General features: G+C 38.8%; 4 protein-coding genes, 1 long non-coding RNA gene and 2 pseudogenes across 6 annotated transcripts; 5 read left to right on the top strand and 2 right to left on the bottom strand.

Moving 5' to 3' along the window:
• The first annotated feature begins 11,904 nt into the window (after positions 1 to 11,904).
• LOC120293964 lies at positions 11,905 to 14,065 on the top strand (annotated as a pseudogene).
• Positions 14,066 to 25,710: 11,645 nt separating this feature from the next.
• On the top strand, positions 25,711 to 27,412 carry LOC104447256 (probable LRR receptor-like serine/threonine-protein kinase At3g47570). The gene is made up of 3 exons (XM_010061018.2): positions 25,711 to 26,338; positions 26,504 to 26,658; positions 27,263 to 27,412. The coding sequence occupies exons 1-3, from the start codon at positions 25,711 to 25,713 to the stop codon at positions 27,410 to 27,412; spliced, it is 933 nt and encodes a 310-aa protein (XP_010059320.2).
• A 6,962-nt stretch (positions 27,413 to 34,374) lies between these two features.
• LOC104445188 lies at positions 34,375 to 36,145 on the bottom strand (annotated as a pseudogene).
• Positions 36,146 to 39,868: 3,723 nt separating this feature from the next.
• On the top strand, positions 39,869 to 42,850 carry LOC104445298 (pentatricopeptide repeat-containing protein At5g46100). Its single transcript, XM_018874621.2, is given in 4 exon segments — positions 39,869 to 40,272; positions 40,625 to 41,970; positions 41,973 to 42,226; positions 42,720 to 42,850. Coding segments are annotated over 2 exon segments (1,413 nt in total). The 5' UTR covers positions 39,869 to 40,272; positions 40,625 to 40,778; the 3' UTR covers positions 42,194 to 42,226; positions 42,720 to 42,850.
• Positions 42,851 to 44,443: 1,593 nt separating this feature from the next.
• LOC104445296 (disease resistance protein RPV1-like) lies at positions 44,444 to 58,553 on the bottom strand. Of its 2 annotated transcripts, XM_010059138.3 has the most exons (7): positions 58,476 to 58,544; positions 56,376 to 57,533; positions 55,974 to 56,255; positions 54,343 to 55,896; positions 46,056 to 47,117; positions 45,538 to 45,822; positions 44,444 to 45,445 (listed from the first exon to the last, which is right to left on the bottom strand). In XM_010059138.3, exons 2-7 carry the CDS (start codon positions 57,462 to 57,464, stop codon positions 44,543 to 44,545), a joined length of 5,175 nt encoding a protein of 1,724 aa, XP_010057440.2. In that variant the 5' UTR covers positions 57,465 to 57,533; positions 58,476 to 58,544; the 3' UTR covers positions 44,444 to 44,542. The 2 variants fall into 2 exon arrangements, with proteins under 2 accessions (XP_010057440.2, XP_039169134.1); XM_039313200.1 differs by having other exon boundaries at positions 56,376 to 58,553.
• Positions 58,554 to 62,747: 4,194 nt separating this feature from the next.
• LOC104445185 (TMV resistance protein N-like) lies at positions 62,748 to 65,237 on the top strand. Its single transcript, XM_039313799.1, has 4 exons — positions 62,748 to 63,019; positions 63,274 to 63,773; positions 64,072 to 64,304; positions 64,468 to 65,237. Exons 1-4 carry the CDS (start codon positions 62,879 to 62,881, stop codon positions 65,235 to 65,237), a joined length of 1,644 nt encoding a protein of 547 aa, XP_039169733.1. The 5' UTR covers positions 62,748 to 62,878.
• A 1,807-nt stretch (positions 65,238 to 67,044) lies between these two features.
• On the top strand, positions 67,045 to 68,981 carry LOC120293114. Its single transcript, XR_005550784.1, has 2 exons — positions 67,045 to 67,335; positions 68,561 to 68,981. It is a non-coding gene; the product is annotated as an uncharacterized LOC120293114 (long non-coding RNA).
• Positions 68,982 to 71,662: the final 2,681 nt, after the last annotated feature.

The raw sequence follows: 71,662 nt of genomic DNA, 5'->3' as shown, positions 1-71,662 counted from the left end.
CTTCTCGACATTCATACCAACTAGACAAAGATATCTTTTAAAGAACGGAAAAAATCACAAAAAATCTCAAATTCTACCTATTGTGATATATTTACTTTTCTTTATAGTTCCATAAAAAATCATCATTAAAAAGCTGATGTGGATCCAACATGGCACTTTTAGGCACAAGTGGCTTTGATGGGGCCCCGCATGAGCGCCATATTTTCAACAAAATAAACTCTAAAAAGAAATAAGCTCCACCATCCATTATCTTCTCCAATACTTTGCGAAAAAATATTCATCTCATTCATCACCTTCAATCGAAATTCCTCCGGTGTTCTCGCTTCGTTGCCCACCTCTACTTGGACCTTCGGTGGTGCTTGTTAGCTCTTGCCTGACTGTGATATCTTGAAATTTGACCAATTTCGAAATATATGAAATGATTATTTCATCAATGCACTGATAGTTAATTTACTCTAAACTGATCACTCATGAGTTAACTAATCTATTGAGTGAGACTGTAAAGCGTTAAAACACAAAAGACCAGAGAATCCGATTAGGATCGACCGCTCGACCATAAAAATCGACAATGGTCAATACTACACTATTATAAGTCAATTAGCAAACGAATATAAATCAATTCGATGGAAGTATGTAGTCGGTTCGTGGGTGATTCCGTATGATTACGATATTCACGTCGAATGACAATAAATCAATTTTTCTATTGATTTTATATTAAGAGTAAAATTGAACCCTCGCAATTACATGACAATTGAGGATTGTGCACGATTTGAAGAGGCACAAACGTGGATAAAAAATTACCGACCACGAGTCAACCATGCGAGAACACCTAAAAGCCGCTCGATAGTCTAGGTCATACTAAAGTTGCATTCGATTGATTTTAACCATGAGATTACATTTGATTTTGGGTATCAAAATTTTGAGGGTTTTAAGACGAATCCTTAGGACGTCCTCTCATTTGCCCATTAGTTTATCGATAAGTGCAAAATTTTCGAAAAGGAATTATTGGATGAAAATTGGACATCGGGAAGAGAAGTTGGGCCAAGTGAGGGCCGTTGGGCCTCACGCCCATGTGGATTGGCCAAGGAAGCCCAAGTGAGCTAAGCCAAGCCCACCAAGCCCAATGTAAGAAAATGGGTCCAAGGACAAAATTAGAAAGTTTAGACAACAAGTATGTGAAATGTCCAAAATGCCCTTACATTTATGGACTAGGGAACAAAAAAATAAAGGAAAGGAGGAGAGGATTTTAGGGGATTGTGTTGGATTTGCAATGATGAAAATTTTGGAAAATCTTGAGAATCTCTCTCTCTCTTTCTCCTCTCTTCCCCCGGATGCCGAATCTTCCTCCTCTCTCTTATTTTGCTTCTTCTTCTTCTTCTTCATCTTTATCTTTGTCTTTTTCTTCTTCCATTTTCGTCCATAGCCGCCCCTCCCTTGTCGTGACCACCACTGCGTTCGTGCTGCTCGTTCAAGCCACCACCGTCGACCTCACCATCTCACCGAACTGCCACCACCACCACCATCTCCATTGAGCACCATCGTCCAAGCCAAGGTGGCCGTGAGCCTCAAGTAACCTTAAGCCGTGAGCTTGAGCCATCGCGCTGTACCGTTCGTGTCCCCGTTCGAGTTGGGAATGGCGTATCCTCAACGCCGTCGTGCCGTTGTCGCCGTGAGCTTGCCGTCGCTGTAAAACAATGAGTCAACTCCTAATCCTTAATTAGGAAGTTAATTGCGTTTAAGGATAGTTTAGTTTAGGGCTAGTGGTAGTTAGTGGCCTTTACTGATGGTTTAGCCCTAACTAAGGTTAAGGATGGGCTGGATTAAGGCTAATAGAGATCAATATTAATTAATGATGGTTCGTTTAATTAATCATGTTTAGATTAATTAAGTGTGGTTAGTTTAAATAATTATAATTAGCTTAATTAATATTAATTATTTTAATTAATTTTAGTTAGTTTAATTAACTGTAGTTAGTCGTAATTAATCGCGTTTAGCGTTATTGATTATATTTGTTGTATTAGTGTTAGCATATGTGATGTACTAATATGCAGGGGTGTGCTAAGGTGAGGTAAGTTATTATGTAGTGCGTGTTTAGGTTGCCTACGAGATGAATTCATGTCCTAATCAAGGCTTAGGCTATTGACTCACCGAGATTTTATCTCACCCAGTTGTTGTTAAATATTTGTAGGTTCGTAGTATGGAGAACTGTTGCACACGGTTTGGGGTCCTGATTTACCAAGACGTGGGTGTGCCTGTCGTCACTTTTGGTTAGCCTCGTTGTTAGTGAAGTTTAGGTTAATCCTGGCCCTATGGGTTTTTGAGATGGTTGGTAGGTAGTAGCTGTGGAAATGCTTATAATTATTAAACTTCCTAGGGTTAACAAATTATAAATTAAAGTGTTGTTTTGGAATGTTTTTGTGTTCTTACTATCCTTGTTGTTTATCGTTTGATTGGATGGTTATATAAATTGCTTCCACATGCGTTTAATTGAAAGAGAAAAAAAGAGAGAGTCAACAACATGTCCTAAGATGTCGCAATTTTAATAGACCACCGAGAGATGTTCGGGTGCTCGGGGTTAGGGTGTGACATCCCCCAACCATCTACCAGCTTCGAAGATCGAGGTTAGATTGTCAAGCCAAGCTTTTAGCTTGAGCGGCCATGTTAGCCGTGATCTTCAAGGCTTGACCTTCAAGCCACTTTGAAACTTAGCCTCGGCCACTTGCGACCCCGTGCAAGCTTCGATGGTCAAGGTCAGAACCTCAAGCCAAGCTTCAAACTAAAGCGGTCATAGCGACCGTGTTGGAACCAAAAAATTATGGCAACTTTTGGAAGTTTTGAACAAGGCATGAATGAAGACCGAAGAGAAAAATAATGGAAAGGAAAATGCTCTTGGCTTCGGTGTTGCTACAAATCTGAAGTCTACAACCTTTTAAAGAGGTTGGAAGTGTACATAGCTTAACTAACATTAAATGAAGAAAACAAGAAAGTCCAGAAAGCTGAAGGAAAAACGCACAACAAAAAATGAGATAAAGACATGAAGTCTTTGCTCCTTCCGACAAAGAAGAAACCTTACGTTCTTTGACTAAAGAAAGACAAACAAATTCATTTGTCACCCACCCATGGGCAACGTAGATGGTGTGCGTGCTCTCCCTCATCGCCGAGGTCGAGGTTTGAACCCTCTCATTTGCATTTCCATGACTTAAGTGGGGGTCCCAGGGGTGAATTACTAGGCCAGCCCCCCGAGGTTTTACGTCTAAATAGTGGCTTGCGATGACGTCCGACGGTGCCACCGGGTATCGGAGGGCGGTGTGACCCCGTAAGGGAGTCTTCGGCGGTTCCTCCGTCACAAAAAAAAAAACAAATTCATTTGTCAATATGAAACCTTACCTCATATTTCAATATGAAAGCAATTACTCATTCTGGAATGGTGGAGGGGCTACTCAATCATATCCCACCATAAATCGTGCTAAAATTCATTTGTCTTCAATCTTCTACTGACGCCCACCATAGATTAAGCATCTTGAAGAATACTAGCAACAAATCCAATGTGCTCAAATTTTCAACAATCAATTTTGTTTTATTCTAACAGGTCACGAGCTTCGAAGCTTGGCCATCGTGGCTTGCGACCTCCTGCAAGCTTTGAAGCTCGACCTTCAAGTCGATTCGAAGCTTGGCCTCGGCATTTTGTGACTACCCACTGTGAAGACTTATGAACAAAACGAGAGAAAAAGAGATGAGAATGGATGAAGGATTTTGGATTTTCTTTCTTTGTATTCAATGAAGAATATTCATATGAGAGCATGTCAACTTGCTTGCTCTTCAATCTTATTTATATTACAAGCTGTTTATCTAAAGAACCGCCAAGATGCAGTTTCATAGTTCTACTAACTAAGAAAACTAACCAACAGAAACAAGAATAGAATATAAACAGTTACATGCTTAAAACAGAATAACGATTCTGTAGTGGACACATGTTGCAAATTTCATTATTGACTTCATCCCTTTTATTCCTGGTCGAATCAGCAACACCAACTTTCTCACTTTACTTCCTCTAATCTTAGCAATACCAGACTCTCCCGCAGCACTAGACTTTCCAGCAACATAATGTGTGTTCATCATATCGCTCTTAACATCCCCTCGCAAATTGGGAAGGGGTGGAGAGCCCATACCCAATTTGATTCTGATAGTAAAGTGTGCCGGGCGTGATAGTGCTTTAGTAAAAATATCAGCAAGTTGATGAGTGCTTGGAACATAACGCGCACCGAGAGAACCCTGAGAAACTTTCTCTTGAACGAAATGAAAATCAACTTCAATGTGTTTGGTGCGAGCATGTAGGATAGGATTGGTAGTAAGTGAGATGACAAACTGATTATCACAAAATAAAAGTGTCGGGGAGGAGAGACATAGACCAATGTCATGAAGAACAAAGCTGATCCATGTAAGATCAGCTTAGTAGAGGCAAGTGCTCGATATTATGCTTCCGTGGAAGAACAAGAGACAATAGGTTGCTTCTTTGCTGCCCATGAAATGAGATTAGAATCAAGATAGGTGCAGAAGCCAGTAGTTGAGCATTTGGTTTCAACACAACCAGCCCAATCAGCATTGGAGAATCCATATAAATTCATGGAACTATGAGAATGAAGAAATATACCAAGATGAACAATTCCTTTAACATAGCAAAGAACCTTTTTCAACTTATGAAAATCTCTAATTGTTGGCTGCTGCATTTTCTAACATAACAATTTTGTTGCATATGCAAGATTAGGACGAGTTATGGTAAGATATTGGAGTCCACCAACTAAACTCCTATATTCAAGTGGATTGGAGAGTAGGACTTCATCATTCTTCATGATGACTGGTCTTAGTGATCGAGGAGTTGAAATAGGTTTACAGTCCGTCATGTTGGCTCTTGTAAGAAGATCAAGTGCATACTTGGTTTGACATAGGAACGGATCATTAGTTGTGCGTTTGGCTTCAATACCTAGAAAATAATGAAGACATTTGAGATCTTTCATGTGAAATTGAAGACTGAGAGATTTAATCAGTTTAGCTAGTAACCGATCTGAGCTGCCAATCAATATAATAGAGGTACGGACACTGAGTGCCAAAACTTGGCACGAGAAAGGACACTTAAGTGCCAAAATTTTTGAAAATGAACACTTAAGTGCCAAAATCAAAGTAAAGTGAATCACTTAAGTGCCACTTTGGCCAAATTGCTGACGTGGCAATTTTCCGACGAGTTGGGTGTAAAATGGCGTCGTTTTGCATGCGATGTGATGAGAAAATGCAAAAATGATGTCGTTTTTGCTATGATGTAATAAATAATTAATATAAAAATTAATTAAATTAAATTTAAAACTAAATTTATTTAAAATATTCTAAAAAATTAAAAAAACTTAAAATTTAAAAAAAAAAAGGGGGTCGTAGGTGGCGGCTTGTTGGAGAAATATTCTTGAAATGTTTTGAAGCCGACAAAACGTTTCCATCGGTCTAGTCTCGAAGGTTTGCAAACTCGCCGTTTAAAGTCCGAAGACCTCCGGACAGTCAGACTCAAGATTCAAAGTCTATCCTTATTGACAGTTACTAATCCGTTGAAGAAAGGCTATCTAGAACTGGATGTTTTATTAAGGTTATGACCTTATCGACTGGAGAAGATCTCTTGGCTGGATATGACATAACGAAATCATTTTAATTGATCAAGATTGATTCGAAGATTAAGGATCCGTTGATTGGCGAAATATTCGTGGAAGGTTCTACTTATGGAAACCGAGATCCTGATTGTATGGGCGAACATGATTGATGGGCTATCGTCATGTTCCTTTAATAGCTCGAATGATCTTCCTAATTGATTCCGTCCAACAGGTAGATTGGAGGAATTCCTTTGGTAAGTGCCAACGGGTATGATGGCGTAAATGAGTATATAAAGAAGACATTCTAAGTTGTTCGAAGAAGTGCGCGATAGAAGAATTCCAAAGTCTGAAGCTCCTTGTTATTTAGTCAATTCATTTGAGCGAAAACTTGTATGCAAAAGAGAGTTTATATTTGTGAGAAACCTTGAGGAAGTGTGGTAGAACATCTACACTGTGGAATCAAGGAAAATCTGTGCTGTAACATCTCTTTTGTTCATAGTAGAATCCAGCCGATAGGCTGTCAGTGTGGAAGAGTCGACGTAGGCTTGGGATAAGCCGAACCACTATAAACCTTGTGTTTAATCTTCTCTTCCCTACTCCTTACTTTGCTTTGAGCGTAATTCATTTTGGTTAAGCAAAAGCGTACTTCCTTTCTATCGGTTGCCTAGTATTGCTTCCGTATCTTGAGAAATTGTTTTTACACTTATTCACTCCCCTTTAGGTGTTTATACTAGCTACATCACGGCTGAGGGCTGAGCCCTCATCACCGCTGTTAGGAAGGGCTTGCGATGGAGGGGGGGAGGGTCGGCCGGGGTCATTGGCCCCCGGCTGATCGGCGGCGAGGGCCACGAGTCGTCGCTGGATCACGGCAAGGGTTATGACCCTCGCCCCAGGTTTGGGCGAGGGCTTACGGGCCCTCGCTGCCTCCCCGCCGTCGCCAAGAAGGGCCAGTGACGGTGGGGGGTGCATTGGTTGAGGTCGCCGGGCCTTGGCCAGGGGCTGGCGATGTCGGCCGATCGACGGCGAGGGCCCATGAGCCCTTATCGGATTTGGGCTAGGGTCGTGACCCTCGCCTTAGATCTGGGCAAGGGCTCGTGGGCCCTCGTTGCCTCCCCGCCATTGCCGGGAAGGGCGGCTACGTGGGGGAGTATCGGCCTGGGTCGCTGCCCTAGCTAGGGGCCGGTGATGAGGGCAAGCCAGCCGCCGCCGGTAGGCCGTGGCTGGCGAGCCCGGCCGACCCCCTTCGTTGCTAGCCCTTCTCGACGACAATGGGGAGGCGGCGGCGGCAAGGGCTCGGCCCTCGGCCACCCCCCTTCGGCCCCTCCCCCCTTTTTTAAATGTTTTTAAATTTTTTAGAATGTTTTTAATAAATTTAGTTTTAAATTAAATTTAATTAATTTTTATATTAATTATTTACATATCGAGCCAAATGACGTTGTTTTTGCATTTTTCGCCACATCGATGCAAAATGACGTTGTTTTGCACCCAATTCGCCGAAAAATTACAACGTTAGCAATTTGGCCGAATTTTGGTTGGAGTGGCACTTGAGTGATCCACTTTACTCCAAAACGGCACTTAAGTATACATTTTCAAAGTTTTGGCACTTAAGTATCCCTCCGTGTCAAATTTTGGCACTTAGGGTATACTTCTCGCCCAATACAATATCATCTACATAGAGAAACATAAGCACCGTTTCCGGTCCATCATGAAGTATAAAGAGTGAGGGATCGGTCAGACTGCTGAAGAAACCAACTTCAAGAAAAAAATTGCTAAACTTGTTAAACCAAACACGCAGTGCTTGATGAAGACCATATAAGGACTTCTTGAGAAGACACACATATTGAGACTTCTGAGGATGTATAAAGCCAGGGGGTTCCTCCATAGACACTGTTTCATTCAATGTTCCATGAAGGAACACATTTTTAACATCAAGTTGATGTATTGGCCATTTCTTCACAATTGCCACAAAGAGCATTATACGAATGGTGGCATGTTTGACAACAGGAATAAATGTTTATGTAAATCAACTCATTTCTCTTGGTGAAACCCCTTAGCTACTAACCGAGCCTTCAATCTATCAAGACTTCCATTAGGTGCTAGCTTCGTTTTAAACACCAATTTACATCCTATGACATTCATTTGATTAGTTTGAGGACTAATGACCAGGTCTGGTTTTGATACAAAGCATCCATTTCATCTTTCATTGCTGTATACCATCCTTCATTTGCTAAAACTGATTTAACTGATCGTGGTTCAGGAGGAACTTTATATTCAACAAGACATGCATATCTAGGATTTAGCTTTACAATGCCAGATTTTGATCGAGTTTGCATAGAGTGAGTAGAAAGTGTACCTTGTGAAGTAGGTTGAGGATTTTGATGAGCTTGGTTGATAATAATTTCATCTGGCGTCTCAGTTGTGTAAGTAGGAACTTCTTGTTCTTCAGATTGCAGATGTAAAATAGATGAATTTGATGGCACTATAACATGATGGAGAGAATTAAAGTTCTCTGCGTCCACGATTCCACTATCTTGTAAATGTCTTGTATGTGCATTTGAGGAAGATTGCACTTGATCTGCACTTGTAGAATCAAGGAGTTTAACTTCTTCTGTCCATAGTCGATACAGAGTAGTATACTGATTATACCATGTTGTTAGTTTCTTAGTAAAAGGAAAGAAACTTCCGTCAAACATCACATGTCGACTAATGTATATACGACCAGTGGTAGGAACAAGACATCGATATCCCTTATGGTGTTCACTGTATCCCAGAAACACACATGTGAGTGATCATGGATCAAATTTGTGCTGTGCATATGGTTTGAGACAGTGATAACATGCACATCCAAAGACTCTTAGATGTTCATAGCTTGGCTCTTGTCAATAAATTTTGATGTAAGGTGATTGCATTTGTAACTTTGGTGTGGGAAGTATATTGACAATGTAATTAGCTGTCATAAATGCATCAACCCAATATTTCAATGGAATTCTAACATGATAGAGCATAGCTAGGCCTAATTCAACAACATGATGATGTTTTCTTTTAGGAATCCCATTCTTTTCTGGTGTGTAGGGACAAGAAATACATTGTGTAATGCCACAAATCAGTAAATGAGTCTGAAACTTGTGGCTGATGAATTCTCCCCCACCATCACATTGAAAGATCTTGATTCTACAATCAAATTGATTTTCTACTTGTTTCTGAAACATGACAAAGATGTCATAGAAGTCTAACTTCAATTTCATTGGATAGATCCAACTATAACGAGAAAAGTTGTCCACAAAGATGACATAGTATTTGAAATTTTGAAAGGAATAATTGACCGGCGAAGGACCCTAGATATCACAATGAATCTTTTCTAAAGGAATAGAAGCTGTAGAATCTGATAAAGAAAATGGTAAAGCAGTACTCTTGGCAACTTGATAGCTTCTACACATAGTTTGTATTTTCATATTGCAGTGAATCAACTGCTGATTCTGCAGATACTTCAGGGTTTTCAAGTTGGTGTGAGCTAATCGCTGGTGCAACACATTTCTCCTACAGCTTTGTGTCTCTGAGTGAAAAAGGTCTCTGTGGTTTGAGGATCCACTCGGTAGAGTCCTTTAACTTTTCTTCTGAGCATTAGGGTTATGTTGGTGTAATTGCCCTTTATATAGACCCCATTTTTACCCCAAAAAAAAAAATGAACAGGGATAATCATCTGTTAGTTTTGATATCGACAGAAGATTTTTCTTGATTTCAAGAACAATCGGCACATCATTTAGAGGTAATGAATCAACTTCAATATGTAACAACGCATCACCAATATAGGCAATAGGTAGGCATGAGCCATTCCTGATAACTGTATCAGTCCCATTGTATCTAGAGGGGTTATGAAGAATACTCGAGTTTGCAGTGATGTGGGCGGTTGCACTAGTGTCTGGATACCACTCATTGCCTTTAAAGCCTTCAAGATGCATTGCTGCTAATGCTGTTGTAATTTCCTCAACTTGATATGAGTTGTCAAATCGATACCAGCAATGAAGTGCATTATGTCTTGGGCGTTTACAAATTTGACACTCCAATCGGATCTTATCTGTTGTTTTCTCAACTTGCAAATGTTTGTGAAATGTTAGATTTGAGGAGGGATATGATTTGGTATCTTGATACCTTTGTGAAGAACCAACATATGGTCGAAATCCTTGACCATAACCAAAACCAGAGAAGTTATTGAACTGCTTAAAACAGTGACCCTCATGTTCATGATTCAAGTTATTTGGCTTGTAATTCAGATTTCTTCCAGGATATCCATAGCTACGATTTCTAATATTGAAAGGACGTCCTCTCCCATAACTACGTCCTCTACGGTTACTACCTCTTGAACCTCCAAAACCAAAGTTTTGCTGAGCAGGTTCTCTGTCAAACTCCTCATTCTGTTGGACTTCAGATTTTCTTTATCCATAATAGGCTAGATTAGGGTTGTAATGGCTTGAGGAGTAGCTTTGTAATCTTGCTTTGAACCTCTCTAATTGTGATATTACTTCATCATACTTTGGTTGAGGTTTCAAGCAATATATGGTAGTTTTAAAGTTCTCATATTCAAATCCTAATCCCTCCACAACACCAAATATCTTCGTTATCTCATCTATTGGCTTCCCAATTGCATTTAGTTGATTATAGATTGACTTGTATTCCCTGAGATAAACTAATAATGCTCAATCTCGTTTCTGGCAGGCTTGTAACTTTCCTCTTAATTCAAACTCTCTAGCTACATATTTTTGTGTGAATCGATTAAGTAGTGTTTACCATACCTCATATGAAGTTTCCAAACCAATGATCAGACTCAGGATATTTTCGGATACAGCCCCACTGATCCATGATGATACAAGTTGATCTGTTCTTACCTAATCTGTATAATCGGGATTCACAACTTCTATCTCATGTCCTTCAACTTCAACCTATAATGATTGAGTAGGTGATGGAGTTTCTCCACTAACAAATCCAAATAGCTCTTGGCTTCGCAAGAATCTATGGAATTGTGCTTGCCAAAGAAGAAAGTTGTCTTCGGCTAGCTTGATAGTGACGAAGTTGGAGATGTTAACATGGATTGGAAATGGGTATTTTTGTGTCCTTGCTGCCATTTTCGTGCTCTCAGGCCCTTAATGATGTGCGATTGCAGTCGCGATCACCTGTTGAACTTACAAGATGGAGTCCTAGGTGTGTCACCGATGATGATTGGATCTGACAAAGAAGGATTAAGCGAGTGCAAGGCACTTCGAGATCTTCGAACAACAGACAGAGCAGAATAGAGAGAAGCAATCAGTGAAGCTCAGGAGCGGCTTCGATCTGCCATGACTTTGGCATCTTCGATTAGATTTCGCGAGCGATTGGTTGCTGGAATAGAACAGCCAACAAAGTTGATCTATGCTCTTAGGTAGGCTTTGATACCATGTGAAGACTTACGAATAGAACGAGAGAAAAAGAGATGAGAATGGATGAAGGGTTTTTGGATTTTCTTTTTCTGTATTCAATGAAGAATATTCATTTGAGAGCATGTCGACTTGCTTGCTCTTCAATCTTATTTATAGTACAAGCTGTTTATCTAAAGAATCACCAAGATGCGGTTTCACAGTTCAACTAACTAAGAAAACTAACTAACAGAAACAAAAATAGAATGTAAACAGTTACATGCTTAAAACAAAATAACGATTCTGCACTGGACACGTGCTACAACTTTCATTATTGACTTCATCCTTTTTATTCCTGGTCGAAGCAGCAGCACCAGACTTTCTCACTTTACTTCCTCTGATCTCAGAAATACCAGACTCTCCAGCAGCACCAGACTTTCCAGCAACATAATGTGTGTTCATCATATAGCTCTTAAAACCCGCGAGCTTGGAAGGACAAGGTGAGATCCTCAAGCCAAGCTTTGAGCTAGAGCAATCAATGTGAAGTGAGTTTCGAAGCTTGGCCATGGCGGCTTGTGACCACCCGTGAGCTTCAAAGGCCGAGGTCAGACAAGCCAAGCTTCGAGCTGTAGAGGTGGCTACTCAAGCTCGACCTTCTTGAAGCTTCGTTTTCTGGAAGAGAAAGTATTTTTTTTCCTCGTGGAAAAGACGATGGATGGTGCAAATTTTTTTCTTTTTAGTATTTTTTTTCTTTTTTCACTGTGGTGCTCGGCCACATCCAACCCCCTTGTCGCGAAAAGTGTCTAGGCTTCCTTATCAAGATACGACGTTCTTTTTGGTTGTCCTGTGTTGCTAGCGATGGTTCAGCTATGATGTTTAGCGCACTGATGGCGACGGTGTTTGTTGCGTCCGACAAATATCCCTTGCACACCATGTGTTTGATGGGAGTTTCAGGAGGAATGGCATTGTGATAACTGATGTAATCCGACCCAACCCACCAAGAAAATCAACTTCTTGATGCGGTTCTTCAAGTGTTGTTACGAGAAATGAGTCCAAAGAGCGAACCGTGATGAAAATTTCTTCTCAAGCTTTCTCTGCATTTGCTTTTATTGCTAGATCAGATTGTTTTTCGGGCCATTTGATGATGGGTGGAAGAGGCGTGTATCTTTGGAGTTGTGATTGCACCCTCTTCTTGTTTCTCCCTTTTAAGAGATTGGTTAGGCTGAAATATGTTTTTTTTCCCCTCTTGTCTACAAGATTTGTCTTCTTTCATTGACTGTAAAGTCTTGGTAAGTTATATGTGGGAGAAATAAAATTCTTTGTTTGATGCAGATTTGCTACATTCGTGGTGACTGCAACAGTTATTAGATGATTGTTATTTGGCTCATTCTGCTTAAAGCCCAATGCGGATCATCTCCTTATGAGGGGAGGTCAGCAAATTTTCCAATTTCGCCTGAGCTGTGATTAGACTACAAAGTTAGCTTCGATGACCAGTAGAATCAAATAGTCTAATAAAATTACGACGTCCCAAGTAGAGCAGCTTATTAGGGTTGAAAGGGACGTACAGTGGGCAATGCTGGTCTTTGATTCGGCAACAGCAGAGCACAGTAATGGTTTTTTCCATGATGAGCCTTTAGTCTTATCATATCGAAATTGGTCTCTGCAAATCAGTTCTGGACAGTGGAAAAGCTTCTTCAGAGAATGAAAGAAGAGCAGTGTAATCTTACAGAAGACATATTTCTCTCCATCTGCAGAGGCTGTGGGCGGGTTCACGGGCCGCTGGATTCATTGAGGGTATTCTAGAGGATGAAGTGTTTCCAATGCAAACCTTCACCCAAGTCATATGTCACTATTTTAGATATACCCGTCGAGGAAAACCAGTTGAAACTAGCTCTTTGATTTTATAAACAAACGAGGGTGATCGGTGTATCACCTACTGTTGCTTCCCTCAATGTTTTGATAAAAGCTTTTTGCAAGAACAGTGGAATGATGGATTCTTCCCTTCAGATATTTTATGAGATGCCAAATCGTGGATATATTCCAGATTCATATATATATGGTACTTTGATAAATGGATTGTGTAAATGGGGGAAAATTGGTGATGCCAGGAAACTGTTTGAAGAGATGGAGACAAAAGGTTGTTCACCTAGTGTAATCATCTACACTTCCACGATTCACGGTCTCTGTCAATCTGAGAATTTAGATGAGAATTTAGATGAAGCTTTTGGATTGTTTGAACAGGTGGTGGGCAAAGGTATTGAGCCTAATGTTTTTACTTTCAGTACATTAATAAATGGATTTTGCAAGAGTGGGTGTTCTTCTCAAGCGATGGAGCTTTTGGACATGATGGTTAGGAAATGGCCGAGGCCCAAAATGATAACTTACAGCACTTTAATCCATGGGCTCTGTAAAGAAGGGAAAGCTTATGAAGCTTTGGAGACACTTGACAGGATGAAGCTTCAGGCCTTGAAACCAGATGCAGGACTTTATGGCAAGATCATTGCCGGCTTTTGCGACAAGTGCAAATTTCAGGAGGGTGCCAACTCCCTTGACGAGATGATACTAGAAGGAATCTGTCCCAATCGTTTAACTTGGTCTATTCATGTCAGAATCCACAATGCGGTCGTTCAAGGCCTTGCTAGTCATGGCGAAATAAATCGTGCTTATCAGCTTTACCTAAGCACGTGAGCTAGAGGAATTTCTGTTGATGCTTTGACTTCTAGTACTCTTGTTCAATATTTCTTTAGGAAAGGAGATATAGATAAAGCTGCTCGAGTATTTGAGGATATGGTGCGTGATGGATGTGCTCTGGACAAGGAAAGATGGAAGGCAGTTGGAGAAGGATTTGTGCATTGGGAGAAAGCGAAAGAAGCTGCTAACTTATGCGGGAATTGATTAGAGAACAATGAAAGGAGCAGACAAGGCTATAAGAATATTATCATAGGCAGGAGTTGATGCCACTTGTTACTGTTTCTACCAGCACCATAGATGCTCATTATTTTCTTTTTGATACAAATATCCTGATTTCATGATGCTTATTATATGCTTGACAACGATTCCACTTTATTTTCATGTATTTCAGAAAATAAGCTTCTGGTTCATAAGAAGTTGGCCATACCTTCTTTTAATAGAAAGTTGTCCGATCTATCTTTGTCTTTAGTGGGGGCGTGGAGCTTCATTATGAATAACTAGGCACACTTTAACAAATGGGCTTGGGTAAACAGACGAAATTTAAAACCTCATGAAGAAAGATGGAGGAATCCAAATATGCGTTGATTACCACGACCTGAACAAAGTAAGTTCCAAGGATGATTTTCTTGTGCCACACATCGATGTCCTCATTGATAGTGTGACAGGATTTGAATTATTCTCTTTTATGGATGGATTCTCTAGTTATAAATAAATCCGAATGAAGGAAGAAGACAAGATTAAGATATCTTTCATTGACCCATGGGGACCTTTTGTTATAAAATCGTGCCCTTTAGCTTGAAAAATATAGAGGCAACTTATCAAAGAGCTATGGTGGCATTGTTCCAAGATATGATGCATAAAGAAATTGAAGTATATGTTGATGACATGATCATTAAATCGAGACAAGGTGAAAATCACGTTGAAGTCTTGAGAAAGTCGTTTGATAGACACCGAAAGTTCAAGCCGAGGCTTAACCCCGCTAAATGCATATTTGGGGCAAAGTTTGGAAAGTTTCTCGGAGTTGTCATTAGTAGTATGTGCATTGAGATTGATCCCTCAAAGGTGAAAGTCATTTGCGACTTGAAACCTCCTTGTACTGTCAAAGAAGTTCGAAATTTATTGGGAATGTAAGAGTTTTCCTAATGTGGACTACATTAATTGATATTGTAATTTACTGTTTTTACGGTTACCGTAAAACAGGGCTGGTCTAAGGTGAGATATAAGGTTTCTTAATTAGTCTAATATGGGGCTGGCTAGTGTGGGCCGAGTTGAGCCTGGCCCGTAATGAGGGGGACTGACTGGAAACTCTATAAATAGTGCTCAAGTCTCTCCTCTAACCCTATTTTTCACATGTATCCTCACCTAAGAGGCGTTTACCTAACGCTACACGTGAGGGGGGCCGCCTCATTGAGCCAGTGATACGGAAGGCAATAGAGGAGAATGACTTGATGCGTGGATCCCCTTGATATATGTGGGTAATCCTTTTTCTGCTTCCGCTTTATGTTCGATGGATCCCAAAATAGGTGCGTTAATCTTTCTACTCAATTATGCATGTTCTTGTTCTGGTTATGGAGATCTTGGGGTTGCGCAATTTTGCGTCTAACATGTGGTATCAGAGCAACCATAACCCTAGAACTCGAACGCAATTGATTTTGCCTTAATTTGTAATGGATTTACCATAATTTGTACGGATCTACCCTAATTTGTATGGATTAGCCCTAATTGGTATTGATCTTGCCCTAATTTATGATTTTCGAGACTTTTTGTTCAATAAAAATTAATTAAATCACCAATTTGGATTGGGGGAGACGAGACGAGCAAGAGGGTCGGCGGCGCGTCACCGGGGGATGCCGCACGTGCGGCCACGCGCCGCCTGGGCATCGAACGCGCGCCGCGCGTGAGCCCTACGTGCCGCGCACTCAGGCGGCGCGTGCGGGCACATGGGGGCTTATTTTGGCGCGTGGTTGGCAGCGTTGGACTCGTATGGTGATTTCCTATCTTGTGGTATATTTATTTTATATGTTTGATGATTTTATTGATGTGAAATTGCATATGGAATCCTAAATACGTGAATTTTTAGTGTATTTTTGCGTATTTTTCTTGTATTTTCTGTGATTTTGGAAATACAGGTGATGGGTTACTAGTATGTTATCACATAATAAAAATTTGTGATTCATCAATAAAAATCAAACTTTATTGTGAACTGAAGCTGACTTAATGAGATACAATTCATATGAGATTGTATTTGAACTATGTATTGAGCTGATGAGAAACAATAAAGATTATGAAACTTTTGTTACTTAAGTATACTCCTTTACACACTGGTAATCTTTGAATGATAAACGACTTAAAGACTCGTGACCAAACTGATGTACTGATTAACACATCTGCTGAATATGGGTAATGCATGTCAATTAAGTTACTGCATATTGTACATGAACTCATCTGATCACTTGTTAATGTTTATCAAATTAAATATTTTTTTATAGTTAAGGAGTATGACAACATTTATGCAGAGTAATAGTATTTACTGTTAAATTTTAGATATTTGGTTTTCTGATTTGACTCAATTAATAGGCCACTGGTTGAAGTAATGATATTTGTTACCTAAAATTGATTAATAAATCAGTTGTTAGCCTTGGAGTCATTTTTGCCTTATGAACTCATGAGTGATAATGGATCAGCTGTTAAGCTTGTCGATTTGGTGTACCCTGTATTACCATTGATGTTAATTTGTGAGAGATATTATAGATCAGCATTCTTTTTATGTTGTTCTGGTAATATGTAATTGGGGTGCATAAAAGATGTTTTATTCTCTGTTATGAGAAGTTTCTTGTGTTACTGTGATCAATGATCTCATTGGAATCTGTCTTTCAGGTTTGCTATATATATATATATGATTAATTTTTTATTAATGAATAAAGCAATGTAATTAACATGATATGTGATTTTGGTGATATGATGCCCCTATCACTAAAGTTAAAATCACACACACACACACACACACACACATATATATATATGATGTATGTGAGGAGTAAAGCTTATATCCCTGGTATGAGAGAATTTCAATGATTCAATTGAGTAGTGACCGCCAAAGTGGCACGCTTGATTGGGTTTGAGAAATTTCGATCTCGTATGATGATTGGGATGTCTCTTGGTCTAATGCGTAATCATACTCCCAAAGGAGGTGATTGTGTATTAGTTCATGGAGGGATACATGATAATGTGGTGGAGGAGTGACTGATTCTAGTGATTCATATGCCCAAAGGTGATGAATTCACGAAAAATTGGAATATATTCTCATAACCGCTATCATGTAGGGAGTGTACAACTGCATGTCATGTATTCTGCCCAAAGGTAATTATATGATTATGCGTGTAACTCTCTGGATGTGTACTTGTACGTCAAGTTACACGGTACTCACATGATGCTAATTATATATATTGCTTGGTTTTCAATCACCTATTCTGTAATTAATAACTTCATTATTATTGAGGTTTTTACTGCTTCAAATTTTAAGTTGTAGACATATGATTTGTTGCTTGAGAAAAGAGCAATTGAATTTTCTTACTTTCCATAAAGCGTTCCATTCTGGAACACTTGAAAAGAGGTTTGCTTGCGGACTGCACTGCTATAAGATGATGGAAGCCTTAGTTGCTTGAAATTATGTATTATCTGATATTGAAATTAGGACATATCTGCAAAGATTGTGTTTAAGTCCTAATGACATATACATCTTGTATATGATTAAAAGGTTGTTTCCAAAAGTTTTTTATTTAAGGAAAATGACCGAGATAAAAGTCTTAAAAGGTTGTCAGGCTTAACAGTGGCCGTGAGTATTTTGGCAAGTATGACAATGCGAAATAGCTTCAAGGGTCATTTGTCAAATACTTGGTAGATTCTGGGGTGGTAACTTAATTACTATGCCTGAAAATCCTAACAAAAGATTCACTCGAAATTATTTTATATCTTACCTAGATTGTTCAAAAGGGTATTGATTTTATGACATTGAAGAAGGTATAAGAATTATGGAATCACATACTATAAAATTTCTACAATTTGACGTAATTGTAGAGGATAGCTACTCTCAGACTATTAAGGATAATAATGTAATGGAAGATCACTGTGTCTTTGTCTTTGCCTATATAGACAATCGTGGTACAGACAATTGTAGAATCTCCTATACCATAAATTAAACTTGTTGAGGTTCAAGATACTATTCTTGATATAGTTTATGATGAATTTTTTTTTCAAACCTCTCAAGTATAGAATGAAGTGGTGGTAACTTTATTAAGGAGATTTGTTAGGGAAAGACGATAAGTTATTCCATTAAACTATAGTCTATTTGTGAGAGCATGACTATAATATCCACTACATGGTTGATTTAGCGACATAAATAAATGTTGTTTCTTATCCTCAATCAAGTATGTGATTAAATGCCATAAAAGGCGATATACAATCTATGAAACATGTTTGGAAACTTACTGACTTGTCTAAAGATCCCAAGTTTATTAGTTGCAAATTGGCGTACAAAACTAAAAGAATTTCAAAGAAAGATTGTGGAATTTAAAGCCAAATTGGTAATTAAAGTTTTCACTCTGAAAGAGGGGTGGATTGTTTATAGTGAAGAAATAACTATTTCTTTAAAAAAATTCTTTCAGAGTGAATACGACATTAATAGATCATTTATTTATTTATTTATATATGGAGTTACGCCAAATAGATACAAAATCTATATTATTCAATTGGAGAATTTTGCAACAAATGTTTCAAGTAAACTTGTGTGTAGACTGAAAAGTCTTATTTATAGTCTTAAGCAAGTTTCCAGATAATATTATTAAAGTTTCATAGTGTTGTTATTTTGTTCAATTGGGAACAAAGTAATTCAATATATTGCAAGGTTAGTGGGAGGAAATTTATTTTTTCTCATACTTTATGTATATAATATTTTGCTTACAAGTTGTGACATTGAGACATCTTATATCCTTTGTACTAAGATCTGTAAAAATTGTTTTTGCCATATTATATTAGATTTTCTTGGAGGACATTTGCTGATTGTATATTGGAAATATTCAATATACATTATTGCAAGCTAGGAATTGCTCCTGTTGTTAAGGGTGATGGACTAAATCTATCACATTGTCCTTATTTAGATATTGAGAAAATCTAATTAAATGGAGTACCTTGTGTCAGTGCACTTAAAAGTATAATGTATGCTCGAATTTGCACTAGACTAAATGCTGTCTTTGTGATGGGACTTCTAGGCAGATATCGGTCAAATCCAGGATATGATCACTGGGTTGCTGTCAAGAAGGTTTTAAGGTACTTAAAGAAGACGAGATTATATGCTAATTTATAGACATGTTCAATTCTTGCAGTTAGTAGAGTATTTAGATATAAACTTTGCTGGCTGTTCTGATGACATGCAATCAATAGCGGAATACATATTTATGTTAGCAGTAAGTGCAGTAAATAAAGTTTTATGTCATCTTCTACTATGTAAGCAGTGTTAGTAACATTCTTTTAGGATGTTACTTGGGCTATTAGGCTCCAGAACCTCATGACGGAGTTAATCATTTTAACTTGATGGATAGACCCATACGGTTGTATTGAGATAACAAATTTATGATATTATTTATTTACTACAGAGGTCTCAATGGGTCTAAATATATGGTAGTCAAAATTTTTGACCAAAAGCAAACGGTACAGAAAGGTGACGTTTTAATATAATATATTTTCACAGATGATGTAATTGCAGATCTATTAACTAAAGGCCTACGCTCGTGTGTATTTGAGTAACATATCGTTAACATGGGCCTAGGAGCATCATGAGATGCTGTTGTTTAGTGGGAGCTATTTTGGCTTTACTCTGATAAAGGTTTCATCTGTGTTCGTTACACTTTGTAACGGTTTAATATGTATCAACTTGTGCATTCAATAAAATATTTTTGAATGTATTGTTATTATGTTGAATACATATCGATAAAGTCTCAAGGGATTGTATAAACCTTGAGTGAAGGCTAGAGGCATCCGGTTATTAGCCATAAGGACAAGTCATACGTGGATTCATTGGAACCATAAAGCATTCTCTAGTGGCACAAGTTTTTTGTGACACCTAAGGTAAGAGAATGGTGACTGACAAATGGGATCTCTCTATGAGAGATGTTATCCATTTGCCATACTACCATATTGAATCCATATCAATAAAGTTGAGAGCACTCGTGACCATGGAAGGCTGTGTGTATACATGCAGTTACCGCAATGATTCGGTATTTAAGACTTTATGGGATATGATTGACTATTAAGAATTATCTTTGGACCAATGCGCGCGCATAAGGTACGATTTCAATTAATATAGTCCAAGTGGGAGAATGTAAGAGTTTTCCTAATGTGGACTACATTAATTGATATTGTAATTTACTATTTTTATAGTTACCGTAAAACATGGCTAGTCTAAGGTGGGATAGAAGGTTTCTTAATTAGTCTAATATGGGGCTGGCTAGTGTGGGCTGAGTTGAGCCTGGCCCGTAATGAGGGGAACTGGCTAGAAACTCTATAAATAATGCTCAAGTCTCTCCTTTAACCCTAATTCTCACATGTATCCTCACCTAAGAGGCGTTTACCTAACGCTACACGTGAGGGGGCCCGCCTCATTGAGCCAGTGATACGGAGGGCAATAGAGGAGAAAGACTTGATGCGTGGATCCCCTTGATATATGTGGGTAATCCTTTTTCTGCTTCCGCTTTATGTTCGATGGATCCCAAAATAGGTGCATTAATCTTTCTACTCAATTATGCATGTTCTTGTTTTGGTTATGGAGATCTTGGGGTTGCGCAATTTTGCGTCCAACAGGGTAGACTAAATTATGTAACGAGGTCTGTCTCCCAGTTATCAGAAATAACAAAGCCATTCAAAAAAACTCGAAGATCAATTAAAGTTTTGAGACCAAATTTGTGTAGGCAGACGGAGACTTCTTGGTCACTATTCCTATTTTTTTTTTTTTTTTGTTTATCTTTTTCCCCGTCGGTTCCTAGGTTCGGCCTCCTCCTCCTCCTCCTCTTCTTCGCCTTCCTGTGTTTTGTATTCCTCACTTGTTGTATTGTCACTCTCTAATGGCTTCTCCGACTGTCGCGGGTTCGCTCCTCCTCGTCTAGATCGACGCGCTATCTCCTTTGGTGCAGCTCGCAAAGGTGACCTCCATTTGCCCAAGAGAATCCTCACCTTTCTTGTTCAGCTTGCAATCACAATGCTCTAGCTCAATTTCGCCTTACCAGGTGTGTCATTTGCTTGAAGCCTTAAGTCTCTTCTCCAACAAAAGTTTCCTTGCCTTCGCTGTCAGTCAGCTCAAAAGAAAAAAATAAAAAGAAAGAAAAAAACATGTCACGTAGGACGGCCGACATTAACGTCAATGATTTCCAGCCAAAATTGGTTGGATGTACTTAATTGGTACCGTGTAAAAAGGTTTATGACTAAATTTGATCAATTAAAATTTTTTATAAATGAATTGATATCAATACAATAGGTTTATGCCTTTTTTTTTATTACTTTTCCATAGTATTTTAAAATAAATCCAAATAAAATTCCCTTGCTTCTTTTTTTCTTTTTACTTTTATGATGCTCATCAAGACGAATTGCAATGAATGAGCTTTTGGAAATCTGATTCAATGAAAGCTTGTTTTCTGTAATGCGACCGGAACAGTGGCTCTCCATCGTTTAGTTGTAGTGTAAGATAATTGGATTATTACAAATTGCTCTCTTCCTAGATCCATGTTTAATCAGATCAAGCAATGCCATTGCTTTGGTGGGTGAATAAGGTAGTATAGCTTTGGATTTGGCCTTCTAGATTGCGGCAATTTGAAGATATGCATCCACATTCAATGTGTATAGTTGGTATTATCTAGCATGCCTCAATATAACCGGTCTCACTTAATCCCAATCATGTAACTTATGTGTATTGGATTTTTCTAGTGAGTGTAGGTGCAAATTCTTGAGGTCGACATCCTAATAGTCAAGCTTCCCCCTAATTTTCCAATTGAGAGCACTGTTAAAAATTGTGGGATTGGACTGCCGTGATTGATCCAACTTGTACAATGAGCTCAACCTAAAAGTAAATGTAAGCAACATAGTTATCCTACTTGAAGCGGGTTCAACTCAAAAGATCAACCATACATAATTTTAACTATGATTTCTATGTATTATCATAACAGGTGACTGAGCAAAAACCAATGGATGGTTAAGAAGACTGGCTATTGAGTCAATATCGCTTACTTGTGATGGTATGAAGGAAAAAGTAGTGGAACTTCTCCAATGCGTTAAGTGCTAGAGCCAAGGTCGGGTGGTTGATGGTTGACAGCTACTCACTTTGCCACTGTATTTGGCATTGTCCGTGATATGAAAAAGAAGAAGGAAAAAACAAGAATGGCCCTTCAAAATTCTAGTACCCACATCTTAATTTTTACAAACAAGAATCAAATATCAACAAATATATTAAACTAAAACTTACTAAAATTGAGCAAATTTCCAAAACTCTACAACAATGAAATATTATCAAAGAAACAATTAAAATCATATATCTTATTTTATATACTAACAAAAAGGGCGGGGTTATATCCACATCAATTTTAGTTAAAGCACATCTTTTCACCAAATTTCACTCTCTCTCTCTCTCTCTCTCTCTCTCTCTACAAATCAGTTGTAAAAAAATTAGGGAAAAACTCTTTGCATTGGGTTTACATACATTGTATGATAAAATTTATTAAGTTTTATCTTCTCTAGTTGCTATATATTTAGTCTTATTTACCCAAATGCAAATTTATGGGCAAAATATATAAGTAGAGATCTTTTACTTAAAGATAATAGTTGATTATCATTTGCCATCCGTATCTATAAGTATTTTAAACTAGTATATGCCTGTGATGAACATCGGTTCTTGACTACTGTCGTTTACTTAAAACTCTATTTTGGTGTTACAATATTTTAAAATAAATCCAAATAAAATTCCCTTGCTTCTTTTTTTTTTTCTTTTGACTTGTATGATGCTCATTAAGATGAATTGCAATCAATGAGCTAGTAAAAATCTGATTCAACGAAAGCTTGGGTTTTGTAATGTGAGTAGGAGCAGTGGCTCTTCATTGCTTAGTTGTTGTGCAAGATAATTGGATGTTAGGAATTACTCTGTACCTAGATCCATGTTCGGTTAGATATAAGCAATACCGTTGCTTTGGTGTGTGAATAAGGTAGCATAACTTTCGGATTCAACCTTCTAGAATGCGCCAATTTGAAGATATGCATCCACGCTTGATGTGCATAGTAGGTATTATCCCAGTATGTCTCAATATAATCGGTCTCACTCAATCCCAACATATAACTTGCGTGTATTGAATTTCTCTAGCGGGCGCAAGTGCAAATTCTTGAAGTAAATATTACAATAGTGGAGCTTACCCCAGTTTTCCACCTCGAGAACACCGTTTAGTGATTGATCCAACCTGTACAACGGGCTCAACCCAAAAGTAAATATAACCAAGATAGTCACCAAGCTTGAAGCAGACTCAACTCAAAAGATCAATTGTATAGAATTTTCACTATGATTTCTATGTATTATCATAACAGGTGACTGAGCAAAAACTAATGAATGGTTAGGAACACTGGCTACTAAGTCAACATCATTTACTTGTGATGATCTAGAGGAAAAAGTAGTGCAACTTCTCCAATGCGTTGAGTGCTGGAGCCAAGGTCGGGCGGTTGATGGTCGATAGCTACTCATTTGCCATTGTTTTGGCTTTGTCTGTGACATGAAAAAAGGAAAACTAGAAAGGCTCTTCAAAATGCTCTTCATCAACTCCACCTCCTTATAAATCTCTTCGCAATTTGCATAAGCACTCACCACATCTCTCCTTTCCTATTACGGTCCCTCCCTTCATATCTACCCACTTCTGCTCGAGCTATGGAACTTGCGCACTCTAGTTTTGAGCAATTACAACCATGTTGTTTCCTTCTCTATCTTGTGCTTGCATCATGCCTTGTCCTAGTCTCCTCCACCACAAATGAAACTGACAAGCTCGCACTTCTCGCATTTAAGGCTGCAATCAAAGACCCTTATCGGGTGCTTGACTCGTGGAATGACACCATCAGATTTTGCCATTGGTATGGAGTAAGGTGTGGCTTGAGACACCAAAGGGTCACGGTCCTGAGTTTGTCCTCACTAGGATTCTCAGGGTCCATCTCTCCTTATATCGGAAATCTAAGCTTCTTGAGTGAGATTTATCTCCAAAATAATAGTCTCATTGGAGAAATCCCCCCGCAAGTCGGGCGGTTGCGCCGCCTACGTCTGCTAAAGCTAGACAACAATTCACTGGCTGGAGAAATTCCCAGAAATGTGTCAGGTTGCTCAAAACTAGCATCTATTTCCATTGACTCCAACCAACTAACTGAGAAATTCCCCGTAACTTGGTTCATTGTCAAAGCTAAAAATTTTATCCTTTTATGAAAATGCACTCTCTGGGAATGTGCCTTCCTCCTTCGGAAACCTTTCTTCACTGATTCTTCTTGACCTCGGGAAAATAACTTGGGTGGGAGCATTCCCATAGTTCTAGGCTGCCTGACAAATTTACTATCTATTAATTTCATAGATAATAGATTGTCCGGCACAATTCCATCCTCGTTGCTCAACCTCTCTTCTCTAGCTTTGTTTGATGTGACATTTAACCAGATGCTTGGGAGTCTTCCTGCAGACTTAGGCTTGATGCTCCCAAATGTTCAATATTTTAGCATTGCTGGTAACCAATTTGAGGGACCAATTCCTCCCTCAATGTCCAATTGGACAAATCTAGAATTAATTCAAGTCGAAGAGAACAAGCTTTCAGGGAAAGTGCCTTCTTTCGGAAATATGCCCAAGCTTTGGCATTTTTGCATCTCTGGTAATGAGTTGGGAAGTGGAAATTCTGAAGACTTGAGCTTCATATACTCATTGACAAACAACACTAGATTGAAGGTCTTATTAATTGATCAAAATAGACTCGGCGGGGCATTACCCAAGTGCATAGGTAATTTCTCGAGTGCTCTCAAGTCATTCATTGTATCAGAGAACCTAATGTTTGGTAATATTCCTCGAGAGATTGGCAATCTAGTCAACCTAACAGTGTTAAGTTTGGCTTTTAACAAGTTTTCAGGCGAGATCCCCTCAAATGTTGGGAATTTACAAAATCTAGGGAAATTGAAGTTACACAGTAACAACCTAAGAGGGATAATCCCGACTTCTTTAGGAAATTTAACTAAGTTGTTTGGACTAAGTCTCGGTCATAATAACTTTCATGGACAAATTCCTCACATCTATCGAAGTGCCAATCTCTCCAAAGTGGCTTGATCTTTCTAGTAACAATCTTAGCGGTTCCATACCCCCACAGCTCCTAGGTCTCTCATCGATAACAATCTTTCTGGGCTTGTCTCGTAACCATCTGAGTGGGGTTCTACCCATAGAAGTAGGGAACTTGAGAACTTTGACTGAGTTGGAAATCTTTGACAATATGTTGGTAGGTGAAATCCCAAATAGTTTAGGGGATTGCACTGGATTGACATTTCTGAGGATGGGGGGAAACTTCTTCAATGGGTCCATTCCTCAATCAATTAGATCGTTAGGAGGCATTGAAGAACTAGATCTTTCATGCAACAATTTGTCGGGTCAGATTCCAGAATTCTTAGTGTTATTTCATTCCTTGAAACTTTTAAATTTGTCTTACAATAGCTTTGAAGGCGTGCTACCGCATGAAGGAGTCTTTAAGAATGCTACCATGACTTCTATTATTGGGAACAATGCGCTTTGTGGGGGATTGCCGGCATTTCACCTTCCTGAATGCGTCTCCAAAAGCTCCAAGAGCAGAAAAATCCATATATTGGTATCGTCAGCTTGTATTATTTTTGGTATTCTTGGAATAACTCTTACTCTAGTTTTTGTGTATCTTTGTTGGTTAAAGAAGAAAGTAAAAGAATCGATTTCAACTTCCATGGAGGATTCGTGGCCATACATATCTTATCGCGCACTCCTAAAAGCAACTGATGGTTTTTCTTCAATGAATTTGATCGGTGTTGGAAGCTTTGGTTCTGTTTACAAGGGGATAATTGAGGAGAATGGTACAACCGTTGCAGTGAAGGTTCTTCATTTAGTGCATCGTGGTGCTCTAAAGAGCTTCATGGTGGAGTGCGAGGCATTAAAGAATATCAGACATCGAAATCTTCTAAAGATATTGACAATTTGCTCAGGTATTGATTATCAGCAAAATGATTTTAAGGCCTTAGTTTATGAGTACATGGAAAAGGGAAGCCTAGAAAGGTGGCTACACCCAAACGCAACACCATCTCACAGGAACGAACCTACCCAGAAATTGAATTTCTTTCATAGGATAAATGTTGCTATTGGTGTTGCTTATGCACTGGATTATCTTCATCACCAGTGCCACATCCCCATCGTTCATTGTGATCTAAAGCCTGGCAATATCCTTTTAGATGCTGACATGGTTGCCCATGTTGGTGACTTTGGATTGGCTAAGTTCCTCCTTGGATCATCCTTTGATAATGTAGCTAATCAAATGAGCTCAATGGGCATAAGAGGAACAATTGGTTATGCTCCACCAGGTAATTCTCTCATTCAGACAAAATAAGTTTATTTAAAGTAAAAAAAATGTTGATGGGTCACTTTGTGAGTTTGGTAGCTGCATGATACCTCTTATGCCCATTACATTATGCTTTAGTGATTCGTACTTCAAATTTCACCCACACTATGATCTACATTTGTCACAGAATATGCAATGGGATATGAGGTTTCAAGAGAAGGCGATATCTATAGTTATGGCATTCTCTTATTGGAGATGTTCACAGGGTTGAGTCCCACCGATGACATATTTAGAGACAATTTGACTCTTCATAGTTTTGTGGCTGAAGCTTTACCTGAACGAGTGATGGAAATTACGGATCACATTCTACTTCAAGAAAGAGAGAATCATTTAAGCACCAATAGCCATCAGCATTGGCTCTCCGAAAGCAATGGCATATTTCAAGAGTGCTTGGTTACAATATATACTATTGGAGTCGCTTGCTCCGATGAAATGCCTGGAAAACGGATGAGCATAAGCGGAGCTGCAAATCAGCTGCAAAAAATTAGAGAGAAACTCTTCACAAGGGGCTTACACGGACAAAAATGAACAACAGGTTTATAGCATAAATTTTATTAGAACGTTTCTCTTCCCTCATTGCTATACATTCTGTACTGTTTATGCAAATGCAAAGGTACTGGTAAAACACATAACTGAAGATCGTTCTTTGAAGATGATAGTTGTTATCTTCCACCATTCTTATCTGTACATAATTTAAAGTAGCATGAGGCCTGCCATGTGAACGCACATTCTCGAGTACTGTCGGGTTACTATAACTCTGTTTTGGTGCTATAAAATCCAAAATAAAACGCCTTGCTTCTTCTTCTTCTTCTTTTTTATTGTTTCTTGTACGAATTGCAATCGCTTAGCTATTGGATTGATTCAAAGAAAAGCTTGGTTTCTGCAGCTTGACAGGGAAGTACTTGGACGTCTGGAATTGCTCTCGGTTCCTAGAGATATGTTTGCTCAGGTGGATGAATTAGGATGTGTTGCTTTCGGTATCAGCCTCCTAGTATGCGGCAATCCAAGGAAATGTATCGGTGGTCGGTGCGCGTAGCAAGATTGTTGAAGAGTGCTTCAGTATCAGTCTCACCCGATTCCAATAATGTAGCTTGTTTGTATTGGGTTTCTTTAGAGGTACAACTTGCAAATGCATATTCTCCAGCACTGCTATTTCTGGAGTTTATTGCTTAAATTATCCTTTTTTAGCATTTCGGGAAAGTTGTTAATCACTTGTTTTTGGCAAGCACTAAGCACGTATGGATGTAACTTATCATTGATATATCCAAAGTCCCTTTGTGATTTTCATTAATCGCATGGATAAGCAACTTTCAAAATTAGAAATTATTGACTACATCAAGAAATTATTGATCGCCATTATGCTCAAACTTCACCTATATATTAAAAGTGATGATTAACATGGTGAAGTTACTAATTTTAATAGGTGGGATATTACTTTTCATCCTAAAAAGTTACTGATTCCATGGCGAAATTAATAGTCACTGATATATATTGTCTATGTTTGTAAGCGGTCTGCAAATTTTTCAGTTGTCAGTAGGTATCGGTGACTTCAAAGGTTTGAGGTGTTTGCTTCATCTTTATCAAGAAAATGAACTTTTCTGATGATATCAATGTGGTTGTGCAATGTATACAGTTTTCAAAAAGAAGAGGAAAATGCAAATCACCTAATGAAGATGCTATTCACAAAACAAACACCATCTAAATTACTATTAGAATGCAAAATATGTGTCCGTTCAAACTCACTGTTTTGACGAGAGTTGTCTACATTTATTCTTCGAAAAGAAAATAAAAATAGTGCAAGTTACTTCTAAAAATGCGAAAAGGAGCGTTTAATAAAAAATGCTGTTGTGAAAAGAGATGTATGTACTTCCAAGTATGAAGAACATAGTATTTCAAAAGCACAAGCTATGAGTACCGGATATTTGCAGTGCCAAAACTTGACATAGACGGATACTTAAGTATTAAAAGTTAGGAATGTGACACTTAAGTGCCAAAATCGAAGTCAATGGTGAGAATATCCAACCAAATTACCGACCAAATTACTGACGTGACGATTCTCTAGTGATACAACTGCCAAATGACATCATAGCCTCATCGCCGCAGCCTCCTTGCTGTCGCTGAGAAGGGCTGATGACGGTGGGGGGAGAGTTAGCCAGGGTTGTTGGGCCTAGCCAAGGGCTGGCGACGATGTTGTGCCACATTTTCAAAAAATTAAAAACTAAAAAGAAAAAAATTGCACTAGTCATCGGCTTCCCCAATACTTTGCAAAGTACCATTCCTCGCGTTCACCGTCTTCAGTTGCTTGGCCAAACTCCTCCGATGGTGCTCGATGGCGGTTGCCTGACCATTCACGAGGTTTGAAGATGGAGGACAGACAATCAAGCCAAGCTTTGAGCTTGAGCGGCCATGGCGGCTGTGAGCTTCAAAGCTCGACCTTCAAGCTGCTTCGAAACTTGGCCTTGGCTGCCTACGAATACTCCCGAGCTTCAAAGGTCGGGGTCATACGTCAAGCCAAGATTTGAGCTAGAGCGGTCATGGCAGTCGTGAGCTTCGAAGCTTGGCCATGGCAGCTTGGGACCACCCGCAAATTCGAAGCTTGGCCATGGCAACTTGCGACTACTCGCTAGCTTTGAAGGACTAAATTAGACCCTTAAGTAAGCCAATCTTCAAGCTAGAGCGGTCATGGCGGTTGTGAGTTTCGATGGTCAAGGTCAGGCAAGCCAAGGTTCGAGGTGGAGAGGCCATGGCAGCCGCTCAAGCTTGACATTCTTGAAACTTCGTACTGCTCTTCCTCGAGAGGAAGACCATGGGCGGTGCAATTTTTCTTTTTCTAATGTGGCACTCATGTATGGCCTCATTGGATCCACTTGTCCCTAAAGTTACATTTGATCGTTCAAATTTTTAGTCACTGGAAATGGTATAATTTCCAAACCTTCCTCGGTTCGCTGCTTTAGGATCATTGTTTGTTGTTTGTCGTGTGTCGCGGTGCGAGTATGCTCGAAGAAAGACTTTAAGATATGTGAGAGAATCACAGCCCGACCGAAACAAAGGCAATACAGCTAATCTGAGGTCATCGAAACAGCTCCGATGGCGATCGATTTTCACTTCGGCGGAGGCGAAGGGTCTAGGCTTTACCTCATGAGAAACAGAACACGAGTTGGTACCTTGAAGAAGAGCAGCTGCTGGTCGTGACTGACGATCGGATTGAAGGAATGTGGCCTCAAGAGCAATAACGCTAACAGGGAGCTTTTACTTCAAAGTCAGTATGGGAAAGGTTGAGGGTCTAATACTAATAAGAACTAGGTTTTGGCTTTCAACATTTGATCAAATGCTGAAACTCATTTTTTTTTTCCAAAACTACCTGCCCAATTTTCAAAATTCCAATTTCGTCATTCATTAGCTTTTTTTAAAAAAAAAAAAAAATTAAAAAAGGACCAAACCCTTGGCCGGACTAGCGAAGGGTTTGGTCATTATATATATAAGCCCATTGTAAAGGTTTTTTTTTTTTTTTGCCAAACACACGTTCAACTCAAAGTCCATTTCTAAAGAAATTTTAACCAAACATAATTTACATTTCCCCAAATAGCTTTGACTTTCAACCCGTGCATTACACTTAAAGCCCATTTACAAAGCTAAATTAAACGGCAATAGGTGAAGGGAGAGAGAACGAGAATCGAATGCTACCACGCGAACAGGGTATTTCTTGAATCTTGTACTCGGCCTGGGTGGCTAGCATGTCGTGGAATCATGCTTACTGGGCCCGGTTTGGGCCAGGAAAGTCCAAATGGGCTCCGTCGTAAAAGTCAACCATAGATTTTGGGAGTTGACTAGCTCCTCGAGCCTTCCGCAGTTGAATTATTCATTATTGGCCCAAACTTTAGTGTCCCTAAATTAGGTGTGCGGAAGCAATGGAATGAAGAGAATGATGCAGGGTGATGAAACGACGGTGTTTTTGGTCAAAGGTAAATTTTCTCAGTTTCGTCGAAAATATAAACTTTCAACCTATGGATGAATGGTCTAATGAAATGTATTCCAAGCCCTAGTGGAATGCAATGTTCCTAATCCCTGTGTGTAGAAGGGGTGCAATGAATGCGAGGTTGAACTCCTCTTTTTTTCTTTTTCTTTTTTTAACCAAGAATTGAATTGCGCTATTGACGAAGAATATGACCCTTGATATTCTCTGTTTATTTATTTATAGAAATGCATGTTTGACTAGCTTGACAATATTCGGTTTATTGACACCCTTGTATTTGGCTTTGGCTTTTTTCGAAAATAACTCTCAACCATTTTCTCAACTAGGCCGGTTGCAGCACACAACCAAAATTACGCCAGACTTGCAAAATTTTTACAAAGACTGATTTCAGAAATTATATCATTACATGTGTGTGTATATATATATATATATATATATATACATATTTATGTTGCATTTGCATTGATTGCAAAATAAAATAATAACGTAGAGAGAAAATCCGAAAATGGAGTGAAATGATGCAAAAAAGGAAAAAGTTTTCTAATGCGTATGCCAGCATGAATTCAAGACAAATCCCAAACAATATGGGACTCATATTCGGACAAGAATTGACAAGTGAAATAAACGTTAGATAGAAAAATAGATTGCTATAACGTCAATACATATTGATATAAATATCCCATAATATCACCACTCGTTCATGTGAATTGTCAATTATGTTCCCACCAATTTTTAATGTTCGGAAGGATGCTAATATATGGTATGCCGACGTGAAAAGTTTTATAGTTTACAAAATAAAACTAAAATACATATTTGCTCACCAAAAAAAAAAGAAAAAAGAAGGTACTTCTGCGATCAAAATTAAATATTTTATAAGAGATTAGCCGATTAGCGATTTCTGAATTTTTTTTATGCAAAATTGAATCTCTAAACTAGTGCTTTTTTAAATGAGTTGTTCCTTCCTTCCAATAATTTATGGACATGTTGGCAAGACTGAATCGTCATAAAATGGGGACGTGACGTCCTATGCGGCATTTAAAAAAAAAAAACTGAAAATTGATGAATATTGAAAAAATAAATATTAAAAATTGACAAAGGAAATTTAAAAAATAAGATCAGGCATGACTCTTAGTTTTGACATGGGCACGGTTCGAAACAACAAAATAAATATTAACAAAAATATAAAAAAGGACATTTGAAAAGTTCATGACCGAATCTCAAATCCAAATTAGGCTTAGATGGTTGATGAACCTTAGTCAGGCGTAACCGGTGGCCACAATGTCCCGGCGAGGCGAGGCGATGCTGGAGAGTTTTTTTGGTTAGAAGGCAATGTTAGAGGTTGTCACACGATTGGGTCGTGCGACCCTGTGTTCCGCAGCTAAGGTTGCACAATCTAAGCTAGAGTTAGCCCTTGCCGGGGTCGGGCGACGCCGAAGATGGAGAGCAATAGCTTGGCACCTCTCGTTGCCGTCACCTCCAGCTGCATTCCACATCTTCTCTCTCTCTCTCTTAGATTGTTTTTTATTAAATCAACACCTGAAAATCACATGTAAGTACAAATTGAAAAAGTTACTAAAAAAATTATATACATATTGTAATTGTGTTAATTCTTTTTTTTTTGTCGATTAATTATGTCAATTTAGTCATAATCTTTTTGCTTTTATGTCAATTTAGTTTATCCAACCAATTTTAGGTGGCCAATACCGATGTGGACACCGTCGTGCCAACACTAATGTTGACAATTTTTCAATAATATATTAGTTCTTCGAATTTAATTTTTTTTTTCCTCCTTCCTCTAGCCGGTTGTCGATAGCTAGCGGCCAATGGTGAGGACTAGTAAGGCTCAACCTTGCCAGCTATTGGCGAGGCTTGACTTCACCATTGCCGTGTGAGGCCGAGCATCGTTGATGACTAGTTGGAGGAAAGAGGAAAAAAAAAAGAAAAAGAAAAAATAAATAAAAGAATTCGAAAAAAATAAAATATTATTAAAAATTGTTCATATTAACGATGGCCGGACGGCGTCCATGTTAGCAACCCAAAATTGGTCATATGGACTGAATTGGTAAAAATAAATGGTTTAGAACTTAATTGATATAATTGCAATATGTTTGTGAATTTTTTTTTTTTTTTTTGGTAATTTTTCCAAAACAAATTTATTCAGTCAGTATTGACGTGGTCACTCGGAAGCCTATCAATGTCGGCATTTCTAATTTTATTTTAATGGAAGAACTAATTCGAATAAAAAGCATATGCTTTGAATACCCAATCGTACAAAATGATAATTCAAGGACCTCATCGTATACTTTGAAAGGTTTAGGGATTCACCCCGTCTTATTATTACCGAAAAACATGCAGAAATTTAGAACGAGTACAACTCCTACTCCCGCATTCAACGTTGAGCTTTGCTCCTCTCCGTCACCTCCACCGCAAGTGAACGCCCCGTCAGTGGTCAGCCCCGTCGGTGGTCTCACCTCCGCCGCCGACTTTGACGGAAACTCCACGAAGGCAAGCTTCCGAGTTATCCTACTTATGATGAGGCTTTTCTTTATTATGATCGATGTTCTTTTTCCAACTGTAACATTTGAGCAAGCTGCAATGACTACTATTTCGGTGGTTCTCTGTTGCTATAGACGGTCCAGTTATGGTATTTGCGCACTGAGAGTGATGAGAGTGCTGAGTTCAACGAACATCCCTTGCACACCATGCGTTTGATGGGAGTTTCAGCACAAATGGCGTTGTGATATTGACTGTAGTCTGATCCAGCCGCTCAGAGAATCAACTTCTTGACGCACTTCTCCGAGTGTTCTTATGAAAGGTAACCGCGAAACTGAACCGTTGTATAAAATCTTGTTAAGCTTTCTCTGCGGTTGCTTTTACTACTGGATTAGATTGTTGTTCAGGCCATTTAATGATGGGTGTAAGATGTAAGTTGTGACTCAATGTGCAATATCGTCCATGAATTTTTAATTCGTCCAATGTGGTCTCTGGACTTTAGCTTAATGTGATGAATAGGTTTATTTCCATTGCAATCGCGATCATGCATATGGAGGTCTAAATTTCACGCCGAAAACTGTGAAAGGAACTGGGGACGTGCACCTTCCAATTTAATGATTTTATGTAGAAGAAGTTTCTGGCCTGTGATGATGATATACAATAAAAAAAGTATGCATCGAACCTTTTTTAACACCCAACACACTTGTGGAGGCTTAAGGCAAATGATGCTTGAGGATGGAAGGAAGTGAGTCAAGTTGCTAGGAAGCTGCTTGATCTCACTGGTAAGGTGGTCGAACTCCACGTGAGTCTAAAGCAAAATTTAACTAGGTAGCTCGACTAAATAGCTGAGTTGAGCTTTGATACGAGAATAGTTTACTCGAGCAGGCTGGGGTCCTAATAAAGAAATCAAATTTTCATTTATACCTGCTATATTTATACGTCTAATAATTCACATACCATTAATGGCTGCATGAGTTGCTGGCCATAATATACTTATGTTGAGATCTTTTCCGTTCAATTCACAATCATCTTATTGCTTATTTTAAAAAAGAATTAGTATCATGAAAAATCATAAACTAGTACACTTGTTATAAATTTATATCCCCTTAATTTTTCTTAAATTTATCATTAAGTTGCTCGGTTATGACACATGGGAGTTGACGGGTGTATTTTTTTTATTTTTTATTTTTTTGCTGCTGGAGGAACCGCTTTGGCCGACAGCCGCTACGTAAACCCCCAGGTGACGCTAGCCTAGGACTCATCACCAGGGCGCTGCGCTTAAATCGCCTAATGATCCGCTAGCCTCCCTGCAACTTGCGTTGCAGGGGCTTCGAACTCTGGATCTCCCGTTTGGAGGTCTAGAGCCTACCCAGCGGAGCCACCATGGCTGGTGGTATTGATTTAAGGTTTTACCCTCCGTTTGTTATATGTATACTGGTTTGGGTAAATTTTTCATAAGTATAACAATTAGAGTTTTTATGGTATTAACCCTATCTACAAAGAGAGCTAACGCTAAACCAAAAGAGAAAAATCTTGATGGCAGAAAAATCCCTTCCAAAGCATTTCATGGTCATTGAATTCCACGATGCCTATTTGCTTCGTGCACACAAGGTAAGACCACCTGGTCCTGGACAAAGAGGTACAAATCCGACAGAGGTACAAATCCGACAGAGACTAACAAGAAAAGAAAGAAGAACATCGTATCAGAAGCATCATGGAGTTTCATTCGATCACTTGGTGAATTCAATCACTCCCAGTGCAGACACAGCTCGGGCAGCGACCTTAAAGCCTGTGAATCCTGCTTCTCTGCACAGGTACTCGAACTGCTTCTCGGTCCTCTCCTTCCCCCTGGCTGGATCAACATGGCGTTGTCGAGCAGTGACACGTATCGAGACGCCATTGTATCCTCCGGCTCGTCTGGCATTATGAAGTCCATCACGATCACCTTCCCGTTCGCCGGCAACGCCTTGTGACAGTTCTTCAGTAACTTTATGCACGACTCGTCGCTCCAATTGTGGCACGTGCCCTGCCCAATTTGCGGAGTCATATAAAGTTAGGACATGGCTTGCGTTCGAGTAGTATAATTAATGAGAAGGATTCATGAAACTTGCCTTAATCATGATCGCGTCGCCCTCCGGGACACTCACGAACATGTCCCCTCCGATGTGCTCCACGCCTGCGCGCCATTTTTACTAATGTAATTGTAGGCCTAATTTGGGGACAATAATGCCTCTGATTTTTGGCAAACATGATTTTGTGCTAAATAATTGGAACCTAAATAAGCGCAACTAAGCCAGGGAAGCATGTGATAATTAATGTACCGGGATAGGAAGGGGCATGTTCGATGACTTGGGCCAAATCGAAGTTGATGCCCTTGATCGAGGGGTACTTTGAGACAATCATGTTAAGTGTCGCGCCTTTTCCGCCACCGACGTCAACTAGAGTCATGATCCCGTCGAACCCGTGGTAGACCTCAAGGATCTTCCTCGTCTGCGTCGTGGAGAGGCCGGCCATCGCGTCGTTGAAGTGCTTGTTCAGGGACGAGTCCTCCTTCATGCACTGGAAAATGGTCTTGCCATGGACCTTTTGGAACAAGTTGCCTCCTCCTCCCAAGATTGCTTCCTTGAATTGGAGCCTGTAATTGCAAAAAAGGTTAATAAGGTTTTGTTTGATTCAAATTTCATCGCTCGATCTAATTTCCTCTTGTTGGGTGTTAAGATGACAGTGTATCTTGAGCCTGTCCCAGGTAATATCTTTCATATCATATATAGGTCATGTATTCACAGACGAAGGAATTTCTACTCACCAGACGTCAATGGTAGCTTGGTGGAAGGCGAAGAGAGAGAGCGAGCCGACGGAGGTGCCATCCTCATCCCTGACGTAGTACTTCCCGGCCGGCGATATCGCGTACCGCCTCTCCACAGTCCTCCCGCCGTCGAGTGTCTCGGACTTGCATGCAAGGAGCGAGTGGCTTGCTAGGCAACGGAGGACCCGGTCAATGATCTCGGCCGACTCGGGGGTCCGGGCAGGGAGGTGGGCGGCCACCTCGGGGGGCGACATGTAGGCCCCGGGGCCCGCTCGGGCTATGATCCCGAAGAGGTCGAGCTCGACCGCGGCGTGCAGGATCCTTGGGAAGACTTGAGAGCTAGAGTACAGGAGGGCTTTGAGGCATGGGTCTTCTTCTTCTTCTTCATGGCAGGGTTTCACTTGGCTTTGAGCGGAACTCATTTTTCGCGCTCTATGCTTTGGCGTGAGGCAAAGTTTGGATGGGTGCTCGGTTGCTTCCTTGAGGATGTACATAAGGTGATGGGCACTTTTTATAATCAAAGGCGAACATTTAGGTCCCCAAGTGGCCAAAAAAGAAGACTAAACAATGTGTCGGGAATGTCTGGTACGACCTATTGATAGCCAGCTGTAGGAAAATGGGGTTACAAGTACATGGGATCCACTGCATCTGCTAAACAAATCACCACGGGGGCATCATAGTTTTGGTTCTTGGGCACAGTCCTCACATAATTGTATATATATTATTGATGGCCTAGTGTTAGTGCTGGAAAATGGGGTCTGCCCATAAATGGAGTCCATTACATTAAAAAACCACGTGATACATCGTAGTTTAGGTGCTTAGGCAAAGTCAAACGTGGACCGGTGGATGACAAGGCAAAGATGGATGAGGTGCGTAGACCTCCTAACTTTGAGATTAGGGAAAATATCACAAATAATTCCTCGTCTTTTATTTAATGTGCAATCTCGTCCCTGAACTTTCGATTTGCTCAATTTGGTTCATAAACTATCGATAAATGTTCGATTTAGCCTATAACTATTTGAAAATTGACCAATTTCATCATTTCGCTAGTTAAAGTTAATGTAATTGGGCATTTTGATTTTTCTTTTCTTCTTTTTTTTCTTCTTCTTCTCTCTTCCCTCTGCCGACCATGGCAGAGGGAAGCCGGCGTCTAGCGAGGGTAGCCCTCGCTTGGGCTGGCTAGGGCCACCCTTGCCGGCATCGGGTGAGGGCCGTCTTGGCTTGCATCGGGCAAGGCCCCCCCCTGCCGACGTCGGGTGAGGGCCGTCCTCGCCCGACGCAGGCAAGGATGGCTCTCGCTCGACACTGGTGAGGGTGGCCCTAGCTAGCCCAAGCGAGGGCAACCCTCGCTGGATGTTGGCTTCCCTCCATTGGCTCCGCCATGGCTGGCGGAGGGAAGAGAAGAGAAGAAAAAAAAAAGAAAGGAAAAACAATCCTCACTTAACGGTTTGAACGGAAGGACTAGATTGACCATTTATCGATAATTTAGGGAACAAATTGAGTAAATCAAAAGTTCAAGGATGAGATTGCATATTAAGTAAAAGTTCAGGGACCATTTGTGACATTTTCCCTTGATATTATATGAAATTTTTGAGGGCTAATACCGACTCTTTTAAAAGCTTAGGTTGATGAATGAAGGCGGTACTTATTTTTAGATATTCTAATTGTAGAATATCAAATTGAGGTAGATCATTGTGGATATATCATCTTGTTAAATTTTATGATTATGTGACGTGTGAGATACTATTAAAAAGCACATTAAAATTCCAGGAGTATTTTTGAAGGAACTGACATGCTAGAGGGTTAAAATTCATCCTTAAAGTACTTTATTTTTCATTAAGGTTAATATAACGAAAAGCTTGAAATTGGTAAATGGGCGATTTTACCCTGAACTAAATTTTTGAATATCAAAAGCACTAAACTGATATATTTGTGATAAATTTATCGTTTCTTTAGTCTTCATTAAATTTTACTATTAAATTATTAAGTTGGATGACACTTGGTAATTAAGTGGTGTACTAATTTGAAATTTTATATTCCATTTGTCATAAGTATACTATATAATTTAACAGAGATAAATGCATTACTTCAAGATTTTTTATGTTTAGAAAATTACTCGAGTTAAAATTATCTTAGATATTGAAGTAAACTTATCACATGTATACTGATTTGAGTTTTTTTCGTAATATTAATCATTTTCATTAACTCTCATAATTTGGTTGGCAACATGGGCTAGTGTCAGTCTCCTCCCGTTTATCTGGTTGGCAACATGGGCTAGTGTCAGTCTCCTCCTGTCTATCGTCGTCAACTTCTGGACATTCATATCAATCGGACAAAGATATCTTTAAAATAAGGGAAAAGATCACAAAATATTTTAAATTATATTTATTCTACACAATAACCCTTCCTTACCGTTCCATCTAAAATCACCTTTAAAAAGTTAATATGAATCAAACGTGACACTTTTAAGGGCAAGTGGCTTTGATGTGGCGCCACATTCTCCAAAAACTAATAACTATAAAGAAAAAAAATTGCACCAGTCGTCGTCTTCTCCGATACTTTTGCAAAGTACTATTCACCGCGTTCTTCGTCTTCAATCTCTTGGCCAAACTCCTCCGATGGTGCTCGTTGGCGGTTGCCCGACCATTCACGAGGTTTGAAGATGAAGGACAGATGATCAAGCCAAGCGGTGAGCTTGAGCGGCCGTGGCGGTTGTGAGCTTCAAAGCTCGACCTTCAAGCTGCTTCAAAACTTGGCCTTGGCTGTCTGCGAATACTCGCGAGCTTCAAAGGTCGAGGTCATACCTCAAGCCAAGATTTGAGCTAGAGCGGTCATGGCAGTGGCGAGCTTCGAAGCTCGGCCATGGCGGCTGGGGACCACCTGCGAATTCGAAGCTTGGCCATGGCAACTGGCGACTACCCGCTAGCTTTGAAGGACTTAATTAGACCCTTAAGTAAGCCAATCTTCTAGCTAGAGCGGTCATGGCGGTTGAGTTTCGAAGGTCAAGGTCAGACAAGCCAAGCTTCGAGCTGGAGAGGCCATGGCAGCCGCTCAAGCTTGACATTCTTGAAACTTCGTACTGCTCTTCCTCGAGAGGAAGAGGATGGGCGTTGCAATTTTTTTTTTTCTTTTTTTGGATAATTTTTCCTTTTCTGATGTGGTGCTCAGGTATGACCTCATTGGACCCACTTGTCCCTAATGTTATGTTTGGCCGTTCAAATTTTTAATTAGGATATAAATGGAAATGATATAATTAATTATATTTTATTTATTATTTAGTGATTATAGTAATAAAATTGGATATATTTACATCACATAATATACATTATTATTAGTATAAATAAACAAAATTTTTTATAAATAGAAATTGCAAAAATCTTTCACGACACCCTTGTCTACTTTATTTTTATTTTATTTTATTTTTCTCTTTTTTTTATTTCTTTTCTTTTCCTTCCACCATTGTCCAATAAAAGTTTATTAAACAATACACTGTATTAAAATATCTAAAATATTAAAAAAACTAAAATATGAAATAAATATGAGTATATATTTGAATTTATATGTTGAATTTATATTATAAAATAGAATTGAATTCAAATATATAAATAAAAATAAGATTAAATTAAAATAACTAAGTTGTTATTTTTTATTATTATTTTGAATTTATTATATTACAATTCAAATATTTATTTTATTAAAATACAATTTTAATTTTCTTGATTTAAGAAGTTTATTGTTTAAAAAAAAATAAATTTCTTATTATAGATTTAGATATGTTATCCATCTTTATCTCACTTTTCTTATGGATAATTTTATCCGTTTATATTTTCTTATATCCGACTTTATTTTATCTTAAGAAAGACAAATGTAGAAAATGATAAAATTTATCATATTCTGTATTTGAATACGAAACTTAGCCTAAAAGTGTCGTGTCGGATTTATGTAAGCTTTTTGATAGTTATTTTGAATGAAACCGTAATGGAAAATAAATGTGTCTCAATGAGAATAATATATGATTTTTGACATCATAAAAAATTTATGGTGCAATAATTTAAAATTTTTGATTTTTTTCCCTTTCCGTAAAAACCAGTTCGAATAATAATAAAAAAAAAACTTTTTATTTTAGCTGAATCGCACAAAAAAAAAAGAAGTTCTGGGTTTCTATCCTATCGAATTTTTTTTGGTCGGTCCATCGTATCTTATTAATGTCGAAAAGCATATATACGTTAAAACAAGCACAGCACCTAGTCCAGCCGTCGACGTCGAGCTTGCTCCTCTCCGCCGCGCACCGCCGCCGCAACCGAACGCTCCCGTCGGTGGTCAGCCCTCTCAGCGGTCTCTCCTCCACCGCCAACTTCGACAAGAACCTCCACGAAGGCAAGCTTCCGGGTTATGCTACTTCTGTCCAGGCTTTCTTATCAAGATGCGATGTTCTTTTCGCAACTGCAGGATTTGAGCAAAGCTCAAATGACGCTCTATTTTGGTTGTCCTGTGTTGCTAGTGACGGTTCAGCTATGATGTTTAGCGCACCGATGGCGACGGAGTTCATCGCGTTCGACGAGCATCCCTTGCACGCCATGTGTTTGATGGAAGTTCCAGTACGAATGGCATTGTGATATCCAATGTAATCCGACCGTACTTACCCAGAGACTCAACTTCTCGATGCATTTCTTCGAGTGTTCTTGCAAGAAATGAGTGCAAAAGCGAACCGCGATAAAAATTTCTTGTCGAGCTTTCGCTGGATTTGCTTTTATTGCTAGATTAGATTGTTCTTCGGGCTGTTTAATGATGAGTGGAAGGTGCGCGTGTATCTTGGGAGTTGTGATTGCACCCTCTTCTTGATTTTCCCTTTTAAGAGATTGATTAGGCTGAAATATGTTTTTTTTCCTCTTGTCTGCATGATTTTTCTTCTTTCATTGATTGTAAAATCTTGGTAAGTTATACGTGGGAGAAATAAAATTCTTTGTTTGATGCAGATTTGCTGCATTCGTGGTGACCAGCACAGTTATTAGATGATTGCTATCTGGCTCATTCTGCTGAAAGCCCAATGTGGATCATCTCTTTGTGAGTGGCGGTGAGCGCATTTTTTTATTTCGCCTGAGCTGCGATTAGACTAAGAAGTTTGCTGCAATGGCCAGTCGAATCAAATGGTCTAATAAAATTACGACGTCCCAAGTAGAGCAGCTTATTAGGGCTGAAAGGGACGTACAGAGGGCAATGCTGATCTTTGATTCGGCAACGGCAGAGTATAGTAATGGTTTTCGTCATGATGAGAAAACCTTTAGTCTTATCATATCAAAATTGGTCTCTGCAAATCAATTCTGGACAGCGGAAGAGCTTCTTCAGAGAATGAAAGAAGAGCAATGTAATCTTACAGAAGACATATTTCTCTCCATCTGCAGAGGCTACGGGCGGGTTCACAGGCCGCTGGATTCATTGAGGGTATTCCAGAGGATGAAGCGCTTCCAATGCAAAACTTCACCCAAATCATACGTCACTATTTTGGATATACTTGTTGAGGAAAACCAATTGAAACTAGCTCTTAGATTTTATAAACACATGAGGGTGATTGGTGTATCACCTACGGTTGCATCCCTCAATGTTTTGATCAAAGCTTTGTGCAAGAATAGTGGAACGATGGATTCTGCCCTTCAGATATTTTATGAGATGCCAAATCGTGGATTTATTCCAGATTCATATACATATGGTACTTTGATAAATGGATTGTGTAAATGGGGGAGAATTGGTGATGCCAGGAAATTGTTCGAAGAGATGGAGACAAAAGGTTGTTCACCTAGTGTAATCACCTACACTTCAATGATTCATGGTCTCTGTCAATCTGAGAATTTAAATGAAGCTTTTGGATTGTTTGAACAGATGATGGGCAAAGGTATTGAGCCTAATGTGTTTACTTTCAGTTCATTAATGGATGGATTTTGCAAGAGTGGGTGTTCTTCTCAAGCAATGGAGTTTTTGGACATGATGGTTAGGAAACGGCTGAGGCCCAATATGATAACTTACAGCACTTTAATCCATGGGCTTTGTAAAGAAGGGAAAGTTTATGAAGCTTTGGAGACTCTTGACAGGATGAAGCTTCAGGGTTTGAAACCAGATGCGGGACTATATGGCAAGATCATTGCTGGCTTTTGCGACAAGTGCAAATTTCAGGAGGCTGCCAACTCCCTTGATGAGATGATACTAGAAGGAATCTCTCCCAATCGTTTAACTTGGTCTATTCATGTCAGAATCCACAATGCAGTTGTTCAAGGCCTTGCTGGTCATGGTGAAATAAATCGTGCTTATCAGCTTTACCTAAGCATGCGGGCCAGGGAATTTCTATTGATGCTTCAACTTTCAGTACTCTTGTTCGATATTTCTTTAGGAAAGGAGATATAGATAAAGCTGCTCAAGTGTTTGAGGAAATGATGGGTGATGGATGTGCTCTGGATGAGGAAACATGGAAGGCAGTTGTAGAAGGATTTGTGCATTGGGAGAAAGGGAAAGAGGCTGCTGACTTATTGCCTGAATTGATTAGAGAACAATGAAAGAAGCAGACAAGACTATAAGGATATGATCAGGTCAGAGTTAATGCTGCTTGTTACTGTTTCTACCAACACCGTAGATACTCATTATTTTCTATTTGATACAAATGTCATGATTTTATGATGGTCATGGACTTCTAGTATATCCTTCACCCCAGTATGCTTGACAACAGTTCCACTTTATTTTTCATACATTTCAGAAAATAAGCTTCTGGTTCATAAGAAGTTGGCCGTACCTTACTTTAATAGAAAGTTTTCTGATCTATCTTTGTCTTTAGTGGGTGCGTGGAGCTTCATTATGAATAAGGACTTTTGGTATCTTGTTCCTTCAGAATTTTTGGTAATTTAACTCTCCCATTGATTAAAGAGATTGCATGACATCTTCAAGAGACTTCTTGGTCACTAGGCACGCTTTAACAAAATGGGCATGATTAAATAGATGAGAGCTCTCTATCACCTTTATGATTGCTCATAAAAAGATTCTGTGCCTGTATAATGTAGATTCTGAGGCTATTTCTTGTTTTACCAGGATCCTGTAGCATCCTGGTAACATCATCTCTGAGCAAATTGGAGAAACAGAAAGATTGCAAATATGAGAAATATAGCTGTTTGGAGCTAATAAACAAGCACTATGGTCTTTGAAACTCTGACTTCTGTGAGTCAAAATATTATGACCCACTTCCATTGATGTGGAGTATGTCTCCTTGGCGCATTGTATACTAAAGGACACTATTTTTGTTTGAAACACGGTGATGGTTGAGGTGTCTAACCTAGCTGGAGTTATTGGCTGCACATCTGGATGCTGTTCAAATAGCTTATTGGGATTGCTGGTAGGTTCCTATTTGAATTGCGAATCTGTTTGAAAGGGAATCATTGAGAAGAATGGAGGGAAGCTGGCCAGTTGGATGAGGTTTTTGTCCAAAGGGGTTAGAATAATTATTATTATTAAGGGCTTTTTGTTGAGACTAACCTACTAACTTTTTGTCACTTCTTTCAGTTCCTATGTTGCAAACATATTAAAGAATTTGCAAAGAGATTTCCGTCGTCAGGAGACCTGATGATGATACGTCCAGATTTCATCTAATCCACTGGACTTCAATTTGTTCTTCTATTCAGATGGGGACTGGCTACCAGAAGAAAATGGTTTGTTCTTCAAGCTCTTATAGGCAAATGGATATGGAGGTTTTTTGACAGAAAAGGAGAGATCATGGAGAAGAGTTTCATTGTTAAATATGCCATTTGATAAGTGATCAGCGTCATAAGGTATTGCTGTTCACATCACCTTCAATATGGGGGATGGAAGAAAAGAGAAGTCCTAGTATGATTGATGAGGTACCGACCAGTTTTTTAAAACCTATCATGCTTGATATTGCTGTTAATGAAGACGAGTCTGTAGCTGGCCTATTTCGCGGCTTCTTCAGACAAATTCAGAATTGGAAATACATTTCGAGGAGTTGGTACGTATGAGTTGAAGTTTGGGTATGACGCAGTTGCAGATGATGGCGTTGTTTTGTGATAGTCAAGCAGCGATACATGTTGCTTTGAATCCTGTTTTTTATGAGAGGACAAAGCATATAGAGGTTGACAATCATTTTTTTTGGAAAAATGCTATTGTCTCAGGAAATCAAGACTGCGTTTTTTAGAACTAATGATCGGTAGCTGATGTATTCATTGAAGCTCTATGTAGTCCCTGAGTCAAATATGTGTGTGTGTATTTGCCATACATGATATTTATGCCCCAGCTTGAGAGGGAGTCTTGAGAATGAGAGATAGAATCGCAATAAATAAGTGAGTTGATTGTGTAATATTTATTAGGGTTACTATTACTAAAAACTTTAAATTGGCATATTTATAATAAACTTACCTAAAACTAATTCTTTTACTACAAAAAAATCCCAGACTTGTATACCTTATTTACTTTCCATTCATTTTTGTTAAATTTTACCGTCAAATTGTTGAGTTGGACGACATATGATAGTTGACGGGTGGTGGCTTGGGATTTTACCCTCTACTTGTCTTAAGTGTATTGATTTGTGATTTTTGTGGTATTAATCCTATTTAATGGAAATTAACGGAGAGTAAATTTGACATAAATATACCGATTTGAGGTTTTTGTGATAAAAAAATTAATTTTGAATAAATTTGTCGCAAGTGTACCAATTTGGGGTTTTTCGTGATATTAACCCCATTTATTAATTGAGCCTCTCTTAGTTTCTGTAATACTTGAATATGGTATAATACATACGCATACAGTTCTTGGTGATATTCATATTCAAATTTGGAATGAAAACATGAAGTAAATGGAAAGGTCTTTGGAGCCTAGTCTTCATCACATTGTCATAGCTTTTCTAGCTATGGCAGATGCGATGACTCAAGTTCATCCTCTACATACAAAACCGTTATGCTAGAGGGAAGTCTGGGCAACTCTTTGATCATGTTGCAGTGAAGTAAATCGAGGATTTGAAGTTTGGAAAGTTGGTGGATCTCTGTTGGTATGCTCGAAATTCTCGAATGTCGCAGCCTCAAGATTCTCAGATTATGCAGTTTCGTGATGTTGTTAGGAATGGCCCCCTCGATACTTCGACACCAGGAGGCGTGTATCTCTTTGAGGCTGGTCAGCTCTCCAATATCAGGAGGGAACTCAGTAAAGAAACAAGAATCCATTCTCAGCACCTTCAAATTCTGCAGATTTTTTATCGAATCTGGAAACTTGGACAACCTTGTCCCCGACATGTCTAACTCGACTAATGATCTTCCTATGTTGCCAATGGAGCTTGGAAGTTCCCTTAGTCGACGGCAATCCCTTAATGACAAGTGTTTAAGACGGACTAGTTCTCCAATGGAATCAGGAAGTGCTGCAATCCTGGAGCCATCCAGGGAAAGAAGTATGATATTTGTCATGTGACATACTGTTCTGGGTAGTTGACTCAATGAGAAGCAGTTTGAGGCAGTCAGAGTTTCCAGCTGCTTTAAATGACCAATGGAGATGGGAATTTCTTGTACTGAAGTCCCGTCGATGAGGAGCTCTTTCAAAGCTGTTAGGTGACCCACTTCTACCGGCAACCTGCTGAGCTCTACGCAGAACTTCAAATTCAGGGAGACCAAGCACTTCAAATCGCTGATGGAATGATCTATCTTGACCAATTGAGAACATCGCTCCAAAATCAATATGGCCAGATTTTTGCAGCCAGAGAACTTGGGAGTGACTAATAAGTCAGCACAACCTGTAAGATCTAGAACTCTCAAGTTCTTCATCTGCAAAATAGGAGAAATATTTGCATGAGCTCACTTAATGAATAGTTACATTAGACCAAGCGATTTCACCATAGCAATAAATTGTGCACTACCTCTATCTGATCCCAGCCTTCCCAGCCTTTCGTGACTTTGCTCCATGACAAGTCGAGAATGGTTAAGTTTCCCAAGTGAAAATTAGTTACTTGCAGATGTTGAGGGCACCCTCGCCAACGGAGCCACCTTAAATTTAGAAAATTTTTAGTGAAATCTCCAGCAATGTCTGCATGATCCAATTGAAGAAACCGTAGGTTTGCCATGCTCTCAAAATCTTCTGGAGTAAGTTTGTCCGAAGTATGGCGCTGAAAGTTAAGGCAGAGTGCCTCAACCTTTTCTGTTCCCTGTATGGACAAGAAAAACAAATAGAAGTAGTGAGGATGGTGTCTCTTCTCTACACGTAACCTGTTAGGAAACAGTCTTAGAAAAAATGACTAACGTAAATTTCACAGATGGTCATATGTTAATATTATCTTGCGAAATAGTTCTTCTCCATTGGCAGTGAACATAAGTATTTCTTACGATTCACTATAAATTATAAAATAAAAACAAAAGTACACCAACACCAAACTTTCACCTTTTTCCGCTTTATCGTATCGAGAGCTATTTCATGATTAAATAATCTACTTCGCCTTCCTGGATCAGTAAGACTCTCCCAACAAACGATTTCTCTGCCAAATCGCCTCAACATGCTATGCATCCATATCTGATTGTTTTCTCCAATTTTAGCTAGGGGTCTCACAATTTCACTAGAAGGCAGAAAAGAGGTGTCATCCCACAGGTACCAAGCAATTCGGCTATCTATGCCAGTAGCCAAGCAGGCAATATCCAGAAATATCTGTTTCTGCTTATTATCTACTGTTTGATATCCTTCCTTTAAAATTCTTTGAAAATCCCACTGCCTGAATGGTGACCATTGCCGCCCTAGTAAGTCATTCCATTCCTCCTGCGTTTTACCATTGAAGACTGCAGCCATAACTTCAATAAACAATAGGCGTCCTGCCATTACAATAAGAGCACTTTCCGAAAGATTGAAGTTGCTACGTAATGACGAAGTCATCATAGATGCATACTGCCTACAGAGTTGAAAAGCCTTATCCTTATTCAAACGACTCACATGATATGTCCGGATCTGAGGAGATTCTTCCAGGACGACACTGTTTCTGGTGGTTACAAGGATCCTACTTCCAGAAGCAAAGCAATCAAAGCAATCTCCGATGAGTTTCTGGACATGAAACGCATTTTCCACGTTATCAAGGATAATCAAAACTCTCATGTTGCAAAATAAGTCCCTGATAAACTCCATTCCCCTGTTGACAAAAGCAACATCCTCAAGTTCCCGTTTTAGAACATCGGAAATCAATTTAGTTTGCAAAAGCTGAAGCCCTCCTACTACTTGAGTCGCTTCTTTAATATCAGCAAGGAAGCTACACCCATCAAAATCACAAGAGATTTGGTTGTATATGAGTTTTGCGAGAGTCGTCTTGCCAGTCCCACCTTCTCCATGGATGACAACAATGATCCGCTCATCCTTGTCATTATTAATATTCATCAAGCTCATGATCTGCTTTAATTGATCATCAGTTCCGCTGCCTTGTCCAATACTGGCAACTTGTCTGTCGTCTGCCGTTTTAGCCACCTACAAGAAACATGGCGATTGGTCATTGACAAGGCTGTAAGATGCGAATAAATACCTGTCTGTTGAACTTTTCTAACGTTGTTGTGTTTGTATAAATTGTCTACTATACGTAGTCACTGATTTTCCTGATCTACCAGTGATCAACATTATTGCTACATTGTTTCAAAGGAAATCCAAGTTTCAGTAGAGTGATCTTTTACCTTTCAAATATGTTTTGTCAAACAATCTTTTTTCTTGTCAAACAATTGACCCGCTTTGAAATTTCTAATCTCTACACTGGCAAGTGGATTCTTTTAGATATGTGTATGAAGGCGTACATTAAAACTTCAGAACATATTAATAGAGAAGATGACCAAATTGAAATATGATTGATTCCAGGAGTTGATTCAAAGAAGAAAATATGGGGCGGCAAATGTTCAATCATCGAAATATTGTTGGTTCCCACTTTTATACGCACGTACTGCTAAAGGGTGTTTTCCGCAACCGACGCCAATGGTCTAAAGATAGCAAATTGAAATATCCAATGGCGAGTAAGGGAGCGACTGGACCTCTCAATTCCGGCTATAATTATGTTTTAGAAAATAGCCGCGGGTCCCGCAAACACTATTAACTATTAATCTACAGTGAAAGGGCAAAATAATTAACACGAGAAAAAGATATATATGCATGCATGGACATAAATCCTTGATTTGTTATCTTAATATGTATCCTTCAAACTCAAAAGCTTTATGTATTTAAACAATAATTAATACCACGAAAAACTCTAAATTGATACACTTGTGACAAATTTATCATAAATTAATTTTTATACCATCAAAGACCCTAAATTGGTGCACCTATAATAAATTTATCATCCATTAGTTTCTCTTAAATTTTATTGTCAAATTGCCGAGTCAAATAATATGTGGCAATTGACAGGAGTACTAATTTGGGGTTTTACCTCAGATTTTCATGGTATTAATTTAATTTAACAAAAACCAACGGTGAGCAAATTTGTCACAACTGTACCAGTTTGAGATTTTTTATGATAAAAAAACTAATTTGGGTAAACTTATTACAGGTATACCTATTTGATTTTTTTGTGATAAAAAAAATTAGTATAATTCTGATGAACCTATTAGATGAAGTGTTACTAAAGGTGGTTGAGAAGAAGGATGCCACAATATTGTGGGCTAAACTATAGGCACTTTATGTAATGAAGGGTTTGAACAATCACTTACATGTTGAAGAGGATGTTTTAATTTAGATATACGGAAGGTACGTCAATTAGGTCCTATTTAGACGAGCTTAATAAACTCACGATGGATTTAAACAAACATTGGTAATATTCTAGATGATGAAGAGTAGGGCATGTTTCTGTCAGTGTTTTAACCAAAGTTATGTTAGCACTTTACTAATTTACTACTACAGGGGTGCACTAAGATACCTCAGAAGTGGTAAAGTTCACTTTGTCCTCTAAGGACTAATAGAAAAAATTGCAAAATAATGGTCAAGCACAAGAGGTAGTGCATGGACTAGTGATTTGAGGTGGAGAATAACATCAGGGGTCCAATAGCAACAGAGGTAAAAGCCGGTCGAAATCACTCCATTAAAAGTTCAAGGGACGTTGAAGTGCTTTTAGTGTTATGAGGAGGGTCACAATAGGAGAGATTGTCCGATGCTAAGAAACTAAGGTGATAGGCAAAATGCCACAAGCAGTGTGGTGAACGTTCACCGAGAAGAGCACTAGTGATGTAGAGACTATTTTGTCTGTGACTGCCAATTTGTCGGGAGATGAATGAGTGCCAGATTTGGGGTGTTTTTATCATATGACAGATTGGTAGAGTTTTGATGGGGAATAACACAGCTTGTAAGGATGTGTAAATAAGAACAATTTAGATTTGGATGCATGATGGGGTGATGCGCACACTGATAGACATGAGGCATGCATCGAAACCAAAGAAAAGCCTTATTTTTATAGGGACACTTGATGATATCAGGTGTGAGTACATGTTGAAGGTGGAATATTGAAAATCTCTCAAGGTGCCATGACAATGATAAAAAAGGGAAGAAAGTGAATATTTTTTATCAGCTACTGGGAAAGACTGTGATAATACTCGCTACAATTTCATTAAGTGAATAAGACTCTAAATTGACTAAGTTATGGCATATGAGGTTGGGTCACATGAGTGAGGCTAGTGTGACTATGTTGAGTGAGGAAAGCTGGACTTGTGTGAATACTCCATTTTTGGGAGGTAGTGTTGGATTAAGTTTACTATAACTTTTCATTCGACAAAGCAAGCAGTTGAGTATATTCATTCAGATATCTAGGGCTTGTCTTTGGTTCCTTTGAAAGAAGGTGCTGGGTATACATTAACATTTATTGACAACTATTCAAGAAAGATACAGGCATACTTTCTGGGTTCAAGAAATTTAAGGTATTGATTAAGAAGTAGTCAAATAAACAAATCAAGTGCTGTGAAAATCGAAAACGGCATGGAGCTTTGTAGCAAAGATTATCGAGTTTTGTGAGAGAGAAGAGATTGTGAGACACTACATAATACCTAAGACACTATAGCAAAATGGTGTTGTAGAACGAAATAGCAGAACTTTACTTGAGCGAGCTTAGTGCATGCTTCACATGTAGGACTAGACAAGGAATTTTGGGCTAAAGTAGTGAACATGGCATTTTACATGGTTAATTGATCTCCATTATCTACTATAGAGTGGAAGACTTTTGAGGAAGTATAGTTGGGGAAACTTGTTAATTGCTCCATATTACAAGTATTCGAATGTCCTGCGTATGCTCATATAAGTGATGGTAAGCTTGAGCTAAGCACGGAGAAGTGCATATTTCTAGGTTATGCCCACGGGGTGAAAGGCTATTGGTTATGGTGCTTTAATCAAAGATTCACCCGGTTTTCTAATAAGCAAATATGTGATCTTTGATGAGACAATGATTGTCTGATAGAGGAGTCTAGAGACATTACTAGTAGAGCAAATAGATCGTGGTGTCAGTAGTAGGGTGGAGTTCCAAGTAAAGACTTCAGAGACCTCGAAGGTAACACAGATTGAGACTATAAATGAGGCCATGGATCCTGAAGTTGGTGATACTAAGTAACCAACACAGGTGTAGCACATTATAGCCATGAGCAAACAAAGAAGGCAAATTAAACCATTGGTACGTTATGGTTATATTGATTTTGCTTATACATTGACTATAGATAATAAGTTGGAGACAAGTGAGCATTTGGCTTACTCTGAGATGATGGCTAGTAGTGAGCCATAGTAGAGGCTAGTAGCTATGAGAAGAGATGGAATCACACCATTGAAATCAAAAATGGAGATTTGTTAAAGTACCAAAGAGTCAGAAGATTGTTAAAAACAAATGGGCCTCCAAATGGAAGGAGCGCATTTCCAGTGTTGGGGTAACTAGATATAAGGGAAGACTTGTTGCGAAGCGGTATCCATAGCGGGAAGGCATTGACTATATGAGGTGTTCTCTTATGTGGTAAGACATACTTCTATTTATGTATTACTTGCCTTAGTTGCTACACAAAATCTTGAGTTGGAGCAGCTTGATGTGAAAATGACGTTTTTTCACGGTGAGTTGGGAGATTGGATTTAGATGAGGTAGCTTGAGGGATTTGCTATTTCGAGTAAGGAAGATCATGTTTGTTTGTTAAAGAAATATTTGATGAATTGAAATAGTCTCCTAGTGATGTGAGCCTTTTGGATGTTTTCATGACTGGTCAAGACTATTTGAAAAGTTAAATGAAAAGCAATGTTTACTTTAGGAGATCGGAGGATGGGCATTTGATTTACCTATTATTATATGTTTATGACATGTTGGTAGTAGCTCAAAATATCTCTGATATTGATGTCTTGAGGAGGTAGTTGAATGCTAAGTTTGAGATTAAAAATTTAGGTATTGCAAATACGATATTGGGTATAGAGGTTTTGTGTGATAATGTTCTAGGAGTTTTATGTTCATCTCAAAAGAAATATTTTACAAAGGTTATGACACGTTTTAGTATGCAATTAGTGAAATTCGTGACTATACCTTTAGTGAAACATTTTATCTAGGAGGACTCAGCCTCAAAAGACATATTGTGAGGTGAAGGGAGCCACAACGATTATCAAGTAGGTTAGAGGGCTTCTCCTTAGCAATGTGGGACTCCCTTCTGCAGGGGCTTAAAAGGTAGACTAAAGAGGAGGAGGAGCATATGCCTTGTGTTCTTTATTCTAGTGCAATTGATAGTATTATGTATGCTATGATATGCTCAGGCCCGATATTTCACAAGGTGTGGATGTACTTAACTATCACATAAAGCATCATTGTAAAACTCACTGGAAAACTGTGAAATAGATTATCATATATTTAAAGGGGACGAAAGATGTGAGTATAATGTACTAAGGGGACAATAATGGCAGTGAGGTCACAGGGTATGTGGATTTAGATCACACTGGTGACTTGGATGAGTGCAGATCTTTAGTAGGGTATGTGTTTACATTAGTGAGGGGTGTAGTGACTTGGAAGGTGTCTTTATAGGACCACATTTTGTCTTTGAGTGAGGTAGCGTATATGGCATTTGGTCCTTATAGCAAAGGAGGCGATATGGCTACAAGGTTTGTTTACGGACTTTGGGTTGGAACAGAAAAGAATTGATATACCTATGATAATCAAGGTGCGATATATTAGACATATAATATGGTTCATCATAAGTGAATGCAGTCTATGGACATCAAGTACTATTTCATCCAAGATGTCTTGGCGAAAGGTAAGGTTGTTGTGAAGAAAATTGCTACAATTGAGAACCCAATAACAAAGCTCAAGCTTTGTTTGAACTCAAGTGACATTTATAAAGAGTGAGTGCTCGTTGGACTATGGGAAAGCAACATGATGATGAGTACTATGATTTGGCTATAAATGTTGAGCTAAGGTAGATAATTTTTAAATTGTGTCTTGAGTTTAAATCGTGTACAGAACCGATTCATTGGAATAATTTGATTTGTTCAAAAAATAGAGGGGGGCACTTTCTTTGGATAGGTATAAAACAAAGAAGAAAGCCACTACAGGACAAAGGTAATGGGCACGCATATTCTATGCTATATATTGGCTTGTGTGGTGGGTCTAGGTCAAAAAGAAGTAAAGTTGATGACCCTTATAAAAGAGAAAGAATTCGGTCGTGGTTTCCAAGGAAGCACAGTCGCGGCAGAAGTGAATAGGAAAATAGAATGGAAGAAGGACCCGCACTACGAGCTCTTGACATAGCCGCACAAGGACGAACGCGAAAGAAAAAAAGCGTACGTTGTATTGGATAGCGCGCCGTCCTGTGCTTCAGCTTTACATCCAAATAAGTTATTTATTTTAAAAACTTTTTTTAGTCTGAGAAAAAATTCGATATAAAATAAAATTTATCATATTCTATACTTAGCGCTCGCTCAAAAGATAATAAAGTCGAATATAAGTTAGATATAAGCTTTGATAATATATGGATAGCGAGCCTTCAGCGAGCTCGCTAGACCTCGCCCAACCGATTGTCAGTGATCGGTGGCGGCGGGTGGTGGACAATGGCGGCGATGGACGGCAATGGCGGCGACGGCAACAATTGAAGAAGAAGAGAGAGGGAAGAAGAACAAAAAGAAAGAACAGAAAATGTACAAAATATGTTGGCTTGATTCTAGAATTGTTCTCGGGAATAAAGAATCAACTTTTTTACTTCTTGATTCTGTTTCAAATCTACTTCTGAAAACAAAAAAATAGAAATTTGTTCTTGAAAACAAAATTTTTATCAAACAGATTTTTGTTCCAAATATATTTCCAGAAACAAAGGAATAGAAATTTTCACTGTTTAGCTAGTTGCCAAATGTGTCCTAAGATTTCAAAAGACTTATTATACAATTGTTAACATACTAACAATATTTACATGCATGTGATATTTATTTTGCTTTTCATTATTAAACTTTAAATGAAGATTAAATGGACATTGTGTTGACACTTTAAATTAGTTTGAATGTAAATTCTCATGTACTTAATAAAGGCCTAATTATAGCAATCGGCAAAGCATAATTTGTGGCAAGTAGGTTGCTTACATGTGTTCTAGTTAATTCTCTCTCTTCAATTATACATGGCCCACTTTTCTAATAACATGCAAACTAACTCTCTCTCTCTCTCTCTCTCTCTCTCTCTCTCTCTCTCTCTCTCTCTCTCTCTCTCTCCTATGTTTTACCAAATGAATCTCTATTAGTCTACATATTCAAGCCAAAACCACTATTTGTCCCACTTTTATTTAATAGCTATCTATTACATATCCACTCAATTAAACAATCATTCAATTTCTTAAAAATTCGTGTCTTTTCCCCTCAAAGGTTACCAACCATCGACCATACAGTGTGTGGCGTCTGCCTCGACATTATTTATCCTGATCATGATTTTCCTGCCCCCATATGGAGATGGAATATTTATAAAGGAAGATTGATCAATATATATCTTTGAAATTCAAGTTTTACAGAATCTTTCATACTTGTTAGACATGTCGATTTCCTTGTCCTAGTTTTGAAGTTATTAGATTACCCGCAACTAATCTTCAAGTCTTTGGATCACATTTGAATATTTTTGTCACGAGATCCATATATTATGCTTATAGAAAAAGACACAGGATAATATTCTGAGCATCAATATCTCAAGGTGTTAGTAATCTACTCAATATATATAAATGAGCAGTTTCCCAAGCACATCAATGAACAAGCAAAGAAACAGGCAACATAATTTCCCTTCAATCATTATTGTTACCTAACATTAATCATGTTTAATTGCAATATATTTAGAAGTACTGTTTTTTGGGCGCAAATGGTCCAAAATTTTGCATATATAACTATTCTCCACGACTAATCAAATTGCAGTATGATTTTTCCTTTTAGTTTCATCAAATATTGCTTTTATATAAGAAGTAATTAGTCCAAAAATGTATTTCACTGCATTCAAAATTTTCTTTTATTTTACGTTTCTATAGTTGATTGCAGTACAATTAGCATGTGTCGTCTATGCTCATTATTGTTACCTAACATTAAATTATTTAATTGCAATATATTTAGAAGTACATTTTTTTTTTTTGGCGCAAGTGGTTCAAAATTTTGCATATATAACTTCCAGATCTGTCCAAGAAAGCTGTTACCTTCTAGATCCATCCCTGAATTAAGCTTATCTTGTGATTATGAAAAGATAAATAAGAAGGAAAGTCACCTTCTCCATTCTGTCAGATGTGGACGTGTCTGAACCAGTCGTGATCTGTCCAAGAGTCTCATCTCTGTAATCCTTATAAAACATGCCCCACCAAGGAGTTTCGCCTAGCTGCGGGCAACGTTCAATTACAATTTGACATTCATCTGGGATCATTGTGTCCGATGGATTTGTCCAATAATCCAAGGAATGACATCGTTCGATTTTCAGTTCCATCAACTTTTGCAATCTTGACAGATCATTTAACCTTCTAATTGACGGACAGAGCTCCACCTTCAGGTTCTCTAATGTTTCCAATGCCCCAAGACCACAAATCTCTCTCAACATCGGGCAGTCACGTAGTTCCAATTCTTTTAGATTCTCCAGGCCTGACGTGGAGAATATAATTCTTTCAAGGACAGGACATTGGTGGACAGTTAGATGTCTCAACTTCTCTAGTCCGCCGAGATGGATCTCCTTGTCCCGAGAGCGACAGAGCTTCAAACTCACTAGATTTCTCAGGTTGGATAAATCTGGGAAAGATGTTATTGAGCTGAGATTTCCCTGCATTGCTGGTTTAGGTGTTTGCATGAGAAATTCTGGGTGTTGGAGGCCAGACATGGAAAGTTTCTTTAGACGAGAAAGGGAACCCAATGAAGTTGCCGACACTATAATGTTTGGAAAGCACAACTCCAAATTTACCAACTTGGATAAATTCCCAATGCACTCTATGTTATAGGTTTCAATTAGGCTCGACGAAGACATTGATAGATAATCATGGTTATCCGATAAGAGAAGATCAACTAGAGTAGTCAGGTTTGAGAGATCTGGAATAGACTGTAAGGACAGAGAGCTAACAAATAGATGAGTCAAACTTGGAGGAAGTGAGGGCAACACTTGCAGCTTATCACAATTCTTGAGGATCAGTTTTTCTAGGAGAGGGAGCGCAACAATTGTTTCTGGCACTAGACGAATGTCAGTCTCTGATAGATCTAGGATTCTCAAACAGGCCAACTTTCCAATTTCGCTTGAAACTTCGCCCACCATCCAATAACATCTAGCGCGTATCACTTCAAGCTTCTTTGCCAACCCAATTGATGAAGGTACCTCTTTGATGCGCGTGAACGAGAGATCCAATTCAATCAGAGACTCTAGTTTTCCGATACAATGGGTAAGTTCCCTTATCTCTGTGCATCCCGCAAGAGATAAAGACTCGAGATTCACAAGATATCCAACAGAATAAGGTAATCCTTCGATTGACGTGTACGATAAATCCAATTCGATCAATGATTTGAGCTCTCCAATTGAGTTTGGGAGTTTCAGTAAGTTTGAGCAGTGACTCAAAGACAAGTGCCTTAGCTTCACCAGCAGGCCAAATTCGCGAGGGAGATCTGTTAGTCGGTGGCAACCCTCAATACTCAAGAAATTCAGTTGTTGTAGTTTCCCAATGGAGCGATCAATTTGAATCAGTTCTCGACATTCTTTTATTATCAATCTTTCCAGAGTTAAGCACCCGGACAATTCGATTTTTCCTATGTTTAGACATATCAGCTGTAGAACTTTCAAATTGTGAAGCTTCTGTGAAAAAAATTAAAGCATTACACAGTGTTGTTTGACAATGTAGCTGCCAAAAAAATGCATGACAACATACATACCTTAATTTGGCTCCATCCCGCCCAATCATTGGCGTTGTTAAATTTAGAGAGTCGGAGGACAGCCAAGTTTTGTGGGAATAGATTGGTTGCGAGTAAATCTGGAGGACAATAGCACCAAGAAAACCATCTCAACTTTGAAAAGAGATCAGTAAAGTCTCCAATAAAGCTCCACCCATCTAAGTCAAGGAATCTTAGATTTGGCAGCCTTTTGAAATCTTCATCAGTAAATATGACTAGAGTAGGATCTCCAGTTAGACTGAGTGCTTCAATATTTCCTTTATTCTGCCAAATACACACAATTAGAAAGAGCTTTCAATTTCCCTTATTCACATGGTAGAATTTGCATCTTAAATAGTTGATTTTATGCAAAGAGAGACAGAATTTTTGCTCTTATTGTAATACCTCTCTTGTTTTCACAACGTCCATAGCTTCCTCAGAAATCCACAATCTGCTACGCTTTCTTGGATCCAAGTTTTCCTCATGGACAATATGGCGCCCTAGGTCTTTTAGCATGTCATGCATCCATAACCCACCGTTCTCTCTGATATGTATCAATGATAGAGAACCGAGGACTTCAATTTCTATTTGTGGAAAAAAGTTGCAATCTTCCCACATGTAAGATGCATTAATCTCCTCCTCATGGAAGGAAAGACATGCAATATCAAGAAAAATCTGCTTTTGCTTGAAATTTAAGGCGTCAAAGCTGATTTTCAACATCTGGCGGACATCTTTATTATCAATGCTCCTTAACTTTTCTAGTGTATCTTTCCATATAGTTTCATGCTTTCCATGAAGAAACGAACCTATGACCTTAATGATCAAAGGAAGTCCTCCAATGGTGGAAACAATATCCCTTGAAAGTCTATCATAATAATCGTCTCTAGGAGATTCTTCTTTGAATGCGTGATTTATAAAAAGCTGAAGAGCTTGATTATAATTTATTTCTCTCAATTCATAAAGTATGGTTTTCTCTCCACTCTCTACGATACTTTTGTTTCTTGTTGTAATTACAACTCTACTTCCCGTACCTAACCAATTGATCTTGCCAACTAGTTTCTCAAACTGTTCCCTATGGTCCACATCATCTAGAACAATTAGAACCTTCTTACCATGCAGTTTTTTCCTAATGACCATCATTCCATCGTCAATGTCATTGATGTCATCCATAGGCCTTTCATCATCAATGTCATCAATATCAATCATAGACTTAGTTTCATCGAGGATGTCGAATAGCAGCTTCTTTTGCAGAAATACTAGGCCATGGCGGTGGGATGATCCACGGACATCTTGTAGGAAGCAATACCAATCAAAGTTAGAAATGAGCTGGTCGAAGAGAGCCTTGGCAAGGGTTGTCTTTCCAATAGCAGCTGGGCCATGAATTCCAAGACACCGTGCACAACCAAAGTCATAGTCCAACAAGTCCATTATGGCTTCCACTTGATCATCTATCCCGACTAAATGGTCAGTTGCACAATGATGTTTTGCCTTCATCTCGATTGTGATGTCTTCGGCGTCCAATACAGTAAGTTCACGTCGCTATGATGGGCAATGATCTTCCAGCTAGGTTGAGGAGAACATTAAAAGTAGTAGGGGATGCAGAAATAAAAGACGGACGAGTTGTGCCAGTTGCCACACTGAGTAATCCCATCAACTATAATTGCTCTCTATAACGTATACCTGGACGTCCGATATAAATTCCTATGTTCCTCGGCATTTTGCAAAGTATATGTAATAGCGGGGAAAGTAAAAGCATGTCCACTAATAGATCCAACTTAGACAGACGGAAAAGAACAGGTACAATGACGGACCGAGGGGATCATTCCTTGCCTGATGCTATTTTTATCGTATTTTATGGAATTTTACATAAAATTTTTATATCATGCTAATTTGTTTGTTCGCCTATAGTGAAAATGGTTTTTAATAAAAATCATTTTCAATTTCATTTGTTTGCTGATATGCTGAAAAAAAATATATAAAACTCTATCTTAGTGAAAAGCTACTATGGCAAGAGACTTTGTTATGCTTAGGAAAATCATTACCTCCGTGCAGAACTAGGAATTCATTTTCCTAATTTAAAGTGTGTTTTCTTTGACCATATTTCTGTTGATTAATTATTCTCAACAAATCATGCGAAAGTCCGGAAAAACTAATTTCGCAAAAAGCTCTTTTAATAAAAGGAACACACCCTATGTATTGCAAGATTTTCTTACCGGTATTGACAAGGTCTATTTTAAAGTTCCAACAAAAAAAGACCTTCTTTGCTCTTTCTAAAGTTTAGCCACCGAAGACCAGCCGTCACCTTCCACCAAACTGACGACAGCGGAGCTCCGGCAGCCATCATCGGTTCCCCGTAGACAACGGAAACGGCGGTGGCCACAGCAAGGCAATAGGGTATGTGAAATCTTTGTGGGTAAGTTGTGACACTCATCCTAATCTGAGCGACTTGTGACCACAACACAGCTCAAATATTACAAGGAAATAGAGTGGTCGCGCGAAGCTAACCTTGCCCTGCCGAGACGAAGCCACTGCCGAATCCTGGAGCAGAACTGCGTGTCCTTGTTTGAGCTTCAGTTCTCCGATGATACGGCAAGCATGGAGTCATTACCATTTGTTGACCAAACGAGACACCTAACGGTCTGACGGCAGATGAAAAGTATAAGGTGAGAAGCACATCATCCAAATGCATTCGGACCGGCGGATATTAGCACAGGAAAAATTGATAATTTTCAGGGAAAATTTCTAATAAAGATGATGAAATTAAGTTAAATTTTCAAATAATCACTTAAAAAATAAAGGGAAAAAGCCACGAAAAACCCTAAACTTTGCCAACCGTAACACATTTACCCCAAACTTTTTTTTTGACACGAAAAATCCTGAACTTTCGTTATGTGACACATTTACCCCAAAATTAGATGGCATTTTGGTCTTTTCATTTTTAAAATTTTTAAATTTTTTTTACTTTTTTAAAAGTTTTTTTCCTTCTCTCTTCCTCCCCGGCTAGCCGGCGAAGGGAAGCCGGGCGTCCGGTGAGGGCTGCCCTTGCCGGCGTCGGGCGAGGGTCACCCTCGCCGGCCTCGAGCAGGCGGCCCTCGCGGCGTCGGGCGAGGGCCGCCCTCGCTGCGTCGGGCGAGGGGTGCCCTCGGTGGTGTCGGGCGAGGGCCGCCCTCGCTGCGTCGGGCGAGGGCCGCCCTCGCTGCGTCGGCGGGGGTGCCCTCGCCCATCGGCACAGGCACATCCTCGCCCGACGCCGGCGAGGGCTGCCCCGCTGCGTCGGGCGAGGACGGCCCTTACTGCGTCGGCGAGGGTGTCCCCGCCCTCGCCGGCGTCGGGCGAGGCGGCCACGGCTGCGTCGGGCGGGTGTCCCTGCCCTCGCCAGATCTGGCGAGGGCCGTCCTCGCCCGACGCCGGCGAGGTCGCCGGACGCCGGCTTCCCTCCGCCGGCTCCACCATGGCCGGCGGAGGGAAGAAGAAGAAAAAGAAAAAAAAAGGAAAAAGGAAAAAACATAATAAAAAGACAAAAATACCCTTGATGGGGTAAATGTGTCACGATTTGGAAAGTTTGGGGTTTTTCACGTCACAAAAAAAGTTTTGGGTAAATGTGTCACTTTGGGCAAAGTTCGGGTTTTTCGTGGCTTTTTCCCAAAAATAAAAGCTCAAACTTGCCAGCGGACGTCGGAAAATTCACTTGCTTGCCCACTAGAGAACATTTAGTTGGCCGGCGAGTTTATGCCCTTATTTGAGACTGATTTGACCACTTCAAATTATTATTTGAAACAAAGTCTACTCTTAATTTTTTGAAAGAAAATTACCCCACTTTATACTCTTATTTAGAAATTTTTTTTTCTAATTTTTACATTTCAATCGACGCATTCCACCCCTTGTCTCTGTGAATTCGGGAGTATATGGTACCCTCTAATGTCGTGTTGATCGAGGTGATTAAAAGGAAAAAAAGAAATTCAAATAGGTGGAAAGCAAAATGGAGGAATTGTGTTATTGTGTTCTTAGATGCTAGCGAGAGAAATGAATGGAAAGCGCATTAGGACTTTTTTTTTTTTTTTTTTTTGGGACGTAGCATGAGGACTTGAATATCCTTTTATGTATTCATGTATAGAAATAAATGAACATATGAGTGGGAAAAAGAAAAAGAAATAAAAATATATGTTTATTTATTTACTAACAACACAAATCCCTGCAATTTCTTTAGTATTTCAATGCATACGAAGGAACTTATAAATTAATATAACATAAATTATGTTAACCACTTGAAATCCCTCATAATCCATTCCTTTATTCTCTCACCATCCAAAAACAAAAAAGATCACTTTTAAAAAATATTCTCTCCTCCTACCAATCTATTCAACCAAATGAACGTGCATCAAATCCTAAATGATAAAAAAAAAGTGCAGTTAAGTTATAAATGTTAATCCTCCCATATTTTTTTAGCATCTGCGGTGCACATGATTTTTAAGTTGAAAAGTGTATTTTAGTTTCATTTTTTTTTAATGTAAATATCTCTTCTTTACTTTAATTATATAGAAAATGAAGAAATGGAGAAAAAATAATCAAAATATTAATATCATTATAAATAAATATAAAGTATTAGTAAAACACAAAAGTTGCTAAGTTTAATGCATATATTAATAAAGCTAATAAGATATGTTAAGGAAAAGAAACATAATTAAGTCAAATGGAAAAACGACCTCAATGACAAAATGGTCAAATTATAAAAAGTGAACAATCATTATGTGCTTTTAGTGATTGCTTAATGCAAAAAGAATGATTAATCAATAAAAAGTATATGAAAATATCACCTTGGATTTCATTAATCATATTCTCTCTATCTTTTTTTTTTCGGTAACTTCTACTAATTTATTAATCAATCATTTTTACATTAATCAACCTGTAAATATACGCCGTAAGTAAACAATTTCTTTCATTTTCCTTTTGTTATTGAAGCATTATTTAATTTGTATGTTTTATATATATATTTTTTTAAAATGGCTGTTTTGTTTTCCAGCAAGGATCACTAAACCTTGTTGGCCGCTCCCACATGCCTTTGATATCATTTTTTTCTTTTATTGGCTTTATTGTTTTACTTTTGGGGGAAAGTCACAAAAAAATCCTAAACTTTGTTAATTATAACACATTTATCTCAAACTTTTTTATGAGATCAAAAACACCAAACTTGTACACATATGACATATTAACCAAAAACTTTATTCCGTGACATCAAAATCTTAAATTTATATTTGTTTGACACGTTTATCCCAAACTTTTTGTTTGTGACACCAATAATTCTAAAAGAAATAAAATTATGACACCAAATTTGTGAGATAAATGTGTCACATAAATACAATTTTGGAGTTTTTGGTGTTGCAAAAAAAAAAAAAAAGGTAAATGCATTGCATGTGTATAAGTTTGAGGTTTTTTGTGTCAAAAAAGAAATTCGTGATGAATGTGTTAAAGTTGATATAGTTGGAGATTTCTAGTGACCTTTACTCTTTACTTTTTAGAGAGAAATTAGCTGTTTCGTTTTCCTGAGGATCACCAACCCTTGTTAGCCGCTGCCATCTTCTGTGACCTGTCATTCTCTCTCTTGGTTTCTTTTTTCTTTTTCCAATTTCTTTCGGGCCTCATTGTTTTATTATTTTAAAAAAGATTGGTTGTCTTTGTTTTCCCAAGGATCACTAACCCTTGTTATCCTTTGCCATATACCATTCTCTCTATTTGATTTCCTTTTGTTTTCTGATTTTTGTGGCCACTTATTGTTTTATCTTTAAAAAAAAATAGGAAATTTCCAAATAACAATCTAAAGTGTTATCATTTTTTCAATTAAAAGCCTAAAATGAATGTTGTGTCAAATAATGGCCTAAAGTGACCATGGCTATTTCAAATAAGAGCTTGACCTAATCGGTCACCAATTAGCTTAATATTTTGGCTGATTAATGATATTTTCGTCAAACGATAATTTTAATTTCAAATTATTATTTTCTTTTATTATTTTTTTTTTCTTTTTTTTTTTTTCCCATTGAGCGTCGATGAGGGCCTAGTTACCCTCACTAGCGGCTAACGAGAGTTGGCCTCACCTAGGAAGAGGGTGGCCCTTGAGGGCAACCCTCGTCAAGCCTTCTTGGTAAGAAAGAAAAAAAAGGAAAAAAAGAAAAAAGAAAGAATTTTTTTTTAAAAAGGTAAATGATGAAAATGCCATTGATTAATTGGAAAGTCAAACCCTTCTTTGAAATTGATACAAACACTTTATGCTTTTATTTGACACAAGATCCACTCCATGCTTTTATTTGAAAAAAAGTGATGGCACTTTGGGAGTTCTTATTTGAATGAAGATTCACTTGGATCCTTATTTGAGAAAATAAAGAGCATTTCAAGTTCTTATTTGGAATTTTCCTTAAAAAAAAATTAGCCGTATTGTTTCCTTTAGGTTGTTATTGTTTTCCCGGCAAACCCTACAGATCCTTCCCAGCCACTGCCACCTATCATTTGCTGTCTTTGATTTCTTTTAACTTTTAAAACTTTTCATGGTTTTTCGTTTTTAAAGAAATTAACTGTTTGTTTTACTTCTTGGAATTATTTATTTATTTATTTTTCTGTTTATGAAAAGTTATAATTGGTTCTCCACCTCAGTGCGGCAAGATTAGGTCGAGTTTTTATGTGTAACCGATAAATTTGGTTGACATATTAGATGGACTTAACCCAAAACATTTAGGATAGTTCTATTTTTGAGGAGTCGCATGATTTAAAGCTCCTAAAAAGTCTTCTTCCAACGTGGGGGTCAACGTTATGTGTGGATCCGGTCGAAAGTGGTCCTGAATCTCGGAGCTCGACCTACCCCGCGGTTTTTCACTCCTCCCAATAATGTGAAAGGTCGTCCCACTCACCTACGAGTAGCAATGGAAGAAGATCGCAGAGGAAGAAAGAAGATGGAATCGAGGAACAGGATGCTTTGGTCGCTTCAGAATACAGCTTGGGAATATGATGATTCTCGGCAAGGTCGTGATGCTGCTTCTCTGAAGAGGCGGAGGACTACTACGGTTAGATTCGTTGACTTTGCGTCTTGATTCTGTACTGGCCCTTGCGTTTCTTTCTTTCTTTCTTATAATTCTTTTTGCCAAGAAATTTGCATTATCGATGGTTACAGCATATCAGCGTTAGATTAGATTAGCAAGAAGCATATGCAGGGTGTGGATATATTTGGATTTCCAATTTCCAATATTGCTTTTCTAACTACAATGTAATAAACTCAATTTATGCTGGATGTGATGAACTCAATTTACTCACTTGACAGGAATCGCCAGTTTCGTCCTGTTCACCAAGCTCTGACTTGGCTGGAAACAATTATGATGTGTTCTTGAGTTTTAGAGGGCCAGATACTCGTAAGAGTTTTACAGATTTCCTCTACAAAAGCTTGACAGATGCTGGGATATGCGTATTTCGAGACGATGATGAGCTGCCTGTCGGAGAAGGGATCAAGCCCGCGCTGATTGAAGCGATTAAACAGTCGAAGGTTTTGATTCCCATCATCTCCAGGGATTATGCTTCCAGCAGAAGCTGCCTCATGGAGTTGGTCCAAATATTAGAGTGCAAGCAGACGACGAGTCGAGAAACCATTCCCATTTTCTATGAGATTGAGGTCTCAGATTTAAAAGACCAGAGGAATTCTTTTGAGAAGAGCTTTTTTGAACACCAGAGGGACGGGGTTGATTGTGAGACCATCCAGAAGTGGAAGGTGGCTCTCGAAGAGATTGGAAGGTTAAAGGGATTTGTAACGGCGAAAATACATAACGGGTAATCCAATATGCTTTAAAATCCATTTACAAAATTGATGTACTGTGATCATAAACCAATCATGCTATCTTTGACATTATTCTTCCTTTTAAAGTTTAATTGTTTCGCAACTCCGCTTAACCGTATGGCTTTTAGACCAAGTTAGACCATTCAAATGCAGGATCTTTGAATTGCATTGTAATGCCTCCTTTGTTCTGGCCTCATGGTGCAGTACTCCTGGTTCAACTCTGCACATTCTGCTTTTATCGGCTGTATGACTATTGTTCTGATTCAGTTTTCATCATGTCTCCATCTGTAGGCATCATTCCAAGCTCATAGACGAACTCATCCCAATTGTTCAGCAAAAGCTGAAGAAGGGTCGACTACTTGTGACAAAAAATTTAGTTGGAGTCGACCATCATGTGCAGGAGATTATGAGAAAGCTCGGTGTTGTGCATCGCAATGGACAAGTAATTGAAATATGCGGCAGCGATGTACGAGTCCTTGGAATATACGGTATTGGGGGTGTTGGCAAGACCACTCTCGCAAAAAGTTGTTTACAATCAACTCTATGATCGTTTTCAAGGTTACAGTTATCTCAGGGAAATTCGAGAATTACATCAACATGACAGGATCTTGTCCTTGCAAAATCAATTAATCTCAGACCTTCGAAAAAGAAGTGTTTCATTCAGATGTTCTGATGATGCTATGGCAGTTCTTGCTGAAGGATTTCGCAATAAGCAGGTCCTCATTCTCCTTGATGACGTGGAAGATGTTGACCAACTCGATGTGGTTGTTGGAGAGCTTAGTTGGTTTGGTCCAGGAAGCAGGATTATTATGACTTCTAGAAAGAGCGACATTCTTTTGAAGTACAAAGAGGCTGAAACCTATGAGATCGAACCAATGGAAGAAGATAAAGCTCTTCAATTGTTTTCTAAGCGGGCTTTTGGAACAGGCTCTCCTAGCAAGGGCTTTGAAAGCCTTTCCAAGGACATCGTATTGGCTAGCGGGCGACTTCCTTTAGCACTTGAGGTGACAGGTTCACATTTATTTGGAAAGTCGAAGGGTACGTGGAAAGATACGTTGGAGAAGTTGAAAGACACTCCTCATGAGAAAGTCGAAAATGTGTTGAAAATAAGTTACCTTGCTTTAGATATATATGCAAAGCATATATTTCTGGATATAGCATGTTTTCTGATCGGAAAGGATGAGAGAATTGCCTTTTACATGTGGGAAGATTGTAAACTTTATCCTTCTAGTGGTATTGAAGTTCTCCTCATAATGTCTTTGGTGAAAATTGGAGAGAACAACGAGCTATTGATGCATGATCTACTGAGAACTCTGGGCAGAAAAATTGTTTTAAATGAAGATCCTATCCCTCGTAATCGAAGTAGGTTGTGGGTGCACGATGATGCCCTATCCACTCTACGGAAGAAAGAGGTAAACCTGAAAGCCATAACTACATTCTTTTCTACCCGCAGTTAAATTTCTTTGTAATTTACCCGATTTTTCAATATGTAGAAGAAGCTAAAAAACACTGGCAGTTCTATAGCAAAGTTCAATTCCTATTCATTTACCATTATGTTCAAATTGGTAGGGTACTCCAAATGTTCAAGCGCTAGGTCTCACCTTTGACAAAGGATCTGATGACTGTTTCACATCTGCGGAATTTGGCGCTCTATTGAACTTAAGATTCCTTAACTTGGATCGAGCTAATATGAGAGGAAATTTTCTAGTCTTCTTTTAGAACTAAGGTGGCTTCATTGGCGAGGGTGCCATAAGAGCTCTGAGCCTCTTGTTTTGAACCTAGAGAACTTGGTCATTCTTGATCTATCCTGGAGTGCTGTGGCAGATGACTGGGAAGGTTGGGCACAAATAATGGAGGTATATGACAAGTTTTTTTATTTATTTATTTTTTTACTTTTTGTGAACACTAGCTAATTGATATTGAACTGTTTCTATCTCTTTGTAATACAGAAGGCAAACAAATTGAAAGTTTTGGAGCTAACTGGTTGCGGCCAGTTATGTAAAACACCATGCTTCCCACCTGGTAGCAAATTGGAAATACTGATTCTTGAACGATGTTCTCATTTGTCGTTTATAGACAAGTCCATTGGTAATTTGAAATATTTGAAGTCTTTGAACATCAAGTCCACTCCAATTGCCCTGTTGCCAGAAGAGATGGGTTCCTTGGATAATTTGGAAGAGCTCTTGATTGATGAAACTTCCATATGTCACCTTCGTTTCTTAAGAGGTTCTATGCAGCAACTTAAGACTCTTAGTGCTTCCGGATGCAAAATTTGGCTGAAATATCCGAGTCTATTCGTTGTTTAAAGTCCCTGTCACATCTTGCATTGGATAGAGCTATTATCACAGGACTCCCAAATTCTGTTCAGTTGTTAGAGTCACTTGTAGAGCTGTCTTTAAGAGACTGTCAGCGGATAACTGCACTTCCAGACTCCATTGGGATGCTTAGGTCACTACGGAAAATGGATCTGTCAAACACCAGAATTCAGATATTGCCAGAATCAATAAAAAATTTGGATAGATTGGAGGTGCTAAGGATGAAGAATACTCACATAAGAAAATTTCCGAAGGAAATTACAAATCTAGAGAAGTTGGAAGTCGTAACATTTTCTGGCTGCCCTTTGAATGGGAAAATTCCTTGTGATATTTCGGGGTTATCATCTTTGAGAATCTTGAAGTTATCATTTACCCTGACTTTTAGCTTACCCGAGAGCCTTTGTCAGCTTTCTCGTCTCGAGACCCTCCACTTGCTCCATTGTGACGAACTTCAGACTATACCAAAATTACCATCTAGTTTAGTGGGTTTGCGCTGGGGAACCAAAAACATGAGGATAGTTCAAGTCTTTCATATCTGAGAGATTTGAAAGTTTTGGAATTAGTCAATGATCCTGATGAGGAGGAGATATCTTCTTCTGAGCTGTTCCAAACTGAAAGCATTGCCTGGATATCAAGTTTGTCCAACTTGGAAACCCTAAGGCTGTGCCTTCCAAATGTTGCTAGCCTACCAGAAGATTTTAATTCTCTTACTCAACTTAGAAAACTTGATTTGTCCTGCACAAATCTGCTAGACCTCCCACAACTTCCCTCAAGCTTGTCAAAACTGCTTATCAAGAATTGCCAGATCCAGGGGATGGATTTCTCTAATCTGGAAACTCTGTCTGAGTTGGAGCTCTGTGATTGCAATGCACGGGAAATTCTTGGTCTTGGGAATCTACGGCTCCTGCAAGTGTTGAAGATATCTCGCTGCGACATTAAGAAACTTGATGGTCTCGAACAAGCATCACAATTGAGAAGGTTTTCTATGTCTGAATGCTATTCTCTTAACAGATTGCCGGACCTATCAAAGTGCCCAAGCTTGGAAATTAAGGAGATAGACTTTTGCAACATTCAGGATCAGCCCTGTGAGAGGCACTGTAAAAATTGCTGCTTGAGGCACTGTGATTGTCCCTACCGATGTCAATGTGGTGGTCAATGCATGTAGCGATCTCAACTGCAAGCTGTGAGGATACTCTCTATTTCCAATTGAGAGAGGGTGGAGTTTATTTCTTTCTTCTGGGTGAGTAATGCACTTTTTCTCTTTATCTACAGTTGGGAGACTTGTTATACTCCACAGAGTCTCCCCAAGGTGAATATTTCCATTTCTTTTCTTCTTCTTTTTCCTGTTTTCTTACTGCAACATTTCTCTTTCCCATTGTCATACTTTGCTTAATCTGTGCTTCTTCTGGGTAGTGAATTCAAGAAATAATTGTCAGATGGGCTGGGAATATGTGGTTGGTATTGAAGTATCTGGCTGTATGCACTATATGATTCCTCATTGACCTATAAACCATCAGCATGAACCAACTCTAGCAGTTCTTTTTCTGTTGAGAGCAAAAGGTAATTGCAAAAGAATAGAGATCTACCAGTTGATGAATTCACCAGCAAGAATTGGTAAACTTTCAAGCCATAGGAGTTTAGATGCTGGTAATTCTATTTGTCCGTGGCTCCAAACGTTCTTGCAGAACCTGATGCTCCAAATTTCAGAGGTTACAGAAGTGTCATGCCCGATGGGACATGGAGTAATTTTGAGAACATCAATTTCCTGAAGTGAACTTTTCTTATTTCATGCAAACTATGCCTGTGTTCTATCAAAGTTTGAAAATCATAGTTTATCTTGAGATGTAAATATTGAATCAATCATGTGAGTGGGTAAGCATAGTTAAATTGTCTAAGTTTGTTGTTTTGATGTTTCATTGAAAGTACTGGGTTTTGAAAATTGGTCATTAATGAGGATTCATTTTAGAAATAAAAATTTTCCATAATATAATCAGACACATCCACTGTGTCTAATATGAAACTATAAGAGGAAAAATAAAAAGCCAATGAATAACTGAAAGACGGTTTACTTTGTAACTAACATAACATATTGTATTGTTAAGTAGAAATTTGGAAACTTCCCTGTTTGTATATTTTTATACACACTCCTCATTGCATGATATAGTATCCTGCTTGCATGAAGATTTCCATGAAACTAAAAGCGAAAGCATGCATGTGATACGTAAATACATTTTTCATATGCCAACATGCTTCTTGTGCCAAATCAATTGCCCATGATTGAATGAGCCTTTACATGCTATTTGGGTCATATCCATCATTCGGTCCTTTCACTGATGGTAATTCAATCAAGGAGACTGTTGCTTCAACATATTTAGAGGTGTCTGTTTGCCGAAACATTAGATAGGTGGTAGCTCATGTTCCTAATAAATAACGAATTCAATAATTCAGAATCAATATCTCTTCAGATCACTTCAGGATTGGATTGGGAAGAGAGTTCTGTTTTGTAATTCTTCAGGACAATGTGTGAGTTGAAGATCAAGGGCGCTGGTGAGAACATAAGCTGAGATGATATTTCTCATAAATCAGTGATACACGGCAATGCTTTATGTGGATGCTACGGGTAGAGAGAAACGTAAGGGCCTTTGACAGAACAAAAGTGTCCTTTTTCAAACCTTGAAAAGCAAGCACACTGCATTATGCAGCCTCAATTGTGATTTCTGCGAGTGTCATTCCAAATTCTGTTAGATTTTCTTCTTCTCGATGCTTTGTGACAAGGTCTTTTTTGTCGATGGTAGAAAGGCCTGTCATTCTGTTCATCTAGGACTCGTGTGAAGAGTAGATTTCTTTTTCTCCATGTTATATAATACTGCTGTACATTATCTTCTATATTTCTTGTCCCGGCCCTCTTGGTTAGTCTGTTGTCATTCGTCACTCTTCTGTCTCATGCTGCAAAGCGGAGATCATCAATTACGATTTTGGAAGGTTTATCTGCGATTGTAGAAAGCATGATGAATAACTGGTTGTAGGGATATATTTGAGTTGGATGTTTCAAGCAGTTTGTCATTGAGCTCATATTGTTTTGGCAGATTTCAAATATTCCGTTTGCCAAAAATGGAATGCTGCTCTGTTGATAATAAAATTGTAACGTTAGTGGTAGATTTGAAATATCGAAGGTAAGTAAAAGATGATCTGTAAATTGTTAGTCTGCTCAACCATTTGCAAACTACTAATGAACATCCACAAATCCAATTCTAGATTACTATTATTTGTCAGTCTGATCAATATGTAACTTTGGTAATAAATTTGAAATATTGATGGTGAGTTACCATCGACAAACCTAATAGTATATACTTTTAGATTTTATAAGTAGGCATGTAACTATTTGTTATTTACCAATGGGATAAGAGTTTTATCATTCACAAGCCCAACAGTAAATTATCGGGGAAAATTACCAAAAAAAGTCCTAAACCTATTGTAATTGTGCCAATTTAGTCATAAACTTATTTTTTGACCAATCGAGTCCTAAACCTTTTACTATTATTCCCGATTAGTCCATCCGGCCAAAAATGGCCGATCGCGTCGACGTGGCGGTGGCCGCGCAGTAATATTTTTTTAATAATATTTTATTTTTTGAAATATTTTATTAATTATTTTTATCTTTTTTCTTCTTTTTTTCCTCTCCCTTCTTCCTCCTCCTCTCCTCCTTCTTCCCTAGGCTCCGGCGACCGGCCAGCCCACCGGCCGAGGGGGAGGGCTGGCGGTCGCCGGACCGAGGCGGCCGGCGGGCGAGCCCTCGCCGTCGCCGGTTTGGCGAGGCGAGCCGCGTGATCCGGCGAGGGCTCGCCGCGCCGGCGCGCGGGCCCGGCGGCGACGGGGGCGAGCCCCGCGGAGCCGGGCGAGGGCTCGCCGCGGTCGCCGGGCGGGGCGAGCCTCGCCGGATCCGGTGAGGGGGCTCGCCAAGGGTCCAGAACTGATCTAGAGGAAGAAGACCTTGAGTCGCCGACGGAGGCGGCGGATGAGGCGGAGTTGAGGAGGCCAAGGATGCCGTCGCAAATCTTGGAGAGCTCGGCCTCGATCTTGGCGTGGTAGTTGCGGATCGCGCCGCAAGGCCCTCCTCGCCGGATCTAGCGAGGGCTCGCCTCGGTCGCCGGCGAGGCGAGCCCTCACCAGATCCGGCGAGGAGGACCTTGCCGACGCGACGGCGAGCCCCCTTGCCGGACGAGGCGAGCCCTCGCCAGATCAGCGGGGCTCGCCTCGCGGACCCGGCGATGGCGAGGGCTCGCCCGCCGGCTGCGTCCCGGCTGACCGGCCAGCCCTCCCCTGGCGGTCGAGCAAAGGAAGAAGCGAGGAGAGGAGGAGGAAGGAGGGAGAGGGGAAAAAAAAACAGGAAAAAAAGAATAAAAAAATTAATAGAATATTTTTAAAAATAATATATTATTAAAAAAAAATGTCGCCGTGTGCCACGGCCGCCACATCAGCCGCCGCCGGTCATTTTTGGCCGATGGACTGATCGGGAATAATTATAAAAGGTTTAGGACTCAATTGGTCAAAAAAATAAGTTTAGGACTAAATTGGCACAATTGTAATAGGTTTAGGACTTTTTTAGTAATTTTCCCGTAAATTATCGGCTTCTGCTATGATTTAAATTTGAGTAGTGAATGGATAACATAACATAGTTGGTAAGTCATGAGAGCATTGACGGTGGTAAATCGCTAACGCTTTTGGTAAGTTCATGAATATATTTGATCGATAGGTAGCAGGTTGCAAAATTGTACCATCGTCATGTAGAATTTACAAATAATGTTATAAATATACTATGTAACAGAATGATGTTGAAGGACTTTCTCAAGAACATTGATAAAATTTGAGTGCATCACATGTCATTATAAAATCTGGCAATCTTGGGAGTTGAATTGACTCTGAGTTGTTTGATTAAAGTCCATGCATGTTCCTTCTACTTTTGTGATTTACTTTAATTAATCATGGAGGTTGGTCTTGTTGAATGAGCATCTTTCTCATCTTCAGGAGACTGAAGGCTTTCCTTCAATTTAGTTATATATTTTGGGGCTGTCAAATTGAATTATTTTCACTTACAACATAGAAGGAAGCCGTGGATGAAAAAAGTTATCGAAGCTAATTTGTCTTGATCCATGATTTAGCTCGGAAAGTAACTTATTTTTACTACGAAATTCAGATTAAATCTTGATAACATTACTATTTTTCGAAAGGTTCTTAGGGTCCCCAAGTACTTGTTAAGTATAATTTATTTAGATAATTAAATTTTCAAAGTACCGATTGTGCTTAAAAAAATGTATTGAAAATTATAAAGTTTCTTTAATTAATTACTTAAGGAAAATTATTCAAAAAATCCTAAACATATTATATGGTGGTAAATTTAATTTTAATATTTTGGCCAATTTAGTTTTAAATCTTTTGACGATCTATTAATTTAGTCCCTCTAACCAATTTTTAGCAGGAAATCAATGACAAAGATGCTAGTTGTCCTATGTAATACAATTGGCATTAACGTGAATAATTTTCTATAATTTTTTTAAAGAAAATCAAAT

The sequence above is a fragment of the Eucalyptus grandis genome, chromosome 5 (assembly GCF_016545825.1).
Source record: "Eucalyptus grandis isolate ANBG69807.140 chromosome 5, ASM1654582v1, whole genome shotgun sequence".
Taxonomy (NCBI): Eukaryota; Viridiplantae; Streptophyta; class Magnoliopsida; order Myrtales; family Myrtaceae; genus Eucalyptus; species Eucalyptus grandis.
The sequence above is the reverse complement of the archived record's forward strand: the minus strand, read 5'-3'. Positions and strand labels throughout refer to the sequence as shown.

Excerpts from the sequence above, each read along its gene's own strand:
- LOC104447256 (XM_010061018.2), top strand. The coding sequence starts at position 25,711 with ATGGAGGATTCGTGGCCATACATATCTTATCGCGCACTCCTAAAAGCA. Across the intron at positions 26,339-26,503 it reads AATTGGTTATGCTCCACCAG|AATATGCAATGGGATATGAG; the intron begins GTAATTCTCTCA and ends CATTTGTCACAG. Across the intron at positions 26,659-27,262 it reads CTGAAGCTTTACCTGAACGA|CTTGACAGGGAAGTACTTGG; the intron begins GTGATGGAAATT and ends TGGTTTCTGCAG.
- LOC104445296 (XM_039313200.1), bottom strand. The coding sequence starts at position 57,464 with ATGAAGGCAAAACATCATTGTGCAACTGACCATTTAGTCGGGATAGAT. Across the intron at positions 47,118-54,342 it reads CATCTGACAGAATGGAGAAG|GTGGCTAAAACGGCAGACGA; the intron begins GTGACTTTCCTT and ends TGTTTCTTGTAG. Across the intron at positions 45,823-46,055 it reads ATACGATAAAGCGGAAAAAG|GGAACAGAAAAGGTTGAGGC; the intron begins GTGAAAGTTTGG and ends TTGTCCATACAG.
- LOC104445185 (XM_039313799.1), top strand. The coding sequence starts at position 62,879 with ATGGAAGAAGATCGCAGAGGAAGAAAGAAGATGGAATCGAGGAACAGG. Across the intron at positions 63,020-63,273 it reads AGAGGCGGAGGACTACTACG|GAATCGCCAGTTTCGTCCTG; the intron begins GTTAGATTCGTT and ends CTCACTTGACAG. Across the intron at positions 63,774-64,071 it reads ACGGCGAAAATACATAACGG|GCATCATTCCAAGCTCATAG; the intron begins GTAATCCAATAT and ends CTCCATCTGTAG.